Source organism: Danio rerio, chromosome 15 (assembly GCF_049306965.1).
Source record: "Danio rerio strain Tuebingen ecotype United States chromosome 15, GRCz12tu, whole genome shotgun sequence".
Classification (NCBI taxonomy): domain Eukaryota; kingdom Metazoa; phylum Chordata; class Actinopteri; order Cypriniformes; family Danionidae; genus Danio; species Danio rerio.
Window position 1 is genome coordinate 8,217,803 of NC_133190.1, and position 68,584 is coordinate 8,286,386.

Here is a 68,584-nt window from a genome sequence, read left to right on the forward strand (position 1 = left end):
TGAGGTCAGAGGCCCCTAGGTGGAGGGCCATGGGTCACCCTGGGGCCTATACTGCTAGTCCAGGGGGAGAGGTGGATCCCTGGGTAGCTTGCTGGGGTCAGAAGCCACTAAGTGCAGAGCCAGGGGGCACCCTAGGGCACATACTGCAAATCCAGAGAGAGAAGCGGACCCCTGGGTAGCTTGCTGGGGTCAGAGGCCCCTAGGTGGAGGGCAAGGGGGCACCCTGGAGCCTATAGTGCAAGTCCAGGGAGAGAGGTGGACCCCTGGGTAGCTTGCTTGGGTCAGAGTCCCCTAGGTAGAGGGCAAGGGGGCACCCTGGAGACTATAGTGCAAGTCCTGGGAGAGAGGTGGACCCCTGGGTAGCTTGCTGGGGTCAGAGGCCTCTAGGTAGAGGCATGGGAGCACCATAGGGCCTATACTGCAAGTCCTGGGAGAGAGGTGGACCCCTGGGTAGCTTGCTGGGGTCAGAAGCCACTAAGTGGAGGGCCAGGGGACACCCTAGGGCATATACTGCAAATCCAGAGAGAGAAGCGGACCCCTGCGTAGCTTGCTGAGGTCAGAGGCCCCTAGGTGGAGGGCCATGGGTCACCCTGGGGCCTATACTGCTAGTCCAGGGGGAGAGGTGGATCCCTGGGTAGCTTGCTGGGGTCAGAAGCCACTAAGTGCAGAGCCAGGGGGCACCCTAGGGCACATACTGCAAATCCAGAGAGAGAAGCGGACCCCTGGGTAGCTTGCTGAGGTCAGAGGCCCCTAGGTGGAGGGCCATGGGGCACCCTGGTGCCTTTACTGCAAGTCCAGAGTGGGAGGTGGACCCCTGGGTTGCTTGCTGGGGTCAGAGGCCCCTAGGTGGATGGCCAGGGGGGCGCCCTGGGGCCTATACTGCAAGTCCAGGGAGAGAGGTGGACCCCTGGCTAGCTTGCTGGGGTCAGAGGCCTCTAAGTGGAGGTCAAGGGGGCACCCTGGGGCCTATACTGCAAGTGAGGGGAGAGAGGTGGACCCCTGGGTAGCTTGCTGGGGTCAAGGCCCCTAGGTGGAGGGCATGGGGGCATCCTGGGGCCTATACAGAAAGTCCAGGGGGAGAAGTGGACCCCTGGGTAGCTTGCTTGGGTCAGAGGCCCCTAGGTGGACTGCAAGGGGGCACCCTGGGGCATATACTGCAAGTCCAGAGTGGGAGGTGGACCCCTGGGTAGCTTGCTGGGGTCAGAGGCCCCTAGGTGGATGGCCGGGGGGGCACCCTGGGGCCTATGCTGGAAGACAGGGGAGAGAGATGGACCCTTGGGTAGCTGGCTGGGGTCAGAGGCCCCTAGGTGGAGGGCATGGGGGCATCCTGGGGCCTATACTGAAAGTGCAGGGGGAGAGGTGGACCCCTGGGTTGCTTGCTGGGGTCAAAGGCCCCTAGGTGAAGGGCAAGGGGGCATCCTGGGGCCTATACTGCAAGTCCAGGGGGAGAGGTGGACCCCTGGGTAGCTTGCTGGGGTCAGAGGCCCCTAGGTGGAGGGCATGGGGGCACCCTTGGGCCCATACTGCAAGTCCAGGGAGAGAGGTGGACCCCTGGGTTGCTTGCTGAGGTCCGAGGCCCCTAGGTGGAGGGCAAGGGGGCACCCTGGGGCTCATACTGCAAGTCCAGGGAGAGAGGTGGACCCCTGGGTTGCTTGCTGAGGTCTGAGGCCCCTAGGTGGAGGGCAAGGGGGCACCCTGGGGCTCATACTGCAAGTCCAGGGAGAGAGGTGGACCCCTGGGTAGCTTGTTGGGGTCACAGGCCCCTACGTGGAGAGCAAGGGGGCACCCTGGTGCTTATATTGCAAGTCCACAGAGAGAGGTGGACCCCTGGGTAGCTTGCTGGGGTCAGAGGTCCCTAAGTGGAGGGCCAGGGGGCAACCTGGGGCCTATACTGCAAGTCCAGGGAGAGAGGTGGACCCCTGGGTAGCTTGCTGGGGTCAGAGGTCCCTAGGTTGAGGGCCAGGGGGCACCCTGGGTCCTATAGTGCATGTCCAGGGGGAGAAGTGGACCACTGGGTAGCTTGCTGGGGTCACAGGCCCCTAGGTGAAGGGCCAGGGGGCACCCTGGGTCCTATACTGCAAGTCCAGGGAGAGAGGTGGACCCCTGGGTACCTTGCTGGGGTCACAGGCCCGTAGGTGGATGGCAAGGGGATACCCTAGGGCCCATACTGCAAGTCCAGGGAGAGAGGTGGACCCCTGGGTTGCTTGCTGGGGTCAGAGGCCCCTAGGTGGAGGACAAGGGGGCACCCTAGGGCCCATACTGCAACTCCAGGGAGAGAGGTGGACCCCTGGGTAGCTTGCTGAGGTCCGAGGCCCCTAGCTGGAGGGCAAGGGGGCACCCTGGGGCCTAAACTGCAAGTCCAGGGAGAGAGGTGGACCCCTGGGTAGCTTGCTGGGGTCAGAGACCCCAAGGTGGAGGGCCAGGGGGCACTCTGCGGCCTATACTGCAAGTCCAGGGGTAGAGGTGGACCCCTGGGTAGCTTGCTGGGGTCAGAGGCCCCTAAGTGGAGGGCCAGGGGGCACCCTGGGGCCTATATTGCAAGTCCAGGGAGAGAGGTGGACCCCAGGGTTGCTTTGTGGGGTCCGAGGCCCCTAGGTGGAGGGCAAGGGGGCACCCTGGGGCCTATACTGCAAGTCCAGGGAGAGAGGTGGACCCCTGGGTTGCTTGCTGGGGTCCGAGGCCCCTAGGTGGAGGGCAAGGGGGCACCCTGGGGCCTATACTGCAAGTCCAGGGAGAGAGGTGGATCCCTGGGTAGCTTGCTGGGGTCACAGGCACCTAAGTGGAGGGTCAGGGGTCACTCTGGGGCCTATACTGCAAGACCAGGGAGAGAGGTGGACCCCTGGGTTGCTTGCTGGTGTCAAAGGCCCCTAGGTGGAGGGAAAGGGGTCATCCTGGGACCTATACTGCAAGTCCAGTGAGAGAAGTGGACCCCTGGGTAGCTTGCTGGGGTCAGAGACCCCTAGGTGGAGGGCCAGGGGTCACCCTGGGGCCTATACTGCAAGTCCAGGGGGAGAGGTGGATCCCTGGGTAGCTTGCTGGGGTCAGAAGCCCCTAAGTGGAGGGCCAGGGGGCACCCTAGGGCATATACTGCAAATCCGGAGAGAGAAGCGGACCCCTGGGTAGCTTGCTGAGGTCAGAGGCTCCTAGGTGGAGGGCCATGGGCACCATGGTGCCTTTACTGCAAGTCCAGAGTGGGAGGTGGACCCCTGGGTTGCTTGCTGGGGTCAGAGGCCCCTAGGTGGATGGCCAGGGGGGCACCCTGGGGCCTATACTGCAAGACAGGAGAGAGAGTTGGACCCTTGGGTAGCTTGCTGGGGTTAGATGCCCCTAGGTGGAGGGCATGGGGGCATCCTGGGGCCTATACTGAAAGTCCAGGGGGAGAGGTGGACCCCTGGGTAGCTTGCTGGGGTCACAGGCCCCTAGGTGGAGAGCAAGGGGGCACCCTGGGGCCTATATTGCAAGTCCACAGAGAGAGGTGGACCCCTGGGTAGCTTGCTGGGGTCAGAGATCCTAGGTGGAGGGTAAAGGGGCACCCTGGGGCATATACTGCAAGTCCAGGGGGAGAGGTGGACCCCTGGGTGGCTTGCTGGGGTCAGAGGCTCCTAAGTGGAGGGCCAGGGGGCACCCTGGGGCCTATACTGCAAGTCCAGGGAGAGAGGTGGACCCCTGGATAAGCTTGCTGGGGTCAGAGACCCCTGGGTTGAGGGCCAGGGGGCACCCTGGGGCCTATAGTGCAAGTCCAGGGAGAGAAGTGGACCCCTGGGTAGCTTGCTGGGGTCACAGGCCCCTAGGTGAAGGGCCAGGGGGCCCCCTGGGGCCTATACTGCCAGTCCAGGGAGAGAGGTGGACCCCTGGGTAGCTTGCTGGGGTCACAGGCCCCTAGGTGGATGGCAAGGGGGCACCCTAGGGCCCATACTGCAAGTCCAGGGAGAGAGGTGGAACCCTGGGTTGCTTGCTGGGGTCAGAGGCCCCTAGGTGGAGGGCAAGGCGGCACCCTAGGGCCCATAGTGCAAGTCCAGGGAGAGAGGTGGACCCCTGGGTAGCTTGCTGAGGTCCGAGGCCCCTAGCTGGAGGGCAAGGGGGCACCCTGGGGCCTATACTGCAAGTCCAGGGAGAGAGGTGGACCCCTGGGTAGCTTGCTGGGGTCAGAGACCCCAAGGTGGAGGGCCAGGGAGCAGTCTGCGGCCTATACTGCAAGTCCAGGGGTAGAGGTGGACCCCTGGGTAGCTTGCTGGAGTCAGAGGCCCCTAATTGGAGGGCAAGGGGGCACCCTGGGGCCTATACTGCAAGTCCAGGGGGAGAGGTGGACCCCTGGGTGGCTTGCTGGGGTCAGAGGCCCCTAAGTGGAGGTCCAGGGGGCACCCTGGTGCCTATACTGCAAGTCCAGGGAGACAGGTGGACCCCTGGGTTGCTTGCTGGGGTCCGAGTCCCCAAGGTGGAGGACAAGGGGGCACCCTGGGGCCCATACTGCAAGTCCAGGGAGAGAGGTGGACCCCTTGGTAGCTTGCTGGGGTCACATGCCCCTAGGTGGATGGCAAAGGGGCACCCTAGGGCAAATACTGCAAGTCCAGGGAGAGAGGTGGACCCCTGGGTTGCTTGCTGGGGTCAGAGGCCCCTAGGTGGATGGCAAGGGGGCACCCTTGGGCCCATACTGCAAGTCCAGGGAGAGAGGTGGACCCCTGGGTTGCTTGCTGGGGTCAGAGGCCCCTAGGTGGAGGGCAAGGGGGCACCCTGGAGCTCATACTGCAAGTCCAGGGAGAGATGTGGACCCCTGGGTAGCTTGCTGGGGTCACAGGCCCCTAGGTGGAGAGCAAGGGGGCACACAGGGGCTCATACTGCAAGTGCAGGGAGAGAGGTGGACCCCAGGGTAGCTTGCTGGGGTCACAGGCCCCTAGGTGGAGGGCAAGGGGGCACCCTGGGGCTCATACTGCAAGTCAGGGGAGAGGGGTGGACCCCTGGGTGGCTTGCTGTGGTCAGAGGCCCCTAGGTGGAGAGCCAGGGGGCACCCTTGGGCCCATACTGCAAGTCCAGGGAGAGAGGTGGACCCCTGGGTTGCTTGCTGGGGTCAGAGGCCCCTAGGTGGAGGGCAAGGGGGCACCCTAGGGCCCATACTGCAGGTCCAGGGAGAGAGGTGGACCCCTGGGTAGCTTGCTGGGGTCCGAGACCCCTAGGTGGAGGGCAAAGGGGCACCCTGGGGCCTATACTGCAAGTCAAGGGAGAGAGGTGGACCCCTGGGTAGATTGCTGGGGTCAGAGATCCGAGGTGGAAGGCAAAGGGGCACCCTGGGGCCTATACTGCAAGTCCAGGGGGAGAGGTGGACCCCTGGGTGGCTTGCTGGGGTCAGAGGCCCCTAAGTGGAGGGCCAGGGGGCACCCTGGGGCCTATACTGCAAGTCCAGGGAGAGAGGTGGACCCCTGGGTTGCTTGCTGGGGTCCGAGGCCCCAAGGTGGAGGGCAAGGGGGCACCCTAGGGCCCATACTGCAAGTCCAGGGAGAGAGGTGGACCCCTGGGTAGCTTGCTTGGTTCAAAGGCCCCTAGGTGGACTGCAAGGGGTCACCCTGGGGCCTATACTGCAAGTCCAGAGTGGGAGGTGGACTCCTGGGTAGCTTGCTGGGGTCAGAGGCACCTAGGTGGATGGCCAGGGGGCACCCTGGGGCCTATAGTGCAAGTCCAGGGAGAGAGGTGGACCCCTGGGAAGCTTGCTGGGGTCAGAGGCCTCTAAGTGGAGGGCCAGGGGGCTTCCTGGGGCCTATACTGAAAGTCCAGGGGGAGAGGTGAACCCCTGGGTAGCTTGCTTGGGTCAGAGGCCCCTAGGTGGACTGCAAGGGGGCACCCTGGGGCCTATACTGCAAGTCCAGAGTGGGAGGTGGACCCCTGGTTAGCTTGCTGGGGTCAGAGGCCCCTAGTTGGATGGCCAGGGGGCACCCAGGGCCTATAGTGCAAGTCCAGGGAGAGAGGTGGACCCCTGGGTAGCTTGCTGGGGTCAGAGGCCTTTAAGTGGAGGGCCAGGGGGCACCCTGGGGCCTATACTGCAAGTCCACGGAGAGAGGTGGACCCCTGGGTTGCTTGCTGGGGTCCGAGGCCCCTAGGGAGAGGACAAGGGGGCACCCTGGGGCCCATACTGCAAGTCCAGGGAGAGAGGTGGACCCCTGGGTAGCTTGCTGGGGTCAGAGGCCCCTAGATAGAGGGCAAGGGGGCACTCTGGAGCCTATAGTGCAAGTCAAGGGAGAAAGGTGGACCCCTGGGTAGCTTGCTGGGGTCAGAGGCCCCTAGGTGGATGGCCAGGGGGTTACCCTGGGGCCTATAGTTCAAGTCCAGGGAGAGAGGTGGACCACTGGGTAGCTTGCTGGGGTCAGAGGCCCCTAGGTGGAGGGCATAGGAGCACCATGGGGCCTATACTGCAAGTCCAGAGTGGGAGGTGGACCCCTGGGTTGCTTGCTGGGGTCAGAGGCCCCTAGGTGGATGGCCAGGGGGGCACCCTGGGGCCTATACTGCAAGACAGGGGGAGAGGTGGGCCCCTGGGTAGCTTGCTGGGGTAAGAGATCAGAGGTGGAAGGCAAAGGGGCACCCTGGGGCCACTACTGCAAGTCCAGGGAGAGAGGTGGACCCCTGGGTAGCTTGCAGGGGTCAGAGGCCCATAGGTGGAGAGCCAATGGCCACCCTGAGTTGAATACTGCAAGTCCAGGTAGAGACATGGACCGCTGGTTAGCTTGCTAGGGTCAGAGGCCCCTAGGTGAAGGGGCCAGGGGGCACCCTGGGGCCTATACTGCAAGTCCAGGGAGAGAGGTGGACCCCTGGGTTGCTTGCTGGGCTCCAAGGCCCCTAGGTGAAGGAAAAAGGGGCACCCTGGGGCCCATACTGCAAGTCAGGGGAGAGAGGTGGACCCTTGGGTGGCTTGCTGGGGTCAGAGGCCCCTAGGTGGAGGGCATGGGGGCATCCTGGGGCCTATACTGAAAGTCCCGGTGGAGAGGTGAACCCCTAGATAGCTTGCTTGGTTCAAAGGCCCCTAGGTGGACTGCAAGATGGCACCCTGGGGTCTATACTGCAAGTCCAGAGTGGGAGGTGGACCCCTGGGTAGATTGCTGGGGTCAGAGATCCGAGGTGGAAGGCAAAGGGGCACCCTGGGGCCACTACTGCAAGTCCAGGGAGAGAGGTGGACCCCTGGGTAGCTTGCTGGGGTCACATGCCCCTAGGTGGAAGGCCAGGGAGCACCCTGGGGCCTATACTGCAAGTCCAGGGAGAGAGGTGGACCCCTGGGTAGCTTGCTGGGAACACAGGCCCCTAGGTGGATGCCAAGGGGGCACCCTAGGGCCCATACTGCAAGTCCAGGGAGAGAGGTGGACCCCTGGGTTGCTTGCTGGGGTCAGAGGCCCCTAAGTGGAGGGCAAGGGGGCACCCTAGGGCCCATACTGCAAGTCCAGGGAGAGAGGTGGACCCCTAGGTAGCTTGCTGGGGTCACAGGCCCCTAGGTGGATGGCAAGGGGGCACCCTAGGGCCCAAACTGCAAGTCCAGGGAGAGAGGTGGACCCCTGGGTTGCTTGCTGGGGTCAGAGGCCCCAAGGTGGAGGGCAAGGGGGCACCTTGGGGCTCATACTGCAAGTCCAGGGAGAGAGGTGGAACCCTGGGTAGCTTGCTGGTGTCACAGGCCCCTAGGTGGAGAGCAAGGGGGCACCCTGGGGCCTAAATTGCAAGTCCACAGAGAGAGGTGGACCCCTGGGTAGCTTGCTGGGGTCAGAGATCCTAGGTGGAGGGCAAAGGGGAACCCTGGGGCCTATACTGCAAGTCCAGGGGGAGAGGTGGACCCCTGGGTTGCTTGCTGGGGTCCGAGGCCCCAAGGTGGAGGACAAGGGGGCACCCTGGGGCCTATACTGCAAGTCCTGGGAGAGAGGTGGACCCCTGGGTAGCTTGCTGGGGTCAGAGACCCCTAGGTTGAGGGCCAGGGGGCACCCTGGGTCCTATAGTGCAAGTCCAGGAAGAGAAGTAGACCCCTGGGTAGCTTGCTGGGGTCACAGGCCCCTAGGTGGATGGCAAGGGGGCACCCTAGGGCCCATACTGCAAGTCCAGGGAGAGAGGTGGCCCCTGGGTAGCTTGCTGGGGTCACAGGCCCCTAGGTGGATGGCAAGGGGGCACCCTAGGGCCCATACTGCAAGTCCAGGGAGAGAGGTGGACCCCTGGGTTGCTTGCTGGGGTCACAGGCCCCTAGGTGGATGGCAAGGGGGCACCCTAGGGCCCATACTGCAAGTCCAGGGAGAGAGGTGCACCCCTAGGTTGCTTGCTGGGGTCAGAGGTCCCTAGGTGGAGGGCAAGGGGACACCCTAGGACCCATACTGCAGGTCCAGGGAGAGAGGTGGACCCCTGGGTAGCTTGCTGGGGTCCGAGGCCCCTAGGTGGAGGGCAAAGGGGCACCCTGGGGCCTATACTGCAAGTCAAGGGAGAGAGGTGGACCCCTGGGTAGCTTGCTGGGGTCAGAGGCCTCTAGGTGGAGGGCAAGGGGGCACTCTGGGGCCTATACTGCAAGTACAGGGAGAGAGGTGGACCCCTGGGTTGCTTACTGGGGTCCGAGGCCCCTAGGTGGAGGGCAGGAGGCACCCTGGGGCCTATAGTGCAAGTCCAGGAAGAGAAGTAGACCCCTGGGTAGCTTGCTGGGGTCACAGGCCCCAAAGTGGACGGCCAGGGGGCACCCTGGGGCCTATACTGCAAGTCCAGGAAGAGAGGTGGACCCCTGGGTAGCTTGCTGGGGTCACAGGCCCCTAGGTGGATGGCAAAGGGGCACCCTAGGGCCCATACTGCAAGTCCATGAAGAGAAGTGGACCCCTGGGTAGCTTGCTGGGGTCAGAGGCCCCTAGGTGGAGGGCAAAGGGGCACCCTGGGGCCTATACTGCAAGTCCAGGGAGAGAGGTGGACCCCTGGGTAGCTTGCTGGGGTCAGAGGCCCATAGGTGGAGGGCAACGGGGCACTCTGGGGCCTATACTGCAAGTCCAGGGAGAGAAGTGGACCCCTGGGTTGCTTGGTGGGGTCAGAGTCCCCTAGGTGGAGGGCAAGGGGGCACCCTAGGGCCCATACTGCAAGTCCAGGGAGAGAGGTGGACCCCTGGGTAGCTTGCTGGGGTCACAGGCCCCTAGGTGGATGGCAAGGGGGCACCCTAGGGCCCATACTTCAAGTCCAGGGAGAGAGGTGGACCCCTGGGTTGCTTGCTGGGGTCAGAGGCCCCTAGGTGGAGGGCAAAGGGGCACCCTGGGGCCTATACTGCAAGTCCAGGGAGAGAGGTGGACCCCTGGGTAGCTTGCTGGGGTCACAGGCCCCTAAGTGGAGGGTCAAGGGGCACCATTGGGCCTACACTGCAAGTCCTGGGAGAGAGGTGGACCCCAGGGTAGCTTGCTGGGGTCAGAAGCCCCAGGAGGAGGGCATGGGGGCATCCTGGGGCCTATACTGAAAGTCCAGGGGGAGAGGTGGACCTCTAGTTAGCTTGCTTGGTTCAAAGGCCCCTAGGTGGACTGCAAGGGGGCACCCTGGGGCCTATACTGCAAGTCCAGAGTGGGAGGTGGACTCCTGGGTAGCTTGCTGGGGTCAGAGGCACCTAGGTGGATGGCCAGGGGGCACCCTGGGGCCTATAGTGCAAGTCCAGGGAGAGAGGTGGACCCCTGGGTAGCTTGCTGGGGTCAGAGGCCTCTAAGTGGAGGGCCAGAGGGCACCCTGGGGCCTATACTGCAAGTGAGGGGAGAGAGGTGGACCCCTGGGTAGCTTGCTTGAGTCAGAGGCCCCTAGGTGGACTGCAAGGGGGCACCCTGGGGCCTATACTGCAAGTGCAGAGTGGGAGGTGGACCCCTGGGTAGCTTGCTGGGGTCAGAGGCCCATAGGTGGAGAGCCAAGGGCCACCCTGGGGCCTATACTGCAAGTCCAGGTAGAGACATGGACCCCTGGTTAGCTTGCTAGGGTCAGAGGCCCCTAGGTGAAGGGGCCAGGGAGCACCCTGGGGCCCATACTGCAAGTCCAGGGAGAGAGGTGGACCCCTGGGTTGCTTGCTGGGGTCCGAGGCCCCTAGGTGGATAGCAAGGGGGCACCCTGGGGCTCATACTGCAAGTCCAGGGAGAGAGGTGGACCCCTGGGTAGCTTGCTGGGGTCAGAGGCCCCTAGGTGGAGGGCAAGGGGGCACCCTGGAGCCTATAGTGCAAGTCCAGGGAGAGAGGTGGACCCCTGGGTAGCTTGCTTGGGTCAGAGTCCCCTAGGTAGAGGGCAAGGGGGCACCCTGGAGACTATAGTGCAAGTCCTGGGAGAGAGGTGGACCCCTGGGTAGCTTGCTGGGGTCAGAGGCCTCTAGGTAGAGGCATGGGAGCACCATAGGGCCTATACTGCAAGTCCTGGGAGAGAGGTGGACCCCTGGGTAGCTTGCTGGGGTCAGAAGCCACTAAGTGGAGGGCCAGGGGACACCCTAGGGCATATACTGCAAATCCAGAGAGAGAAGCGGACCCCTGCGTAGCTTGCTGAGGTCAGAGGCCCCTAGGTGGAGGGCCATGGGTCACCCTGGGGCCTATACTGCTAGTCCAGGGGGAGAGGTGGATCCCTGGGTAGCTTGCTGGGGTCAGAAGCCACTAAGTGCAGAGCCAGGGGGCACCCTAGGGCACATACTGCAAATCCAGAGAGAGAAGCGGACCCCTGGGTAGCTTGCTGGGGTCAGAGGCCCCTAGGTGGAGGGCAAGGGGGCACCCTGGAGCCTATAGTGCAAGTCCAGGGAGAGAGGTGGACCCCTGGGTAGCTTGCTTGGGTCAGAGTCCCCTAGGTAGAGGGCAAGGGGGCACCCTGGAGACTATAGTGCAAGTCCTGGGAGAGAGGTGGACCCCTGGGTAGCTTGCTGGGGTCAGAGGCCTCTAGGTAGAGGCATGGGAGCACCATAGGGCCTATACTGCAAGTCCTGGGAGAGAGGTGGACCCCTGGGTAGCTTGCTGGGGTCAGAAGCCACTAAGTGGAGGGCCAGGGGACACCCTAGGGCATATACTGCAAATCCAGAGAGAGAAGCGGACCCCTGCGTAGCTTGCTGAGGTCAGAGGCCCCTAGGTGGAGGGCCATGGGTCACCCTGGGGCCTATACTGCTAGTCCAGGGGGAGAGGTGGATCCCTGGGTAGCTTGCTGGGGTCAGAAGCCACTAAGTGCAGAGCCAGGGGGCACCCTAGGGCACATACTGCAAATCCAGAGAGAGAAGCGGACCCCTGGGTAGCTTGCTGAGGTCAGAGGCCCCTAGGTGGAGGGCCATGGGGCACCCTGGTGCCTTTACTGCAAGTCCAGAGTGGGAGGTGGACCCCTGGGTTGCTTGCTGGGGTCAGAGGCCCCTAGGTGGATGGCCAGGGGGGCGCCCTGGGGCCTATACTGCAAGTCCAGGGAGAGAGGTGGACCCCTGGCTAGCTTGCTGGGGTCAGAGGCCTCTAAGTGGAGGTCAAGGGGGCACCCTGGGGCCTATACTGCAAGTGAGGGGAGAGAGGTGGACCCCTGGGTAGCTTGCTGGGGTCAAGGCCCCTAGGTGGAGGGCATGGGGGCATCCTGGGGCCTATACAGAAAGTCCAGGGGGAGAAGTGGACCCCTGGGTAGCTTGCTTGGGTCAGAGGCCCCTAGGTGGACTGCAAGGGGGCACCATGGGCCATATACTGCAAGTCCAGAGTGGGAGGTGGACCCCTGGGTAGCTTGCTGGGGTCAGAGGCCCCTAGGTGGATGGCCGGGGGGGCACCCTGGGGCCTATGCTGGAAGACAGGGGAGAGAGATGGACCCTTGGGTAGCTGGCTGGGGTCAGAGGCCCCTAGGTGGAGGGCATGGGGGCATCCTGGGGCCTATACTGAAAGTGCAGGGGGAGAGGTGGACCCCTGGGTTGCTTGCTGGGGTCAAAGGCCCCTAGGTGAAGGGCAAGGGGGCATCCTGGGGCCTATACTGCAAGTCCAGGGGGAGAGGTGGACCCCTGGGTAGCTTGCTGGGGTCAGAGGCCCCTAGGTGGAGGGCATGGGGGCACCCTTGGGCCCATACTGCAAGTCCAGGGAGAGAGGTGGACCCCTGGGTTGCTTGCTGAGGTCCGAGGCCCCTAGGTGGAGGGCAAGGGGGCACCCTGGGGCTCATACTGCAAGTCCAGGGAGAGAGGTGGACCCCTGGGTTGCTTGCTGAGGTCTGAGGCCCCTAGGTGGAGGGCAAGGGGGCACCCTGGGGCTCATACTGCAAGTCCAGGGAGAGAGGTGGACCCCTGGGTAGCTTGTTGGGGTCACAGGCCCCTACGTGGAGAGCAAGGGGGCACCCTGGTGCCTATATTGCAAGTCCACAGAGAGAGGTGGACCCCTGGGTAGCTTGCTGGGGTCAGAGGTCCCTAAGTGGAGGGCCAGGGGGCAACCTGGGGCCTATACTGCAAGTCCAGGGAGAGAGGTGGACCCCTGGGTAGCTTGCTGGGGTCAGAGGTCCCTAGGTTGAGGGCCAGGGGGCACCCTGGGTCCTATAGTGCATGTCCAGGGGGAGAAGTGGACCACTGGGTAGCTTGCTGGGGTCACAGGCCCCTAGGTGAAGGGCCAGGGGGCACCCTGGGTCCTATACTGCAAGTCCAGGGAGAGAGGTGGACCCCTGGGTACCTTGCTGGGGTCACAGGCCCCTAGGTGGATGGCAAGGGGGCACCCTAGGGCCCATACTGCAAGTCCAGGGAGAGAGGTGGACCCCTGGGTTGCTTGCTGGGGTCAGAGGCCCCTAGGTGGAGGACAAGGGGGCACCCTAGGGCCCATACTGCAACTCCAGGGAGAGAGGTGGACCCCTGGGTAGCTTGCTGAGGTCCGAGGCCCCTAGCTGGAGGGCAAGGGGGCACCCTGGGGCCTAAACTGCAAGTCCAGGGAGAGAGGTGGACCCCTGGGTAGCTTGCTGGGGTCAGAGACCCCAAGGTGGAGGGCCAGGGGGCACTCTGCGGCCTATACTGCAAGTCCAGGGGTAGAGGTGGACCCCTGGGTAGCTTGCTGGGGTCAGAGGCCCCTAAGTGGAGGGCCAGGGGGCACCCTGGGGCCTATATTGCAAGTCCAGGGAGAGAGGTGGACCCCAGGGTTGCTTTGTGGGGTCCGAGGCCCCTAGGTGGAGGGCAAGGGGGCACCCTGGGGCCTATACTGCAAGTCCAGGGAGAGAGGTGGACCCCTGGGTTGCTTGCTGGGGTCCGAGGCCCCTAGGTGGAGGGCAAGGGGGCACCCTGGGGCCTATACTGCAAGTCCAGGGAGAGAGGTGGATCCCTGGGTAGCTTGCTGGGGTCACAGGCACCTAAGTGGAGGGTCAGGGGTCACCCTGGGGCCTATACTGCAAGACCAGGGAGAGAGGTGGACCCCTGGGTTGCTTGCTGGTGTCAAAGGCCCCTAGGTGGAGGGAAAGGGGTCATCCTGGGACCTATACTGCAAGTCCAGTGAGAGAAGTGGACCCCTGGGTAGCTTGCTGGGGTCAGAGACCCCTAGGTGGAGGGCCAGGGGTCACCCTGGGGCCTATACTGCAAGTCCAGGGGGAGAGGTGGATCCCTGGGTAGCTTGCTGGGGTCAGAAGCCCCTAAGTGGAGGGCCAGGGGGCACCCTAGGGCATATACTGCAAATCCGGAGAGAGAAGCGGACCCCTGGGTAGCTTGCTGAGGTCAGAGGCTCCTAGGTGGAGGGCCATGGGCACCATGGTGCCTTTACTGCAAGTCCAGAGTGGGAGGTGGACCCCTGGGTTGCTTGCTGGGGTCAGAGGCCCCTAGGTGGATGGCCAGGGGGGCACCCTGGGGCCTATACTGCAAGACAGGAGAGAGAGTTGGACCCTTGGGTAGCTTGCTGGGGTTAGATGCCCCTAGGTGGAGGGCATGGGGGCATCCTGGGGCCTATACTGAAAGTCCAGGGGGAGAGGTGGACCCCTGGGTAGCTTGCTGGGGTCACAGGCCCCTAGGTGGAGAGCAAGGGGGCACCCTGGGGCCTATATTGCAAGTCCACAGAGAGAGGTGGACCCCTGGGTAGCTTGCTGGGGTCAGAGATCCTAGGTGGAGGGTAAAGGGGCACCCTGGGGCATATACTGCAAGTCCAGGGGGAGAGGTGGACCCCTGGGTGGCTTGCTGGGGTCAGAGGCTCCTAAGTGGAGGGCCAGGGGGCACTCTGGGGCCTATACTGCAAGTCCAGGGAGAGAGGTGGACCCCTGGATAAGCTTGCTGGGGTCAGAGACCCCTGGGTTGAGGGCCAGGGGGCACCCTGGGGCCTATAGTGCAAGTCCAGGGAGAGAAGTGGACCCCTGGGTAGCTTGCTGGGGTCACAGGCCCCTAGGTGAAGGGCCAGGGGGCCCCCTGGGGCCTATACTGCCAGTCCAGGGAGAGAGGTGGACCCCTGGGTAGCTTGCTGGGGTCACAGGCCCCTAGGTGGATGGCAAGGGGGCACCCTAGGGCCCATACTGCAAGTCCAGGGAGAGAGGTGGAACCCTGGGTTGCTTGCTGGGGTCAGAGGCCCCTAGGTGGAGGGCAAGGCGGCACCCTAGGGCCCATAGTGCAAGTCCAGGGAGAGAGGTGGACCCCTGGGTAGCTTGCTGAGGTCCGAGGCCCCTAGCTGGAGGGCAAGGGGGCACCCTGGGGCCTATACTGCAAGTCCAGGGAGAGAGGTGGACCCCTGGGTAGCTTGCTGGGGTCAGAGACCCCAAGGTGGAGGGCCAGGGAGCAGTCTGCGGCCTATACTGCAAGTCCAGGGGTAGAGGTGGACCCCTGGGTAGCTTGCTGGAGTCAGAGGCCCCTAATTGGAGGGCAAGGGGGCACCCTGGGGCCTATACTGCAAGTCCAGGGGGAGAGGTGGACCCCTGGGTGGCTTGCTGGGGTCAGAGGCCCCTAAGTGGAGGTCAAGGGGGCACCCTGGTGCCTATACTGCAAGTCCAGGGAGACAGGTGGACCCCTGGGTTGCTTGCTGGGGTCCGAGTCCCCAAGGTGGAGGACAAGGGGGCACCCTGGGGCCCATACTGCAAGTCCAGGGAGAGAGGTGGACCCCTTGGTAGCTTGCTGGGGTCACATGCCCCTAGGTGGATGGCAAAGGGGCACCCTAGGGCAAATACTGCAAGTCCAGGGAGAGAGGTGGACCCCTGGGTTGCTTGCTGGGGTCAGAGGCCCCTAGGTGGATGGCAAGGGGGCACCCTTGGGCCCATACTGCAAGTCCAGGGAGAGAGGTGGACCCCTGGGTTGCTTGCTGGGGTCAGAGGCCCCTAGGTGGAGGGCAAGGGGGCACCCTGGAGCTCATACTGCAAGTCCAGGGAGAGATGTGGACCCCTGGGTAGCTTGCTGGGGTCACAGGCCCCTAGGTGGAGAGCAAGGGGGCACACAGGGGCTCATACTGCAAGTGCAGGGAGAGAGGTGGACCCCAGGGTAGCTTGCTGGGGTCACAGGCCCCTAGGTGGAGGGCAAGGGGGCACCCTGGGGCTCATACTGCAAGTCAGGGGAGAGGGGTGGACCCCTGGGTGGCTTGCTGTGGTCAGAGGCCCCTAGGTGGAGAGCCAGGGGGCACCCTTGGGCCCATACTGCAAGTCCAGGGAGAGAGGTGGGCCCCTGGGTTGCTTGTTGGGGTCCGAGGCCCCTAGGTGGAGGGCAAGGGGGCACCCTAGGGCCCATACTGCAAGTCCAGGGAGAGAGGTGGACCACTGGGTAGCTAGCTGGGGTCAGAGGCCCCTAGGTGGAGGGCAAGGGGGCACCCTGGGGCCTATACTGCAAGTCCAGGGAGAGAGGTGGGCCCCTGGGTTGCTTGTTGGGGTCCGAGGCCCCTAGGTGGAGGGCAAGGGGGCACCCTAGGGCCCATACTGCAAGTCCAGGGAGAGAGGTGGACCACTGGGTAGCTTGCTGGGGTCAGAGGCCCCTAGGTGGAGGGCAAGGGGGCACCCTGGGGAATATACTGCAAGTCCAGGGAGAGAGGTGGACCGCTGAGTAGCTTGCTGGGGTCAAAGACCAATAGGTGGAGGGCCAGGGGGCACTCTGGGGCCTATACTGTAAGTCCAGGGGGAGAGGTGGACCCCTGGGTAGCTTGCTGGGGTCAGACGCCCCTAAGTGGAGGGCCAGGGGGCACCTTGGGGCCTATACTGCAAGTCCAGGGAGAGAGGTGGACCCCTGGGTTGCTTGCTGGGCTCCGAGGCCCCTAGGTGGATGGCCAGGGGGCACCCTGGGGCCTATACTGCAAGTCCAGGGAGAGAGGTGGACCCCTGGGTAGCTTGCTGGGATCAGAGACCCCTAGGTGGAGGGTCAGGGGTCACCCTGGGGGAGAGGTGGACTATGGTTAGCTTGCTCGGGTCAAAAACCCGTAGGTTGAGGGCCAGGGGGCACCCTGGGGCCTATAGTGCAAGTCCAGGGAGAGAGGTGGACCCCTGGGTAGCTTGCTGGGGTCAAAGGCCCCTAGGTTGAGGGCAAGGGGGCACCCTAGGGCCTATACTGCAAGTCCAGGGGGAGAGGTGGACCACTGGGTAGCTTGTTGGGGTCAGAGGCCCCTAAGTGGAGGGCCAGGGGGCACCCTACGGCCTATACTGCAAGTCCAGGGAGAGATGTGAACCCATGGGTAACTTGCTGGGGTCTGAGGCCACTAGATTGAGGGCCAGGGGGCACCCTGGGGAATATAGTGCGAGTCCAGGGAGAGAGGTGGACCCCTGGGTAGCTTGCTGGGGTCAGAGGCCCCTAGGTGGAGGGCAAGGGGGCACCCTTGGGCCTATACTGCAAGTCCAGGGAGACAGGTGGACCTCTTTGTAGCTTGCTGGGGACAGAGACCCCTAGCTGGAAGGCCAGAGGGCACTCTGGGGCCTATACTGCAAGTCCAGGGGGAGAGGTGGAACCCTGGGTAGCTTGCTAGTGTCAGAGGCCCCTAAGTGAAGGGCCAGGGGGCACCCTGGGGCCTATACTGCATGTCCAGGGAGAGAGGTGGACCCCTGGGTTGCTTGCTGGGGTCAGAGGCCCCTAGGTGGAGGACAAGGGGGCACCCTGGGGCTCATACTGCAAGTGCAGGGAGAGAGGTTGACCCCTGGTTAGCTTGCTGGGGTCAGAGGCCCCTAGGTTGAGGGCAAGGGGGCACCCTAGGGCCTATACTGCAAGTCCAGGGGGAGAGGTGGACCCCTGGGTAACTTGTTGGGGTCAGAGGCCCCTAAGTGGAGGGCCAGTGGGCACCCTGGGGCCTATACTGCAAGTCCAGGGAGAGAGGTGGACCCCTGGGTTGCTTGCTGGGGTCTGAGGCCCCTAGGTGGAGGACAAGGGGGCACCCTGGGGCCAATACTGCAAGTCCACGGAGAGAGGCGGACCCCAGGGTGGCCTGCTTAGGTCAGAGGCCCCTAGGGAAAAGCCAGGGGGCATCCTGAGGCCTATACTGCAAGTCCAGGGAGAGAAGTGGACCCCTGGGTTGCTTGCTGGTGTCAGAGATCCCTAGGTGGAGGGCAAGGGGGCACCCTGGGGCCTATAGTGCAAGTCCAGGGAGAGAGGTGGACCCCTGGGTAGCTTGCTGGGGTCAGGAGCCCCTAAGTGGAGGGCCAAGGGGCACCCTGGGGCCCATACTGCAAGTCAGGGGAGAGAGGTGGACCCCTGGGTTGCTTGCTGGGGTCATAGGCCCCTAGATGAAGGGCCAGGGGGCACACTTGGGCCCATACTGCAAGTCCAGAGAGAGAAATGGACTCCTGGGTTGCTTGCTGGGGTCCGAGGCCCCTAGGTGGATGGCAAGGAGGCACCCTAGGGCCAATACTGCAAGTCCAGGAAGAGAGGTGGACCCCTGGGTAGCTTGCTGGGGTCAGAGGCCCCAAGGTGGAGGGCAAGGGGCCACCCTGGGGCCTATACTGCAAGTCCAGGGAGAGAGGTGGACCCCTGGGTAGCTTGCTGGTGTCAAAAGACCCCTAGGTGGAGGGCCAGGGGGCACTCTGGGGCCTATAGTGCAAGTCCAGGGGGAGAGGTGGACCACTGGGTAACTTGCTGTGGTCTGAGGCCCCTAAGTGGAGGGCCAGGGGGCACCCTAGGGCCTATACTTCAAGTCCAGGGAGAGAAGCGGACCCCTTGGTAGCTTGCTGGGGTCAGAGGCCCCTAGGTTGAGGGCCAGGGGGCACCCTGGGGCCTATAGTGCAAGTCCAGGGAAAGAGGTGGACCCCTGGGTACCTTGCTGGGGTCACAGGCCCCTAGGTGGAGGGCAAGGGGGCACCCTGGGGCCTATACTGCAAGTCCAGGGAGAGAGGTGGACCCCTGGGTACCTTGCTGGGGTCACAGGCCCCTAGGTGGAGGGCAAGGGGGCACCCTGGGGCCTATACTGCAAGTCCAGGGAGAGAGGTGGACCGCTGGGTAGCTTGCTGGGGTCAAATACCAATAGGTGAAGGGCCAGGGGGCACTCTGGGGACAATACTGTAAGTCCAGGGGGAGAGGTGGACCCCTGGGTAGCTTGCTGGGGTCAGAGGCCCCTAAGTGGAGGGCCAGGGGGCACCCTGGGGCCTATATTGCAAGTCCAGGGAGAGAGGTGGACCCCTGGGTTGCTTGCTGGGCTCCGAGGCACCTAGGTGGAGGACAAGGGGGCACCCTGGGGCCCATACTGCAAGTCCAGGGAGAGAGGTGGACCCCTGGGTTGCTTGCTGGGCTCCGAGGCCCCTAGGTGGATGGCCAGGGGGCACCCTGGGGCCTATACTGCAAGTCCAGGAAGAGAGGTGGACCCCTGGGTAGCTTGCGGGGTCAGAGACCCCTAGGTGGAGGGCCAGGGGTCACCCTGGGGGAGAGGTGGACTATGGGTAGCTTGCTGGGGTCAAAGGCCCCTAGGTTGAGGGCCAGGGGGCACCCTGGGGCCTATAGTGCAAGTCCAGGGAGAGAGGTGGACCCCTGGGTAGCTTGCTGGGGTCAGAGGCCCCTAGGTGGAGTACATGGAGGCACACTGGGGCCTTTAATGCAAGTCCAGGGAGAGAGGTGGACCCCTGGGTAGCTTGCTTGTGTCAGAGGCCTCTAGGTCAGGGGTCTCAAACTCAATTTACCTGGGGGCCGCAGGAGGCAAAGTCTGGGTGAGGCTGGGCCGCATAAGGGATTTCACAAAAAAAAGTCCTCAAATGTCATTATTAACAGTTTTAATTATTTCTTCTGAACACGAGGTGTCCTGAACATTAATAGAACATTGAGTGAAGATTATGAACAGTTCTTCTGAACATGGCATCTTTTGCCTACTCCTTACTGCCAGAGACTTGACAGCGCTTCTTCTCACAAATCTGAACCACATTTGGCTTTAGAGCGGAAGCAGTTAAGACCCTCAGTATGGCTTGAAGATGATCATCATTAAGTCTAGACCTGTACTTTGACTTATTGAAGTTCAAGGTGGAGAATAACTTCTCACACAAATATGTGCTCCCAAAAAGGCCAAGTCCTAGGGAAAAAAGTGGGGGAACTCACTCAAAACTTCCATTCCCTCACCTAAAAAAAAGGCGTATATATGTATAAATAAAATACCCACACCCCACTCCAGTCACATCAGTCTGTACCAGTCTGTATCTACCTATAATATATATATAAGAAAGGGCTAGAAATTAACTTTTTTACTTGGTAGCACCGGTGCTTACAACTTCAAATATTTAGGAGCACCAAAATAAATTTAGGAGCACCAGAAAAAATTTAGGAGCACCCGCCAAAACTGAATGAGCACTGCTGCAAATTGCTTTTTAAAGGATTTATTGTATTTTAAAACAACATCAATAGGACTGACAAAAAACAGAAACAACTATCCAACTAATGCTGCGAAGACATTGATATTTGTGTGCAATAATTCCAAAATGAATGTCTAATAATTAGGCCTTAGAAAATAATGATGATGAAAATGACAATAATAATAACAATGAATTACATTTCTCATTATGATACTGCCTTGAATATGCATGAATGTAGGTTATCTGCTATAAAAAGTCTGTTACTTTATGAAAAATAATTGTATAGTTTGCATCAAACAAAAATGAAGCATTGCAGTAAGAAATATTTATTTTGTACTGCTGTTTTTATATGCATGTCAATTTAATAAATAATATTTCTGCTACAAAACAAACAAAAGATTATAATAAATCATTCAATTCAATGCTGAAAGCTGCAAAGCAGTCATCAGTATATAAAAATAATAATAATATACACCTCAAAAAAGAATAGACAAAAGAAAGAAAGTAAAGTCTCACTTCTATCACTCTTTAAAAGTTTTGGTTTCAGTTTGTGTCAATTTAAAGGTTCAGTCTTTTGTCTTTTCATGTTTGTGGAAAAGCTGGCGAGTCAGCTGACCCAATTTATGAGCAGGCAGCGCAAGATTCCTGCGTATACCACCGGCGCAATACCGCTCTTTGTTACGAGCCGCAGTTTCAGTGTAAACTTAGTAAAGGCGAGCTGCTTTGGCGATGATATGTACAGTATTAAATTTGACTTTTAGCGGACATTTGCGCTGAACACGCAGTGAATGCGACGCATGGAGATTCGGGCGCCTTCTCCAAGAAGCGCGTACTCGATTGATCTCAGCTGGCGGATCATTATTCACCACGTGACGTGTCATGATCGCTCTCATCTGCACCTCAATTTTAGGTGGGGTTTGCAAACCTGTGTGCTTTAAGTTTTTACTCTTCAGCCGTTTGCATTTCCCATGGTCGTAAAAGCTCCTTCCCTGTCATCTGACAGCGGAATAGCTTGAGTGATTGACAGCTAATATGAACCAATATAGCGGCAGGGAAGAGCGATTAGCACGTTTTTACAAAAAATCAAAACAGGTCGCACTACAACCATTATCTGCAGTCGCACTAATGCGCCCAAATATATTATGAGGTTGCATAGATTAATTTTCGGGCGCATATGCGACCAAAATGGTCGCAATTTCGAGCCCTGTAAGATGCTGGCTGTAGCTAGGTATCTAAGTGGCAGGCAGGGGCGGGAACAGCTTACCTTGGTTCTGGCCGGCGCGAGTTCCCGTCACAGCGTCTAACAAAGGGGCGGGGTACGTGGTGACGCCACCGGCATCCCCGCCCCTTTGTTTACACGGCGGGCGGGGAATGCCAGTGACCGCTGTGTACGGATAGAATCAGCGGAGCGAGAGCGCTCTCTCTCCCCGCTCCGCTGATTCTGTCAGTGTACAGCGGTCGGCGCGGGCCACAAAATATTGCACTGAGGGCCGCAAATGGCCCGCGGGCCGCAAGTTTGAGACCCCTGCTCTAGGTGGAGGGCCAAGGGGCACCCTTGGGCCTTTACTGCAAGTCTAGGTAGTGACATGGACCCCTGGGTAGCTTGCTGGGGTCAGAGGCCCCTAGGTGGAGGACATGGGGGCATCCTGGGGCCTGTACTGCATGTCCAGGGGGATAGGTGGACCCCTGGGTAGCATGCTGGGGTCAGAGGCCCCTAGGTGGAGGGCCAGGGGGCACCCTACGGCCTATACTGCAAGTCCAGGGAGAGATGTGAACCCATGGGTAGCTTGCTGGTGTCTGAGGCCCCTAGGTGGAGGGCCATGGGGCACCCTGGGGCCTAAAGTGCAAGTCTAGGGAGAGAGGTGGACCCCTGGATAGCTTGCTGGGGTCAGAGACCCCTAGGTTGAGGGCCAGGGGGCACCCTGGGGCCTATACTGCAAGTCCAGGGAGAGAGGTGGACCGCTGGGTAGCTTGCTGGGGTCACAGACCCCTAGGTGGATGGCAAGGGGGCACCCTAGGGCCCATACTGCAAGTCCAGGGAGAGAGGTGGACCCCTGGGTTGCTTGCTGGGGTCAGAGGCCCCTAGGTGGAGGGCAAGGCGGCACCCTAGGGCCCATACTGCAAGTCCAGGGAGAGAGGTGGACCCCTGGGTAGCTTGCTGAGGTCCGAGGCCCCTAGCTGGAGGGCAAGGGGGCACCCTGGGGCCTATACTGCAAGTCCAGGGAGAGATGTGGACCCCTGGGTAGCTTGCTGGGGTCAGAGACCCCAAGGTGGAGGGCCAGGGAGCACTCTGCGGCCTATACTGCAAGTCCAGGGGTAGAGGTGGACCCCTGGGTAGCTTGCTGGGGTCAGAGGCCCCTAAGTGGAGGGCAAGGGGGCACCCTGGGGCCTATAATGCAAGTCCAGGGAGAGAGGTGGACCCCAGGGTTGCTTGCTGGGGTCAGAGGCCCCTAGGTGGAGGGCAAGGGGGCACCCTGGAGCTCATACTGCAAGTCCAGGGAGAGATGTGGACCCCTGGGTAGCTTGTTGGGGTCACAGGCCCCTAGGTGGAGAGCAAGGGGGCACCCTGGGGCCTATATTGCAAGTCCACAGAGAGAGGTGGACCCCTGGGTAGCTTCCTGGGGTCAGAGATCCTAGGTGGAGGGCAAAGGGGCACCCTGGGGCCTATACTGCAAGTCCAGGGGGAGAGGTGGACCCCTGGGTGGCTTGCTGGGGTCAGAGGCCCCTTAGTGAAGGGCCAGGGGGCACCCTGGGGCCTATACTGCAAGTCCAGGGAGAGAGGTGGACCCCTGGGTTGCTTGCTGGGGTCCGAGGCCCCAAGGTGGAGGACAAGGGGGCACCCTGGGGCCCATACTGCAAGTCCAGGGAGAGAGGTGGACCCCTGGGTAGCTTGCTGGGGTCAGAGGCCCCTAGGTTGAGGGCCAGGGGGCACCCTGGGACCTATACTGCAAGTCCAGGGAGAGAGGTGGACCCCTGGGTAGCTTGCTGGGGTCAGAGACCCCAAGGTGGAGGGCCAGGGGGCACTCTGCGGCCTATAATGCAAGTCCAGGGAGAGAGGTGGACCCCTGGGTAGCTTGCTGGGGTCAGAAGCCACTAAGTGGAGGGCCAGGGGGCACCCTAGGGCATATACTGCAAATCCAGAGAGAGAAGCGGACCCCTGGGTAACTTGCTGAGGTCAGAGGCCCCTAGGTAGAGGGCCATGGGTCACCCTGGGGCCTATACTGCTAGTCCAGGGGGAGAGGTGGATCCCTGGGTAGCTTGCTGGGGTCAGAAGCCACTAAGTGGAGGGCCAGGGGGCACCCTAGGGCATATACTGCAAATCCAGAGAGAGAAGCGGACCCCTGGGTAGCTTGCTGAGGTCAGAGGCCCCTAGGTGGAGGGCCATGGGGCACCCTGGTGCCTTTACTGCAAGTCCAGAGTGGGAGATGGACCCCTGGGTTGCTTGCTGGGGTCAGAGGCCCCTAGGTGGATGGCCAGGGGGGCACCCTGGGGCCTATACTGCAAGACAGGAGAGAGAGGTGGACCCTTGGGTAGCTTGCTGGGGTCAGAGGCCCCTAGGTGGAGGGCATGGGGGCATCCTGGGGCCTATACTGAAAGTCCAGGGGGAGAGGTGGACCGCTGGGTAGCTTGCTGGGGTCAGAGGCCCCTAAGTGGAGGGCCAGGGGGCACCCTGGGGCCTATACTGCAAGTCCAGGGAGAGAGGTGGACCCCTGGGTAGCTTGCTGGGGTCACATGCCCCTTGGTGGAGGGCCAGGGGGCACCCTGGGGCCTATACTGCAAGTCCAGGGAGAGAGGTGGACCCCTGGGTAGCTTGCTGGGGACACAGGCCCCTAGGTGGATGGCAAAGGGGCACCCTAGGGCCCATACTGCAAGTCCAGGGAGAGAGGTGGACCCCTGGGTTGCTTGCTGGGGTCAGAGGCCCCTAGGTGGATGGCAAGGGGGCACCCTAGGGCCCATACTGCAAGTCCAGGGAGAGAGGTGGACCCCTGGGTTGCTTGCTGGGGTCAGAGGCCCCTAGGTGGAGGGCCAGGGGGCACCCAAGGGCCCAAACTGCAAGTCCAGGGAGAGAGGTGGACCCCAGGGTTGCTTGCTGGGGTCAGAGGCCCCTAGGTGGAGGGCCATGGGGCACCCTGGTGCCTTTACTGCAAGTCCAGAGTGGGAGATGGACCCCTGGGTTGCTTGCTGGGGTCAGAGGCCCCTAGGTGGATGGCCAGGGGGGCACCCTGGGGCCTATACTGCAAGACAGGAGAGAGAGGTGGACCCTTGGGTAGCTTGCTGGGGTCAGAGGCCCCTAGGTGGAGGGCATGGGGGCATCCTGGGGCCTATACTGAAAGTCCAGGGGGAGAGGTGGACCGCTGGGTAGCTTGCTGGGGTCAGAGGCCCCTAAGTGGAGGGCCAGGGGGCACCCTGGGGCCTATACTGCAAGTCCAGGGAGAGAGGTGGACCCCTGGGTAGCTTGCTGGGGTCACATGCCCCTTGGTGGAGGGCCAGGGGGCACCCTGGGGCCTATACTGCAAGTCCAGGGAGAGAGGTGGACCCCTGGGTAGCTTGCTGGGGACACAGGCCCCTAGGTGGATGGCAAAGGGGCACCCTAGGGCCCATACTGCAAGTCCAGGGAGAGAGGTGGACCCCTGGGTTGCTTGCTGGGGTCAGAGGCCCCTAGGTGGATGGCAAGGGGGCACCCTAGGGCCCATACTGCAAGTCCAGGGAGAGAGGTGGACCCCTGGGTTGCTTGCTGGGGTCAGAGGCCCCTAGGTGGAGGGCCAGGGGGCACCCAAGGGCCCAAACTGCAAGTCCAGGGAGAGAGGTGGACCCCAGGGTTGCTTGCTGGGGTCAGAGGCCCCTAGGTGGAGGGCAAGGGGGCACCCTGGAGCTCTTACTGCAAGTCCAGGGAGAGATGTGGACCCCTGGGTAGCTTGCTGGGGTCAGAAGCCCCGAGGTTGAGGGCCAGGGGGCACCCTGGGGCCTATAGTGCAAGTCCAGGGAGAGAAGTAGACCCCTGGGTAGCTTGCTGGGGTCACAGGCCCCTAGGTAGATTGCAAAGGGGCACCCTAGGGCCCATACTGCAAGTCCAGGGAGAGAAGTGGACCCCTGGGTTGCTTGCTGGGGTCAGAGGCCCCTAGGTGGAGGGCAAGGGGGCACCCTAGGGCCCATACTGCAAGTCCAGGGAGAGAGGTGGACCCCTGGGTAGCTTGCTGGGGTCACAGGCTCCTAGGTGGATGGCAAGGGGGCACCCTAGGGCCCATACTGCAAGTCCAGGGAGAGAGGTGGACCCCTGGGTTGCTTGCTGGGGTCAGAGGCCCCTAGGTGGAGGGCAAGGGGGCACCCTAGGGCCCATACTGCAGGTCCAGGGAGAGAGGTGGACCCCTGGGTAGCTTGCTGGGGTCCGAGGCCCCTAGGTGGAGGGCAAGGGGGCACCCTGGGGCCTATACTGCAAGTCCAGGGAGAGAGGTGGACCCCTGGGTAGCTTGCTGGGGTCAGAGGCCTCTAAGTGGAGGTCCAGGGGGCACCCTGGGGCCTATACTGCAAGTGAGGGGAGAGAGGTGGACCCCTGGGTAGCTTGCTGGGGTCAGAGGCCCCTAGGTGGAGGGCATGGGGGCATCCTGGGGCCTATACTGAAAGTCCAGGGGGAGAGGTGGACCCCTGGGTAGCTTGCTTGGGTCAGAGGCCCCTAGGTGGACTGCAAGGGGGCACCCTGGGGCCTATACTGCAAGTCCAGAGTGGGAGGTGGACCCCTGGGTAGCCTGCTGGGGTCAGAGACCCCAAGGTGGAGGGCCAGGGGGCACTCTGCGGCCTATACTGCAAGTCCAGGGAGAGAGGTGGACCCCTAGGTAGCTTGCTGGGGTCACAGGCCCCTAGGTGGAAAGCAAGGGGGCACCCTAGGGCCTATATTGCAAGTCCACAGAGAGAGGTGGACCCCTAGGTAGCTGGCTGGGGTCAGAGATCCTAGGTGGAGGGCAAAGGGGAACCCTGGGGCATATACTGCAAGTCCAGGGGGAGAGGTGGACCTCCTGGGTGGCTTGCTGAGGTCAGAGGCCCCTAAATGGAGAGTCAGGGGGCACCCTGGGGTGTATACTGCAAGTCCAGGGAGAGAGGTGGACCCCTGGGTTGCTTGCTGGGCTCCGAGGCACCTAGGTGGAGGACAAGGGGGCACCCTGGGGCCCATACTGCAAGTCCAGGGAGAGAGGTGGACCCCTGGGTAGCTTGCTGGGGTCAGAGGCCCCTAGGTGGAGGACAAGGGGGCACCCTGGGGCCCATACTGCAAGTCCAGGGAGAGAGGTGGACCTCTGGGTAGCTTGTTGGGGTCAGAGGCCTCTAGCTTAAGGTCCAAGGGGCACCCTGGGGCCTATAGTGCAAGTCCAGGGAGAGAGGTGGACTATGGGTAGCTTGCTGGGGTCACAGGCCCCTAAGTGGAGGGTCAGGGGGCACCCTGGGGCCTATACTGCAAGTCAGGGGAGAGAGGTGGACCCTTGGGTAGCTTGCTGGGGTCAGAGGCCCCTAGGTGGAGGGCATGGGGGCATCCTGGGGCCTATACTGAAAGTCCAGGGGAAGAGGTAGACCCCTGGGTAGCTTGCTTGGGTGGGAGGCCCCTAGGTGGACTGCAAGGGGGCACCCTGGAGCGTATGCTGCAAGTCCAAGGAGAGAGGTGGACCCCTGGGTAGCTTGCTGGGGTCAGAGGCCCCTAGGTGGACTGCAAGGGGGCACCCTGGGGCCCATACTGCAAGTCCAAGGAGAGAGGTGGACCCCTGGGTAGCTTGCTGGGGTAAGAGGCCCCTAGGTGGAGGGCCAGGGGCACCCTGGGGCCTATACTGCAAGTCCAGGGGGAGAGGTGGACCCCTGGGTGGCTTGCTGTGGTCAGAGGCCCCTAAGTGGAGGGCCAGGGGGCACCCTGGGGCCTATACTGTAAGTCCAGGGAGAGAGGTGGACCCCTGGGTTGCTTGCTGGGGCCCGAGGCCCCTAGGTGGAGGACAAGGGGCACCCTAGGGCCTATACTGCAAGTCCAGGGAGAGATGCAGACCCCTGGGTAGCTTGCTGAGGTCAGAGGCCCCTAGGTGGAGGACAAGGGGCACCCTAGGGCCTATAGAGTAAGTCCAGGGAGAGAGGTGGACCCCTGGGTAGCTTGCTGGGGTCAGAAGCCTCTACGTGGAGGGCCAGGGGGCACCCTGGGGCCTATACTGCAAGTCAGGGGAGAGGGGTGGACCTCTGGGTAGCTTGCTGGGGTCAGAAACCCCTAGGTGGAGGGCCAGGGGTCACCCTGGGGCATATACTGCAAGTCCAGGGAGAGAGGTGGACCCCTGGGTAGCTTGCTGGGGTCACAAGCCCCTAGGTGGATGGCAAGGGAGCACCCTAGGGCCCATACTGCAAGTCCAGGGAGAGAGGTGGACCCCTGGGTTTCTTGCTGGGGTCAGAGGCCCCTAGGTGGAGGGCAAGGGGGCACCCTAGAGCCCATACTGCAAGTCCAGGGAGAGAGGTGGACCCCTGGGTAGCTTGCTGGGGTCAGAGACCCCTAGGTGGAGGGCCAGGGGGCACTCTGCGGCCTATACTGCAAGTCCAGGGGTAGAGGTGGACCCCTGGGTAGCTTGCTGGGGTCAGAGGCCCCTAAGTGGAGGGCCAGGGGGCACCCTTTGGCCTATAATGCATGTCCAGGGAGAGAGGTGGACCCCTGGGTTGCTTGCTGGGGTCCGAGGCCCCTAGGTGGAGGGCAAGGGGGCACCCTGGGGCCTATACTGCAAGTCCAGGGAGAGAGGTGGACCCCTGGGTAGCTTGCTGGGGTCAGAGGCTCCTAGGTTGAGGGCCAGGGGACACCCTGGGGCCTATAGTGCAAGTCCAGGGAGAAAGGTGGTTCCCTGGGTAGCTTGCTGGGGTCAAAGGCCCCTAAGTGGAGGGTCAGGGGGCACCATTGGGCCTATACTGCACGTCCACTGGAGAGAGGTGGACCCCAGGGTAGCTTGCTGGGGTCAAAGGCCCCTAGGTGGAGGGCCAGGGGCACCCTTGGGCCCATACTGCAAGTCCAGAGTGGGAGGTGGACCCCTGGGTAGCTTGCTGGGGTCAGAGGCCCCTAGGTTGTTGGCCAGGGGGGCACCCTGGGGCCTATACTTCAAGTCAGGGGAGAGAGGTGGACCTTTGGGTAGCTTGCTGGGGTCAGAGGCCCCTAGGTGGAGGGCATAGGGGCATCCTGGGGCGTATACTGAAAGTCCAGGGGGAGAGGTGGACCCCTAGGTAGCTTGCTTGGTTCAAAGGCCCCTAGGTGGACTGCAAGGGGCACTCTGGGGCCTATACTGCAAGTCCAGAGTGGGAGGTGGACCCCTGGGTAGCTTGCTGGGGTCACAGGCCCCTAGGTGGAGAGCAAGGGGGCACCCTGGGGCCTATATTGCAAGTCCACAGAGAGAGGTGGACCCCTGGGTGGCTTGCTGGGGTCAGAGGCCCCTTAGTGGAGGGCCAGGGGGCACCCTAGGGCCTATACTGCAAGTCCAGGGAGAGAGGTGGACCCCTGGGTTGCTTGCTGGGGTCTGAGGCCCCAAGGTGGAGGACAAGGGGGCACCCTGGGGCCCATACTGCAAGTCCAGGGAGAGAGGTGGACCCCTGGGTAGCTTGCTGGGGTCAGAGGCCCCTAGGTTGAGGGCCAGGGGGCACCCTGGGGCCTATAGTGCAAGTCCAGGGAGAGAAGTAGACCCCTGGGTAGCTTGCTGGGGTCACAGACCCCTAGGTGGATGGCAAAGGGGCACCCTAGGGCCCATACTGCAAGTCCAGGGAGAGAAGTGGACCCCTGGGTTGCTTGCTGGGGTCAGAGGCCCCTAGGTTGAGGGCCAGGGGGCACCCTGGGGCCTATAGTGCAAGTCCAGGGAGAGAAGTAGACCCCTGGGTAGCTTGCTGGGGTCAGAGGCCCCTAGGTGGAGGGCAAGGGGGCACCCTAGGGCCCATACTGCAAGTCCAGGGAGAGAGGTGGACCCTTGGGTAGCTTGCTGGGGTCACAGGCTCCTAGGTGGATGGCAAGGGGGCACCCTAGGGCCCATACTGCAAGTCCAGGGAGAGAGGTGGACCCCTGGGTTGCTTGCTGGGGTCAGAGGCCCCTAGGTGGAGGGCAAGGGGGCACCCTAGGGCCCATACTGCAGGTCAAGGGAGAGAGGTGGACCCCTGGGTAGCTTGCTGGGGTCCGAGGCCCCTAGGTGGAGGGCAAGGGGGCACCCTGGGGCCTATACTGCAAGTCCAGGGAGAGAGGTGGACCCCTGGGTAGCTTGCTGGGGTCAGAGGCCTCTAAGTGGAGGTCCAGGGGGCACCCTGGGGCCTATACTGCAAGTGAGGGGAGAGAGGTGGACCCCTGGGTAGCTTGCTGGGGTCAGAGGCCCCTAGGTGGAGGGCATGTGGGCATCCTGGGGCCTATACTGAAAGTCCAGGGGGAGAGGATTACCCCTGGGTAGCTTGCTTGGGTCAGAGGCCCCTAGGTGGACTGCAAGGGGGCACCCTGGGGCCTATACTGCAAGTCCAGAGTGGGAGGTGGACCCCTGGGTACCTTGCTGAGGTCAGTGGCCCATAGGTGGAGAGCCAAGGGCCACCCTGGGGCCTATACTGCAAGTCCAGGTAGAGACATGGACCCCTGGTTAGCTAGCTAGGGTCAGAGGCCCCTAGGTGAAGGGGCCAGGGGGCACCCTGGGGCCCATAATGCAAGTCCAGGGAGAGAGGTGGACCCCTGGGTAGCTTGCTGGGGTCAGAGGCCCCTAGGTGGATGGCATGGGGGCATCCTGGGGCCTATACTGAAAGTGCAGGGGGAGAGGTGGACCCCTGGGTAGCTTGCTTGGGTCAGAGGCCCCTAGGTGGACTGCAAGGGGGCACCCTGGGGCCTATATTGCAAGTCCAGAGTGGGAGGTGGACCCCTGGGTAGCTTGCTGGGGTCAGAGGCCCATAGGTGGAGAGCCAAGGGCCACCCTGGGGCCTATACTGCAAGCCCAGGTAGAGACATGGACCCCTGGTTAGCTAGCTAGGGTCAGAGGCCCCTAGGTGAAGGGGCCAGGGGGCACCCTGGGGCCCATAATGCAAGTCCAGGGAGAGAGGTGGACCCCTGGGTTGCTTGCTGGGGTCCGAGGCACCTAGGTGGAGGACAAGGGGGCACCCTGGGGCCCATACTGCAAGTCCAGGAAGAGAGGTGGACCCCTGGGTAGCTTGCTGGGGTCAGAGGCCCCTAGGTGGAGGACAAGGGGGCACCCTGGGGCCCATACTGCAAGTCCAGGGAGAGAGGTGGACCTCTGGGTAGCTTATTGTGGTCAGAGGCCTCTAGCTTGAGGTCCAAGGGGCACCCTGGGGCCTATAGTGCAAGTCCAGGGAGAGAGGTGGACTATGGGTAGCTTGCTGGGGTCACAGGCCCCTAGGTGGAGGGCATGGGGGCATCCTGGGGCCTATACTGAAAGTCCAGGGGAAGAGGTAGACCCCTGGGTAGCTTGCTTGGGTGGGAGGCCCCTAGGTGGACTGCAAGGGGGCACCCTGGAGCGTATACTTTAAGTCCAGAGTGGGAGGTGGACCCCTGGGTAGCTTGCTGGGGTCAGAGGCCCCTAGGTGGACTGCAAGGGGGCACCCTGGGGCCCATACTGCAAGTCCAAGGAGAGAGGTGGACCCCTGGGTAGCTTGCTGGGGTAAGAGGCCCCTAGGTGGAGGGCCAGGGGCACCCTGGGGCCTATACTGCAAGTCCAGGGGGAGAGGTGGACCCCTGGGTAGCTTGCTGGGGTCACAGGCTAATAGGTGGATGGCAAGGGGCACCCTAGGGCCCATACTGCAAGTTCAGGGAGAGAGGTGGACCCCTGGGTTGCTTGCTGGGGTCAGAGGCCCCTAGGTGGAGGGCAAGGGGGCATCCTAGGGCCCATACTGCAGGTCCAGGGAGAGAGGTGGACCCCTGGGTAGCTTGCTGGGGTCCGAGGCCCCTAGGTGGAGGGCAAGGCGGCACCATGGGGCCTATACTACAAGTCCAGGGAGACAGGTGGACCCCTGGGTAGCTTGCTGGGGTCAGAGGCCCCTAGGTGGACTGCAAGGGGGCACCCTGGGGCCTATACTGCAAGTGAGGGGAGACAGGTGGACCCCTGGGTAGCTTGCTGGGGTCAGAGGCCCATAGGTGGAGAGCCAAGGGCCACCCTGGGGCCTATACTGCAAGTCCAGGTAGAGACATGGACCCCTGGTTAGCTAGCTAGGGTCAGAGGCCCCTAGGTGAAGGGGCCAGGGGGCACCCTGGGGCCCATAATGCAAGTCCAGGGAGAGAGGTGGACCCCTGGGTTGCTTGCTGGGGTCCGAGGCCCCTAGGTGGATAGCAAGGGGGCACCCTGGGGCTCAAACTCCAAGTCCAGGGAGAGAGGTGGACCCCTGGGTAGCTTGCTGGGGTCAGAGGCCCCTAGGTGGATGGCAAGGGGGCACCCTGGAGCCTATAGTGCAAGTCCAGGGGGAGAGGTGGACCCCTGGGTAGCTTGCTGGGGTCAGAGACCCCAAGGTGGAGGGCCAGGGGGCACTCTGCGGCCTATACTGCAAGTCCAGGGAGAGAGGTGGATCCCTAGGTAGCTTGCTGGGGTCACAGGCCCCTAGGTGGAAAGCAAGGGGGCACCCTGGGGCCTATATTGCAAGTCCACAGAGGGAGGTGGACCCCTAGGTAGCTGGCTGGGGTCAGAGATCCTAGGTGGATGGCAAAGGGGCACCCTGGGGCATATACTGCAAGTCCAGGGGGAGAGGTGGACCCCTGGGTGGCTTGCTGGGGTCAGAGGCCCCTAAGTGGAGGGTCAGGGGGCACCCTGGGGCCTATACTGCAAGTCCAGGGAGAGAGGTGGACCCCTGGGTTGCTTGCTGGGGTCCGAGGCACCTAGGTGGAGGACAAGGGGGCACCCTGGGGCCCATACTGCAAGTCCAGGGAGAGAGGTGGACCCCTGGGTAGCTTGCTGGGGTCAGAGGCCCCTAGGTGGAGGACGAGGGGGCACCCTGGGGCCCATACTGCAAGTCCAGGGAGAGAGGTGGACCCCTGGGTAGCTTGTTGGGGTCAGAGGCCTCTAGCTTGAGGTCCAGGGGGCACCCTGGGGCCTATAGTGCAAGTCCAGGGAGAGAGGTGGACTATGGGTAGCTTGCTGGGGTCACAGGCCCCTAAGTGGAGGGTCAGGGGGCACCCTGGGGCCTATACTGCAAGTCAGGGGAGAGAGGTGGACCCTTGGGTAGCTTGCTGGGGTCAGAGGCCCCTAGGTGGAGGGCATGGGGGCATCCTGGGGCCTATACTGAAAGTCCAGGGGAAGAGGTAGGCCCCTGGGTAGCTTGCTTGGGTGGGAGGCCCCTAGGTGGACTGCAAGGGGGCACCCTGGGGCCTATAGTGTAAGTCCAGGGAGAGAGGTGGACCCCTGGGTAGCTTGCTGGGATCACAGTCACCTAGGTGGAGGGCATGGGGGCATCCTGGGGACTATACTGAAAGTCCAGGGGGAAAGGTGGAGCCCTGGGTAGCTTGCTTGGGTCAGAGGCCCCTATGTGGACTACAAGGGGGCACCCTGGGGCCTATAGTGCAAGTCCAGGGAGAGAGGTGGACCCCTGGGTTGCTTGCTGGGGTCAGAAGCCTCTACGTGGAGGGCCAGGGGGCACCCTGGGGCCTATACTGCAAGTCAGGGGAGAGGAGTGGACCTCTGGGTAGCTTGCTGGGGTCAGAAACCCCTAGGTGGAGGGCCAGGGGTCACCCTGGGGCCTATACTGCAAGTCCAGGGAGAGAGGTGGACCCCTGGGCAGCTTGCTGGGGTCACAAGCCCCTAGGTGGATGGCAAGGGAGCACCGTAGGGCCCATACTGCAAGTCCAGGGAGAGAGGTGGACCCCTGGGTTGCTTGCTGGGGTCAGAGGCCCCTAGGTGGAGGGCAAGGGGGCACCCTAGAGCCCATACTGCAAGTCCAAGGAGAGAGGTGGACCCCTGGGTAGCTTGCTGGGGTCCGAGGCCCCTAGATGGAGGGCAAGGGGGCACCCTGGACCTATACTGCAAGTCCAGGGAGAGAGGTGGACCCCTGGGTAGCTTGCTGGGGTCAGAGACCCCTAGGTGGAGGGCCAGGGGGCACTCTGCGGTCTATACTGCAAGTCCAGGGGTAGAGGTGGACCCCTGGGTAGCTTGCTGGGGTCAGAGGCCCCTAAGTGGAGGGCCAGGGGGCACCCTGGGGCCTATACTGCAAGTCCAGGGAGAGAGGTGGACCCCTGGGTAGCTTGCTGGGGTCAGAGGCTCCTAGGTTGAGGGCCAGGGGACACCCTGGGGCCTATAGTGCAAGTCCAGGGAGAAAGGTGGATCCCTGGGTAGCTTGCTGGGGTCAAAGGCCCCTAAGTGGAGGGTCAGGGGACACCATTGGGCCTATACTGCACGTCCTGGGAGAGAGGTTGACCCCAGGGTAGCTTGCTGGGGTCAGAGGCCCCTAGGTGGAGGGCTAGGGGCACCCTTTGGCCCATACTGCAAGTCCAGAGTGGGAGGTGGACCCCTGGGTAGCTTGCTGGGGTCAGAGGCCCCTAGGTTGGTGGCAAGGGGGGCACCCTGGGGCCTATACTGAAAGTCCAGGGGGAGAGGTGGACCCCTAGGTAGCTTGCTTGGTTCAAAGGCCCCTAGGTGGACTGCAAGGGGCACTCTGGGGCCTATACTGCAAGTCCAGAGTGGGAGGTGGACCCCTGGGTAGCTTGCTGGGGTCCTAGGCCCCTAGGTGGAGGACCAGGGGGCACCCTGGGGCCTATACTGCAAGTCAGGGGAGAGAGGTGGACCCCTGGGTAGCTTGCTGGGGACACAGGCCCCTAAGTGGAGGGTCAGGGGGCACCATGGGGCCTATACTGCAAGCCCTGATAGAGAGGTGGACTCCTGGGTAGCTTGTTGGGGTCAGAGGCCCCTAGGTGGAGGGCATGGGGGCACCCTTGGGCCCATACTGCAAGTCCAGAGAGAGAGGTGGACCCCTGGGTAGCTTGCTTGTGTCAGAGGCCCCTAGGTGGACTGAAAGGGGGCACCCTGGTGCCTATACTGCAAGTCCAGGGAGAGAGGTGGACCCCTGGGTTGCTTGCTGGGGTCCGAGGCCCCTAGGTGGAGGACAAGGGTTCACCCTGGGGCTCATACTGCAAGTGCAGGGAGAGAGGTGGACCCCAGGGTAGCTTGCTGGGGTCACAGGCCCCTAGGTGGAGGGCAAGTGGGCACCCTGGGGCTCATACTGCAAGTCAGGGGAGAGGGGTGGACCCCTGGGTGGCTTGCTGTTGTCAGAGGCCCCTAGGTGGAGAGCCAGGGGGCACCCTTGGGCCCATACTGCAAGTCCAGGGAGAGAGGTGGGCCCCTGGGTTGCTTGTTGGGGTCCGAGGCCCCTAGGTGGAGGGCAAGGGGGCACCCTAGGGCCCATACTGCAAGTCCAGGGAGAGAGGTGGACCACTGGGTAGCTTGCTGGGGTCAGAGGCCCCTAGGTGGAGGGCAAGGGGGCACCCTGGGGCCTATACTGCAAGTCCAGGGAGAGAGGTGGACCGCTGAGTAGCTTGCTGGGGTCAAAGACCAATAGGTGGAGGGCCAGGGGGCACTCTGGGGCCTATACTGTAAGTCCAGGGGGAGAGGTGGACCCCTGGGTAGCTTGCTGGGGTCAGAGGCCCCTAAGTGGAGGGCCAGGGGGCACCCTGGGGCCTATACTGCAAGTCCAGGGAGAGAGGTGGACCCCTGGGTTGCTTGCTGGGGTCCGAGGCCCCTAGGTGGAGGACAAGGGGGCACCCTGGGGCCCATAGTGCAAGTCCACGGAGAGAGTTGGACCCCAGGGTGGCGTGCTTAGGTCAGAGGCCCCTAGGGGGAGGGCCAGGGGGCACCCTGTGGCCCATACTGCAAGTCTAGGGAGAGAGGTGGACCCCTGGGTAGCTTGCTGGGGTCAGACGCCCCTAAGTGGAGGGCCAGGGGGCACCCTGGTGCCTATACTGCAAGTCCAGGGAGAGAGGTGGACCCCTGGGTTGCTTGCTGGGCTCCGAGGCCCCTAGGTGGATGGCCAGGGGGCACCCTGGGGCCTATACTGCAAGTCCAGGGAGAGAGGTGGACCCCTGGGTAGCTTGCTGGGATCAGAGACCCCTAGGTGGAGGATCAGGGGTCACCCTGGGGGAGAGGTGGACTATGGTTAGCTTGCTGGGGTCAAAGGCCCCTAGGTTGAGGGCCAGGGGGCACCCTGGGGCCTATGTTGCAAGTCCAGGGAGAGAGGTGGACCCCTGGGTAGCTTGCTGGGGTCAGAGGCCCCTAGGTGGAGGACATGGAGGCACACTGGGGCCTTTAATGCAAGTCCAGGGAGAGAGGTGGACCCCTGGGTAGCTTGCTTGTGTCAGAGGCCCCTAGGTGGAGGGCCAAGGGGCACCCTTGGGCCTTTACTGCAAGTCTAGGTAGTGATATGGACCCCTGGGTAGCTTGCTGGGGTCAGAGGCCCCTAGGTGGAGGACATGGGGGCATCCTGGGGCCTGTACTGCATGTCCAGGGGGATAGGTGGACCCCTGGGTAGCAGGCTGGGGTCAGAGGCCCATAGGTGGAGGGCCAGGGGGCACCCTAGGGCCTAAACTGCAAGTGCAGGGAGAGAGGTGGACCCCTGGTTAGCTTGCTGGGGTCAGAGGCCCCTAGGTTGAGGGCAAGGGGGCACCCTAGGGCCTATACTGCAAGTCCAGGGGGAGAGGTGGACCCCTGGGTAGCTTGTTGGGGTCAGAGGCCCCTAAGTGGAGGGCCAGGGGGCACCCTACGGCCTATACTGCAAGTCCAGGGAGAGATGTGAACCCATGGGTAACTTGCTGGGGTCTGAGGCCACTAGATTGAGGGCCAGGGGGCACCCTGGGGAATATAGTGCAAGTCCAGGGGGATAGGTGGACCCCTGGGTAGCATGCTGGGGTCAGAGGCCCCTAGGTGGAGGGCCATGGGGCACCCTGGGGCCTAAAGTGCAAGTCTAGGGAGAGAGGTGGACCCCTGGGTAGCTTGCTGGGGTCAGAGGCCACTAGATTGAGGGCCAGGGGGCACCCTGGGGAATATAGTGCAAGTCCAGGGAGAGAGGTGGACCCCTGGGTAGCTTGCTGGGGTCAGAGGCCACTAGATTGAGGGCCAGGGGGCACCCTTGGGCCTATACTGCAAGTCCAGGGAGAGAGGTGGACCTCTTTGTAGCTCGCTGGGGACAGAGACCCCTAGCTGGAAGGCCAGAGGGCACTCTGGGGCCTATACTGCAAGCCCAGGGGGAGAGGTGGAACCCTGGGTAGCTTGCTAGTGTCAAAGGCCCCTAAGTGAAGGGCCAGGGGGCACCCTGGGGCCTAAACTGCATGTCCAGGGAGAGAGGTGGACCCCTGGGTTGCTTGCTGGGGTCAGAGGCCCCTAGGTGGAGGACAAGGGGGCACCCTGGGGCTCATACTGCAAGTGCAGGGAGAGAGGTGGACCCCTGGTTAGCTTGCTGGGGTCAGAGGCCCCTAGGTTGAGGGCAAGGGGGCACCCTAGGGCCTATACTGCAAGTCCAGGGGGAGAGGTGGACCCCTGGGTAGCTTGTTGGGGTCAGAGGCCCCTAAGTGGAGGGCCAGGGGGCACCCTGGGGCCTATACTGCAAGTCCAGGGAGAGAGGTGGACCCCTGGGTTGCTTGCTGGGGTCTGAGGCCCCTAGGTGGAGGACAAGGGGGCACCCTGGGGCCAATACTGCAAGTCCACGGAGAGAGGCGGACCCCAGGGTGGCCTGCTTAGGTCAGAGGCCCCTAGGGAAAAGCCAGGGGGCATCCTGAGGCCTATACTGCAAGTCCATGGAGAGAAGTGGACCCCTGGGTTGCTTGCTGGTGTCAGAGATCCCTAGGTGGAGGGCAAGGGGGCACCCTGGGGCCTATAGTGCAAGTCCAGGGAGAGAGGTGGACCCCTGGGTTGCTTGCTGGGGTCATAGGCCCCTAGGTGGAGGGCCAGGGGGCACTCTGGGGACAATACTGTAAGTCCAGGGGGAGAGGTGGACCCCTGGGTAGCTTGCTGGGGTCAGAGGCCCCTAGGTGGAGGGCCAGGGGGCACCCTGGGGCCTATACTGCAAGTCCAGGGAGAGAGGTGGACCCCTGGGTTGCTTGCTGGGCTCCGAGGCCCCTAGGTGGATGGCCAGGGGGCACCCTGGGGCCTATACTACAAGTCCAGGAAGAGAGGTGGACCCCTGGGTAGCTTGCTGGGGTCAGAGACCCCTATGTGGAGGGCCAGGGGTCACCCTGGGGGAGAGGTGGACTATGGGTATTTTGCTGGGGTCAGAGGCCCCTAGGTTGAGGGCCAGGGGGCACCCTGGGGCCTATAGTGCAAGTCCAGGGAGAGAGGTGGACCCCTGGGTAGCTTGCTGGGGTCAGAGGCCCCTAGGTGGAGTACATGGAGGCACACTGGGGCCTTTAATGCAAGTCCAGGGAGAGAGGTGGACCCCTGGGTAGCTTGCTTGTGTCAGAGGCCCCTAGGTGGAGGGCCAAGGGGCACCCTTGGGCCTTTACTGCAAGTCTAGGTAGTGACATGGACTCCTGGGTAGCTTGCTGGGGTCAGAGGCCCCTAGGTGGAGGATATGGGGGCATCCTGGGGCCTGTACTGCATGTCCAGGGGGATAGGTGGACCCCTGGGTAGCATGCTGGGGTCAGAGGCCCCTAGGTGGAGGGCCAGGGGGCACCCTACGGCCTATACTGCAAGTCCAGGGAGAGATGTGAACCCATGGGTAGCTTGCTGGTGTCTGAGGCCCCTAGGTGGAGGGCCATGGGGCACCCTGGGGCCTAAAGTGCAACTCTAGGGAGAGAGGTGGACCCCTGGATAGCTTGCTGGGGTCAGAGACCCCTAGGTTGAGGGCCAGGGGGCACCCTGGGGCCTATAGTGCAAGTCCAGGGAGAGAAGTGGACCCCTGGGTAGCTTTCTGGGGTCACAGGCCCCTAGGTGAAGGGCCAGGGGGCCCCCTGGGGCCTATACTGCAAGTCCAGGGAGAGAGGTGGACCCCTGGGTAGCTTGCTGGGGTCACAGGCCCCTAGGTGGATGGCAAGGGGGCACCCTAGAGCCCATACTGCAAGTCCAGGGAGAGAGGTGGACCCCTGGGTTGCTTGCTGGGGTCAGAGGCCCCTAGGTGGAGGGCAAGGCGGCACCCTAGGGCCCATACTGCAAGTCCAGGGAGAGAGGTGGACCCCTGGGTAGCTTGCTGAGGTCCGAGGCCCCTAGCTGGAGGGCAAGGGGGCACCCTGGGGCCTATACTGCAAGTCCAGGGAGAGAGGTGGACCCCTGGGTAGCTTGCTGGGGTCAGAGACCCCAAGGTGGAGGGCCAGGGAGCACTCTGCGGCCTATACTGCAAGTCCAGGGGTAGAGGTGGACACCTGGGTAGCTTGCTGGGGTCAGAGGCCCCTAAGTGGAGGGCCAGGGGGCACCCTGGGGCCTATAATGCAAGTCCAGGGAGAGAGGTGGACCCCAGGGTTGCTTGCTGGGGTCCGAGGCCCCTAGGTGGAGGGCCAGGGGGCACTCTGGGACCTATACTGCAAGTCCAGGGAGAGAGGTGGACCCCTGGGTAGCTTGCTGGGGTCAGAGACCCCAAGGTGGAGGGCCAGGGGGCACTCTGTGGCCTATAATGCAAGTCCTGGGAGAGAGGTGGACCCCTGGGTAGCTTGCTGGGGTCAGAAGCCACTAAGTGGAGGGCCAGGGGGCACCCTAGGGCATATACTGCAAATCCAGAGAGAGAAGCGGACCCCTGGGTAGCTTGCTGAGGTCAGAGGCCCCTAGGTAGAGGGCCATGGGTCACCCTGGGGCCTATACTGCTAGTCCAGGGGGAGAGGTGGATCCCTGGGTAGCTTGCTGGGGTCAGAAGCCACTAAGTGGAGGGCCAGGGGGCACCCTAGGGCATATACTGCAAATCCAGAGAGAGAAGCGGACCCCTGGGTAGCTTGCTGAGGTCAGAGGCCCCTAGGTGGAGGGCCATGGGGCACCCTGGTGCCTTTACTGCAAGTCCAGAGTGGGAGGTGGACCCCTGGGTTGCTTGCTGGGGTCAGAGGCCCCTAGGTGGATGGCCAGGGGGGCACCCTGGGGCCTATACTGCAAGACAGGAGAGAGAGGTGGACCCTTGGGTAGCTTGCTGGGGTCAGAGGCCCCTAGGTGGAGGGCATGGGGGCATCCTGGGGCCTATACTGAAAGTCCAGGGGGAGAGGTGGACCGCTGGGTAGCTTGCTGGGGTCAGAGGCCCCTAAGTGGAGGGCCAGGGGGCACCCTGGGGCCTATACTGCAAGTCAGGGGAGAGAGGTGGACACCTGGGTAACTTGCTGGGGTCGGAAGCCCCCTAGGTGGAGGACCAGGGGGGCACCCTGAGGCCTATACTGCAAGTCCAGGGGGAGAGGTGGACCCCTGGGTGGCTTGCTGGGGTCAGAGGCCCCTAAGTGGAGGGCCAGGGGGCACCCTGGGGCCTATACTGCAAGTCCAGGGAGAGAGGTGGACCCCTGGGTTGCTTGCTGGGGTCCGAGTCCCCAAGGTGGAGGACAAGGGGGCACCCTGGGGCCCATACTGCAAGTCCAGGGAGAGAGGTGGACCCCTGGGTAGCTTGCTGGGGTCACATGCCCCTAGGTGGAGGCCCAGGGGGCACCCTGGGGCCTATACTGCAAGTCCAGGGAGAGAGGTGGACCCCTGGGTAGCTTGCTGGGGACACAGGCCCCTAGGTGGATGGCAAAGGGGCACCCTAGGGCCCATACTGCAAGTCCAGGGAGAGAGGTGGACCCCTGGGTTGCTTGCTGGGGTCAGAGGCCCCTAGGTGGATGGCAAGGGGGCACCCTAGGGCCCATACTGCAAGTCCAGGGAGAGAGGTGGACCCCTGGGTTGCTTGCTTGGGTCAGAGGCCCCTAGGTGGAGGGCCAGGGGGCACCCAAGGGCCCAAACTGCAAGTCCAGGGAGAGAGGTGGACCCCAGGGTTGCTTGCTGGGGTCAGAGGCCCCTAGGTGGAGGGCAAGGGGGCACCCTGGAGCTCATACTGCAAGTCCAGGGAGAGATGTGGACCCCTGGGTAGCTTGCTGGGGTCATAGGCCCCTAGGTGGAGAGCAAGGGGGCACCCTGGGGCCTATATTGCAAGTCCACAGAGAGAGGTGGACCCCTGGGTAGCTTAATGGGGTCAGAGATCCTAGGTGGAGTGCAAAGGGGCACCCTGGGGCCTATACTGCAAGTCCAGGGGGAGAGGTGGACCCCTGGGTGGCTTGCTGGGGTCAGAGGCCCCTTAGTGGAGGGCCAGGGGGCACCCTGGGGCCTATACTGCAAGTCCAGGGAGAGAGGTGGACCCCTGGGTTGCTTGCTGGGGTCCGAGGCCCCAAGGTGGAGGACAAGGGGGCACCCTGGGGCCCATACTGCAAGTCCAGGGAGAGAGGTGGACCCCTGGGTAGCTTGCTGGGGTCAGAGGCCCCTAGGTTGAGGGCCAGGGGGCACCCTGGGGCCTATAGTGCAAGTCCAGGGAGAGAAGTAGACCCCTGGGTAGCTTGCTGGGGTCACAGGCCCCTAGGTGGATGGCAAAGGGGCACCCTAGGGCCCATACTGCAAGTCCAGGGAGAGAAGTGGATCCCTGGGTTGCTTGCTGGGGTCAGAGGCCCCTAGGTGGAGGGCAAGGGGGCACCCTAGGGCCCATACTGCAAGTCCAGGGAGAGAGGTGGACCCCTGGGTTGCTTGCTGGGGTCAGAGGCCCCTAGGTGGAGGGCAAGGGGGCACCCTAGGGCACCATACTGCAGGTCCAGGGAGAGAGGTGGACCCCTGGGTAGCTTGCTGGGGTCCGAGGCCCCTAGGTGGAGGGCAAGGGGGCACCCTGGGGCCTATACTGCAAGTCTAGGGAGAGAGGTGGACCCCTGGGTAGCTTGCTGGGGTCAGAGGCCTCTAAGTGGAGGTCCAGGGGGCATCCTGGGGCCTATACTGCAAGTGAGGGGAGAGAGGTGGACCCCTGGGTAGCTTGCTGGGGTCAGAGGCCCCTAGGTGGAGGGCATAGGGGCATCCTGGGGCCTATACTGAAAGTCCAGGGGGAGAGGTGGACCCCTGGGTAGCTTGCTTGGGTCAGAGGCCCCTAGGTGGACTGCAAGGGGGCACCCTGGGGCCTATACTGCAAGTCCAGAGTGGGAGGTGGACCCCTGGGTAGCTTGCTGGGGTCAGAGGCCCATAGGTGGAGAGCCAAGGGCAACCCTGGGGCCTATACTGCAAGTCCAGGTAGAGACATGGACCCCTGGTTAGCTAGCTAGGGTCAGAGGCCCCTAGGTGAAGGGGCCAGGGGGCACCCTGGGGCCCATAATGCAAGTCCAGGGAGAGAGGTGGACCCCTGGGTTGCTTGCTGGGGTCCGAGGCCCCTAGGTGGATAGCAAGGGGGCACCTTGGGGCTCATACTCCAAGTCCAGGGAGAGAGGTGGACCCCTGGGTAGCTTGCTGGGGTCAGAGGCCCCTAGATGGATGGCAAGGGGGCACCCTAGAGCCTATAGTGCAAGTACAGGGGGAGAGGTGGACCCCTGGGTAGCCTGCTGGGGTCAGAGATCCCAAGGTGGAGGGCCAGGGGGCACCCTGGGGCCTATATTGCAAGTCCACAGAGAGAGGTGGACCCCTAGGTAGCTGGCTGGGGTCAGAGATCCTAGGTGGAGGGCAAAGGGGCACCCTGGGGCATATACTGCAAGTCCAGGGGGAGAGGTGGACCCCTGGGTGGCTTGCTGGGGTCAGAGGCCCCTAAGTGGAGGGTCAGGGGGCACCCTGGGGCCTATACTGCAAGTCCAGGGAGAGAGGTGGACCCCTGGGTTGCTTGCTGGGCTCCGAGGCACCTAGGTGGAGGACAAGGGGGCACCCTGGGGCCCATACTGAAAGTCCAGGAAGAGAGGTGAACCCCTGGGTAGCTTGCTGGGGTCAGAGGCCCCTAGGTGGAGGACGAGGGAGCACCCTGGGGCCCATACTGCAAGTCCAGGGAGAGAGGTGGACCCCTGGGTAGCTTGTTGGGGTCAGAGGCCTCTAGCTTGAGGTCCAAGGGGCACCCTGGGGCCTATAGTGCAAGTCCAGGGAGAGAGGTGGACTATGGGTAGCTTGCTGGGGTCACAGGCCCCTAAGTAGAGGGTCAGGGGGCACCCTGGGGCCTATACTGCAAGTCAGGGGAGAGAGGTGGACTATGGGTAGCTTGCTGGGGTCACAGGCCCCTAAGTAGAGGGTCAGGGGGCATCCTGGGGCCTATACTGAAAGTCCAGGGGAAGAGGTAGACCCCTGGGTAGCTTGCTTGGGTGGGAGGCCCCTAGGTGGACTGCAAGGGGGCACCCTGGAGCGTATACTTTAAGTCCAGAGTGGGAGGTGGACCCCTGGGTAGCTTGCTGGGGTCAGAGGCCCCTAGGTGGACTGCAAGGGGGCACCCTGGGGCCCATACTGCAAGTCCAAGGAGAGAGGTGGACCCCTGGGTAGCTTGCTGGGGTAAGAGGCCCCTAGGTGGAGGGCCAGGGGCACCCTGGGGCCTATACTGCAAGTCCAGGGGGAGAGGTGGACCCCTGGGTGGCTTGCTGTGGTTAGAGGCCCCTAAGTGGAGGGCCAGGGGGCACCCTGGGGCCTATACTGCAAGTCCAGGGAGAGAGGTGGACCCCTGGGTAGCTTGCTTGGTTCAAAGGCCCCTAGGTGGACTGCAAGGGGCACTCTGGGGCCTATACTGCAAGTCCAGAGTGGGAGGTGGACCCCTGGGTAGCTTGCTGGGGTCCGAGGCCCCTAGGTGGAGGACCAGGGGGCACCCTGGGGCCTATACTGCAAGTCAGGGGAGAGAGGTGGACCCCTGGGTAGCTTGCTGGGGACACAGGCCCCGAAGTGAAGGGTCAGGGGGCACCATGGGGCCTATACTGCAAGCCCTGATAGAGAGGTGGACCCCTGGGTAGCTTGTTGGGGTCAGAGGCCCCTAGGTGGAGAGCCAGGGGGCACCCTTGGGCCCATACTGTAAGTCCAGTGAGAGAGGTGGACCCCTGGGTTGCTTGTTGGGGTCCTAGGCCCCTAGTTGGAGGGCAAGGGGGCACCCTAGGGTCCATACTGTAAGTCCAGGGAGAGAGGTGGACCACTGGGTAGCTTGCTGGGGTCAGAGGCCCCTAGGTGGAGGGCAAGGGGGCACCCTGGGGCCTATACTGCAAGTCCAGTGAGAGAGGTGGACCCCTGGGTTGCTTGTTGGGGTCCGAGGCCCCTAGTTGGAGGGCAAGGGGGCACCCTAGGGTCCATACTGCAAGTCCAGGGAGAGAGGTGGACCACTGGGTAGCTTGCTGGGGTCAGAGGCCCCTAGGTGGAGGGCAAGGGGGCACCCTGGGGCCTATACTGCAAGTCCAGGGAGAGAGGTGGACCGCTGGGTAGCTTGCTGGGGTCAAAGACCAATAGGTGGAGGGCCAGGGGGCACTCTGGGGCCTATACTGTAAGTCCAGGGGGAGAGGTGGACCCCTGGGTAGCTTGCTGGGGTCAGAGGCCCCTAAGTGGAGGGCCAGGGGGCACCCTGGGGCCTATACTGCAAGTCCAGGGAGAGAGCTGGACCCCTGGGTTGCTTGCTGGGCTCCGAGGCCCCTAGGTGGATGGCCAGGGGGCACCCTGGGGCCTATACTGCAAGTCCAGGGAGAGAGGTGGACCCCTGGGTAGCTTGCTGGGGTCAGAGGCCCCTAGGAGGAGGACATGGATGTACACTGGGGCCTTTAATGCAAGTCCAGGGAGAGAGGTGGACCCCTGGGTAGCTTGCTTGTGTCAGAGGCCCCTAGGTGGAGGGCCATGGGGCACCCTGGGGCCTAAAGTGCAAGTCTAGGGAGAGAGGTGGACCCCTGGGTAGCTTGCTGGGGTCAGAGGCCACTAGATTGAGGGCCAGGGGGCACCCTGGGGAATATAGTGCAAGTCCAGGGAGAGAGGTGGACCCCTGGGTAGCTTGCTGGGGTAAGAGGCCACTAGATTGAGGGCAAGGGGGCACCCTGGGGCCTATACTGCAAGTCCAGGGAGAGAGGTGGACCTCTTTGTAGCTTGCTGGGGACAGAGACCCCAAGCTGGAAGAACAGAGGGCACTCTGGGGCCTATACTGCAAGTCCAGGGGGAGAGGTGGAACCCTGGGTAGCTTGCTAATGTCATAGGCCTCTAAGTGAAGGGACAGGGGGCACCCTGGGGTCTATACTGCAAGTCCAGGGAGAGAGGTGGACCCCTGGGTTGCTTGCTGGGGTCCGAGGCCCCTAGGTGGAGGCCAAGAGGGCACCCTGGGGCCTATACTGCAAGTCCAGGGAGAGAGGTGGACCCCTGGGTAGCTTGATGGGGTCAGAGACCCCTAGGTGGAGGGCCAGGGGTCACCCTGGGGCCTATACTGCAAGTCCACTGGGAGAGGTGGACCTGGGTAGCTTGCTGGGGTCCGAGGCCCCTAAGTGGAGGGCCAGGGGGCACCCTGGGGCCCATACCGCAAGTCCAGGTAGAGACATGGACCCCTGGGTAGCTTGCTAGGGTCAGAGGCCCCTAAGTGGAGGGCCAGGGGGCACCCTGGGGCCCATACCGCAAGTCAGGGGAGAGAGGTGGACCCCTAGGTGGCTTGCTGTGGTCAGAGGCCCCTAAGTGGAGAGCCAGGGGGCACCCTGGGGCCTATACTGCAAATCCAGGGAGAGAGGTGGACCCCTGGGTTGCTTGCTGGGGTCCGAGGCCCCTAGGTGGAGGACAAGGGGGCACCCTGGGGCTCATACTGCAAGTCAGGGGAGAGAGGTCGACCCCTGGGTGGCTTGCTGTGGTCAGAGGCCCCTAGGTGGAGAGCCAGGGGGCACCCTTGGGCCAATACTGCAAGTCCAGGGAGAGAGGTGGGCCCCTGGGTTGCTTGTTGGGGTCCGAGGCCCCTAGGTGGAGGGCAAGGGGGAACCCTAGGGCCCATACTGCAAGTCCAGGGAGAGAGGTGGACCACTGGGTAGCTTGCTGGGGTCAGAGGCCCCTAGGTGGAGGGCAAGGGGGCACCCTGGGGCCTATACTGCAAGTCCAGGGAGAGAGGTGGACCGCTGAGTAGCTTGCTGGGGTCAAAGACCAATAGGTGGAGGGCCAGGGGGCACTCTGGGGCCTATACTGTAAGTCCAGGGGGAGAGGTGGACCCCTGGGTAGCTTGCTGGGGTCAGAAGCCCCTAAGTGGAGGGCCAGGGGGCACCCTGGGGCCCAACCTCAAGTCAGGGGAGAGAGGTGGACCCCTGGGTTGCTTGCTGGGGTCATAGGCCCCTAGGTGGAGGGCCAGGGGGCACCCTTGGGCCCATACTGCAAGTCCAGGGAGAGAGGTGGACCCCTGGGTAGCTTGCTTGTGTCAGAGGCCCCTAGGTGGACTGAAAGGGGGCACCCTGGTGCCTATACTGCAAGTCCAGGGAGAGAGGTGGACCCCTGAGTTGCTTGCTGGGGTCCGAGGCCCCTAGGTGGAGGACAAGGGGGCACCCTGGGGCTCATACTGCAAGTGCAGGGAGAGAGGTGGACCCCTGGGTTGCTTGCTGGGGTCCGAGGCCCCTAGATGGAGGACAAGGGGCACCCTTGGGCCTTTACTGCAAGTCTAGGTAGTGACATGGACCCCTGGGTAGCTTGCTGGGGTCCGAGGCCCCTAAGTGGAGGGCCAGGGGGCACCCTTTGGCCTAAAATGCATGTCCAGGGAGAGAGGTGGACCCCTGGGTTGCTTGCTGAGGTCCGAAGCCCCTAGGTGGAGGGCAAGGGGGCAACCTGGGGCTCATACTGCAAGTAAGGGGAGAGAGGTGGACCCCTGGGTAGCTTGCTGGGGTCACAAGCCCCTAGGTGGAGGGCAAGGGGGCACCCTAGAGCCCATACTGCAAGTCCAGGGAGAGAGGTGGACCCCTGGGTAGCTTGCTGGGGTCACAAGCCCCTAGGTGGAGGGCAAGGGGGCACCCTAGAGCCCATACTGCAAGTCCAGGGAGAGAGGTGGACCCCTGGGTAGCTTGCTGGGGTCCGAGGCCCCTAGATGGAGGGCAAGGGGGCACTCTGCGGCCTATACTGCAAGTCCAGGGGTAGAGGTTGACCCCTGGGGTAGCTTGCTGGGGTCAGAGGCCCCTAAGTGGAGGGCCAGGGGGCACCCTTTGGCTTAAAATGCATGTCCAGGGAGAGAGGTGGACCCCTGGGTTGCTTGCTGAGGTCCGAAGCCCCTAGGTGGAGGGCAAGGGGGCACCCTGGGGCTCATACTGCAAGTCAGGGGAGAGGGGTGGACCCCTGGGTAACTTGCTGTGGTCAGAGGCCCCTAGGTGGAGAGCCAGGGGGCACCCTTGGGCCCATACTGTATGTCCAGTGAGAGAGGTGGACCCCTGGGTTGCTTGTTGGGGTCCGAGGCCAATAGTTGGAGGGCAAGGGGGCACCCTAGGGTCCATACTGCAAGTCCAGGGAGAGAGGTGGACCACTGGGTAGCTTGCTGGGGTCAGAGGCCCCTAGGTGGAGGGCAAGGGGGCACCCTGGGGCCTATACTGCAAGTCCAGGGAGAGAGGTGGACCGCTGGGTAGCTTGCTGGGGTCAAAGACCAATAGGTGGAGGGCCAGGGGGCACTCTGGGGCCTATACTGTAAGTCCAGGGGGAGAGGTGGACCCCTGGGTAGCTTGCTGGGGTCAGAGGCCCCTAAGTGGAGGGCCAGGGGGCACCCTGGGGCCTATACTGCAAGTCCAGGGAGAGAGGTGGACCCCTGGGTTGCTTGCTGGGCTCCGAGGCCCCTAGGTGGATGGCCAGGGGGCACCCTGGGGCCTATACTGCAAGTCCAGGGAGAGAGGTGGACCCCTGGGTAGCTTGCTGGGGTCAGAGGCCCCTAGGTGGAGGACATGTATGTACACTGGGGCCTTTAATGCAAGTCCAGAGAGAGAGGTGGACCCCTGGGTAGCTTGCTTGTGTCAGAGGCCCCTAGGTGGAGGGCCATGGGGCACCCTGGGGCCTAAAGTGCAAGTCTAGGGAGAGAGGTGGACCCCTGGGTAGCTTGCTGGGGTCAGAGGCCACTAGATTGAGGGCCAGGGGGCACCCTGGGGAATATAGTGCAAGTCCAGGGAGAGAGGTGGACCCCTGGGTAGCTTGCTGGGGTCAGAGGCCCCTAGGTGGAGGGCAAGGGGGCACCCTGGGGCCTATACTGCAAGTCCAGGGAGAGAGGTGGACCTCTTTGTAGCTTGCTGGGGACAGAGAAACCAAGCTGGAAGAACAGAGGGCACTCTGGGGCCTATACTGCAAGTCCAGGGGGAGAGGTGGAACCCTGGGTAGCTTGCTAGTGTCAGAGGCCCCTAAGTGAAGGGACAGGGGGCACCCTGGGGCCTATACTGCAAGTCCAGGGAGAGAGGTGGACCCCTGGGTTGCTTGCTGGGGTCCGAGGAACCTAGGTGGAGGGCAAGAGGGCACCCTGGGGCCTATACTGCAAGTCCAGAGAGAGAGGTGGACCCCTGGGTAGCTTGATGGGGTCAGAGACCCCTAGGTGGAGGGACAGGGGTCACCCTGGGGCCTATACTGCAAGTCCACTGGGAGAGGTGGACCTGGGTAGCTTGCTGGGGTCAGAGGCCCCTAAGTGGAGGGCCAGGGGGCACCCTGGGGCCCATACAGCAAGTCCAGGTAGAGACATGGACCCCTGGGTAGCTTGCTAGGGTCAGAGGCCCCTAAGTGGAGGGCCAGGGGGCACCCTGGGGCCCATACCGCAAGTCAGGGGAGAGAGGTGGACCTCTGGGTAGCTTGCTGTGGTCAGAGGCCCCTAAGTGGAGAGCCAGGGGGCACCCTGGGGCCTATACTGCAAATCCAGGGAGAGAGGTGGACCCCTGGGTTGCTTGCTGGGGTCCGAGGCCCCTAGGTGGAGGACAAGGGGGCACCCTGGGGCTCATACTGCAAGTCAGGGGAGAGGGGTGGACCCCTGGGTGGCTTGCTGTGGTCAGAGGCCCCTAGGTGGAGAGCCAGGGGGCACCCTTGGGCCCATACTGCAAGTCCAGGGAGAGAGGTGGGCCCCTGGGTTGCTTGTTGGGGTCCGAGGCCCCAAGGTGGAGGGCAAGGGGGCACCCTGGGGCCTATACTGCAAGTCCAGGGAGAGAGGTGGACCGCTGAGTAGCTTGCTGGGGTCAAAGACCAATAGGTGGAGGGCCAGGGGGCACTCTGGGGCCTATACTGTAAGTACAGGGGGAGAGGTGGACCCCTGGGTAGCTTGCTGGGGTCAGAAGCCCCTAAGTGGAGGGCCATGGGGCACCCTGGGGCCCATACCTCAAGTCAGGGGAGAGAGGCGGACCCCTGGGTTGCTTGCTGGGGTCATAGGCCCCTAGGTGGAGGGCCAGGGGGCACCCTTGGGCCCATACTGCAAGTCCAGGGAGAGAGGTGGACCCCTGGGTAGCTTGCTTGTGTCAGAGGCCCCTAGGTGGACTGAAAGGGGGCACCCTGGTGCCTATACTGCAAGTCCAGGGAGAGAGGTGGACCCCTGGGTTGCTTGCTGGGGTCCGAGGCCCCTAGGTAGAGGACAAGGGGGCACCCTGGGGCTCATACTGCAAGTGCAGGGAGAGAGGTGAACCCCAGGGTAGCTTGCTGGGGTCACAGGCCCCTAGGTGGAGGGCAAGGGGGCACCCTGGGGCTCATACTGCAAGTCAGGGGAGAGGGGTGGACCCCTGGGTGGCTTGCTGTGGTCAGAGGCCCCTAGGTGGAGAGCCAGGGGGCTCCCTAGGGCCCATACTGCAAGTCCAGGGAGAGAGGTGGGCCCCTGGGTTGCTTGTTGGGGTCAAAGACCAATAGGTGGAGGGCCAGGGGGCACTCTGGGGCCTATACTGTAAGTCCAGGGGGAGAGGTGGACCCCTGGGTAGCTTGCTGGGGTCAGAGGCCCCTAAGTGGAGGGCCAGGGGGCACCCTGGGGCCTATACTGCAAGTCCAGGGAGAGAGGTGGACCCCTGGGTTGCTTGCTGGGGTCCGAGGCCCCTAGGTGGAGGACAAGGGGGCACCCTGGGGCCCATAGTGCAAGTCCACGGAGAGAGTTGGACCCCAGGGTGGCCTGCTTAGGTCAGAGGCCCCTAGGGGGAGGGCCAGGGGACACCCTGTGGCCCATACTGCAAGTCTAGGGAGAGAAGTGGACCCCTGGGTAGCTTGCTGGGGTCAGACGCCCCTAAGTGGATGGCCAGGGGGCACCCTGAGGCCTATACCTCAAGTCAGGGGAGAGAGGTGGACCCCTGGGTTGCTTGCTGGGGTCATAGGCCCTAGGTGGAGGGCCAGGGGTCACCCTGGGGCCTATACTGCAAGTCCACTGGGAGAGGTGGACCTGGGTGGCTTGCTGTGGTCAGAGGCCCCTAAGTGGAGAGCCAGGGGGCACCCTGGGGCCTATACTGCAAATCCAGGGAGAGAGGTGGACCCCTGGGTTGCTTGCTGGGGTCCGAGGCCCCTAGGTGGAGGACAAGGGGGCACCCTGGGGCTCATACTGCAAGTCAGGGGAGAGGGGTGGACCCCTGGGTGGCTTGCTGTGGTCAGAGGCCCCTAGGTGGAGAGCCAGGGGGCACCCTTGGGCCCATACTGCAAGTCCAGGGAGAGAGGTGGGCCCCTGGGTTGCTTGTTGGGGTCCGAGGCCCCTAGGTGGAGGGCAAGGGGGCACCCTGGGGCCTATACTGCAAGTCCAGGGAGAGAGGTGGACCGCTGAGTAGCTTGCTGGGGTCAAAGACCAATAGGTGGAGGGCCAGGGGGCACTCTGGGGCCTATACTGTAAGTCCAGGGGGAGAGGTGGACCCCTGGGTAGCTTGCTGGGGTCAGAAGCCCCTAAGTGGAGGGCCATGGGGCACCCTGGGGCCCATACCTCAAGTCAGGGGAGAGAGGCGGACCCCTGGGTTGCTTGCTGGGGTCATAGGCCCCTAGGTGGAGGGCCAGGGGGCACCCTTGGGCCCATACTGCAAGTCCAGGGAGAGAGGTGGACCCCTGGGTAGCTTGCTTGTGTCAGAGGCCCCTAGGTGGACTGAAAGGGGGCACCCTTGTGCCTATACTGCAAGTCCAGGGAGAGAGGTGGACCCCTGGGTTGCTTGCTGGGGTCCGAGGCCCCTAGGTAGAGGACAAGGGGGCACCCTGGGGCTCATACTGCAAGTGCAGGGAGAGAGGTGAACCCCAGGGTAGCTTGCTGGGGTCACAGGCCCCTAGGTGGAGGGCAAGGGGGCACCCTGGGGCTCATACTGCAAGTCAGGGGAGAGGGGTGGACCCCTGGGTGGCTTGCTGTGGTCAGAGGCCCCTAGGTGGAGAGCCAGGGGGCTCCCTAGGGCCCATACTGCAAGTCCAGGGAGAGAGGTGGGCCCCTGGGTTGCTTGTTGGGGTCAAAGACCAATAGGTGGAGGGCCAGGGGGCACTCTGGGGCCTATACTGTAAGTCCAGGGGGAGAGGTGGACCCCTGGGTAGCTTGCTGGGGTCAGAGGCCCCTAAGTGGAGGGCCAGGGGGCACCCTGGGGCCTATACTGCAAGTCCTGGGAGAGAGGTGGACCCCTGGGTTGCTTGCTGGGGTCCGAGGCCCCTAGGTGGAGGACAAGGGGGCACCCTGGGGCCCATAGTGCAAGTCCATGGAGAGAGTTGGACCCCAGGGTGGCCTGCTTAGGTCAGAGGCCCCTAGGGGGAGGGCCAGGGGACACCTTGTGGCCCATACTGCAAGTCTAGGGAGAGAGGTGGACCCCTGGGTAGCTTGCTGGGGTCAGACGCCCCTAAGTGGATGGCCAGGGGGCACCCTGAGGCCTATACTGCAAGTCCAGGGAGAGAGGTGCACCCTTGTGTAGCTTGCTGGGGTCAGAAGCCCCTAAGTGGAGGGCCAGGGGGCACCCTGGGGCCCATAGCTCAAGTCAGGGGAGAGAGGTGGACCCCTGGGTTGCTTGCTGGGGTCATAGGCCCTAGGTCAGTGGTTCTCAAACTGTGGTACGCGTACCACTAGTGGTACGCGCGCTTCCTCCTAGTGGTACGCGGAGGAATCGCTGAATAATGAAAGAAACAATTAACACTTTAATCCTTTAATGCGTAATATAACATTGATGTGATCAGTATTGGCTGTTTTGTGAAGCGTACGATCACAACGCTGTGCTTAGAGTGTTTATTTTAGTGCATTGTGTCATAAGCTGCTGAAAATCAGTTTCCGAAGTTTAAGAATTGATTCTGAAGCGTGATCTGACTGACATGAAAAGTGGCCAATCACAGTCGACCTTGTCTAGTTGCGTGAAACGTAAGGGCGGGACAAATGATTTCTGTGTTGCAGAGACAGAAAAAAACAACTTAAAAACAAATGTTTTGTTGGCATAATGCTTCTCGGATGTTTTTACTACAGAGATGTCTAGCAGAGTAATTAAACCGCGGACATATTTCCTGCCTATTTGATGATCTTCATACACATTTCGCTCTCCGACAGCCAGTCGACTCGCCTCTGACCTGTCACTCCTCTAAACACAGTATGAATGGCGGCGCGGGAATGGAGGTATTGCGCAATTACTCATTTCTGCAAATGCGGCGAGTGCTTTATTTTAACACGAGAGCGCATTCATGTACGCAAATCGCTAAAACAGATATGCGAGCTCTTAAATAGGCTTTTTTGAAATGAACTGCAAGACCTCTCATGATCGCGTGTGTGCTCAGATAGAATACAATCGCGATCTTTCCACTATTAAAGTAGACATTATTTATCTTTGCTCCTTAACTAAATTTAGTCAAAAGTATTCAAATTTATCAAATATTTAGAATTAGATTGATTCATGATCGATGACAATGCTAATGGTCTTGTTATTTGGCTGTGTTGTGAAGTGAAACTTACTTTTAGCAAAGGTGGAACATTTTTTATTTCTTTACGACAAAATAATTATGCTTGAAATGTTTCTGGATGAGGTATTTGTGTGATTTATACATTTAGCTGTATTCTGATCTGTCTTAAAGCATTACAGGTCAAAGCAATCCATTGTTAGCCTACTTATTGTTTATTTATCACAATTTACAATAAGGCTCTTAAAGCACTGCTTTGATAAATGTAGTGTCGTCATATTTCAAATACCTCAAGTAAAATGAAGTCATTTGTTTTATTTTTTTACTGACAGTGTACTTGTATTTTTTTACGTTTCTATTTTAGATTAAGATCAAGTGTAAAATAAAATCTACATGTGATCTACAGCTATTTAAGAAACAAATTTGCCATATTGTAAAGAAAATAGTGTAAAATATGTAAATAAAAGGCTAAATTTAAATCTTTTTACCATATACTTTAATTTAACCTTTCAAAGCTTAAATATATATATTTTGAAAAATAGGCAAAAAGTGTCTCTATGGCCTTAAAGATTATTTGGTAGTTTTACCAGTGCTATTGAAAAAGATTAATTGTCATGAAAGGAAAAATTGACTATACTTCCTTTGTTAGTGCAAATTATACATGTAGCTTTGGGATGTAAGCAATCAAACCATTAAATTAGGTTTACACTTAAAAAAAAAGTGATTTCATAATGAAAATCAGATTTTTTTTCAAAAATAATCAACTAGTACTTTTTAAAAGAGTAATTTGTACTTTTACCTAATATTAGTATTATTTACTTAAATTTTTGTTATTTTAGCAGTGTATTTTTACTTGAGTACAAAAAAGATTTCACAAGCACTTAGTGCAGATTTATTTTATTATTAATATATGATTAATAAATATTATTATTAATGGTTTTTATTTGTATCTATTCCTATGCAATGTTTTATGGGTTGCTGAGAATACATTTCAGGTCTTCAATACATAGCATGTCAGTCTTGAAAAAAAAAATAGGTGCTGGAATTGACTTTCATTAGGCTGTGCCTGTATGAACCCTGTCATATGTACATTTAACATTTATTTCAAGATTTGTCTGAAAGTGTAGGAGTATGACATATAGCCTATTATAAGGTCCAAGCAGCATTTCCAGCTTTTGATGAATAGGCTACTATACTTTAGATTTAAGTACAGCAGTTTTCTTTTTACTTTTTAAGAACAGCGCCATTTTTTTATGAACTTTTAAAAGCACATTTTAACCAAAACTTTTTTTTTTTATCTGCAAGCACAGTTAATGTTCAGACTATTTCAAATGTTTAAAGTGACTGACAATAATACATATTCTTACTAATAGGAAGTAATCTGCATCGTTTTTAAACTGTGCACACCTGTAGCTGCTTAATTAGGCTTACGACGCTATTTTTTAATACTGGTTAAAAAATAGCGTCATAAGGTGGTACTTGGAGAGGCGATTTTTTTCTAAGGTGGTACTTGGTGAAAAAAGTTTGAGAACCACTGCCCTAGGTGAAGGGCCAGGGGGCACCCTTGGGCCCATACTGCAAGTCCAGGGAGAGAGGTGGACCCCTGGGTAGCTTGCTTGTGTCAGAGGCCCCTAGGTGGACTGAAAGGGGGCACCCTGGTGCCTATACTGCAAGTCCAGGGAGAGAGGTGGACCCCTGGGTTGCTTGCTGGGGTCCGAGGCCCCTAGATGGAGGACAAGGGGGCACCCTGGGGCTCATACTGCAAGTGCAGGGAGAGAGGTGGACCCCAGGGTAGCTTGCTGGGGTCACAGGCCCCTAGGTGGAGGGCAAGGGGGCACCCTGGGGCTCATACTGCAAGTCAGGGGAGAGGGGTGGACCCCTGGGTGGCTTGCTGTGGTCAGAGGCCCCTAGGTGGAGAGCCAGGGGGCACCCTTGGGCCCATACTGCAAGGGCAGGGATAGAGGTGGGCCCCTGGGTTGCTTGTTGGGGTCCGAGGCCCCTAGGTGGAGGGCAAGGGGGCACCCTAGGGCCCATACTGCAAGTCCAGGGAGAGAGGTGGATCACTGGGTAGCTTGCTGGGGTCAGAGGCCCCTAGGTGGAGGGCAAAGGGGCACCCTGGGGCCTATACTGCAAGTCCAGGGAGAGAGGTGGACCCCTGGGTAGCTTGCTGGGATCAGAGACCCCTAGGTGGAGGGTCAGGGGTCACCCTGGGGGAGAGGTGGACTATGGTTAGCTTGCTGGGGTCAAAGGCCCTTAGGTTGAGGGCCAGGGGGCACCCTGGGGCCTATAGTGCAAGTCCAGGGAGAGAGGTTGACCCCAGCAAGCTACCCAGGGGTCCGAGGCCCCTAGGTGGAGTACATGGAGGCACACTGGGGCCTTTAATGCAAGTTCAGGGAGAGAGGTGGACCCCTGGGTAGCTTGCTTGAGTCAGAGGCCCCTAGGTGGAGGGCCAAGGGGCACCCTTGGGCCTTTACTGCAAGTCTAGGTAGTGACATGGACCCCTGGGTAGCTTGCTGGGGTCAGAGGCCCCTAGGTGGAGGACATGGGGGCATCCTGGGGCCTGTACTGCATGTCCAGGGGGATAGGTGGACCCCTGGGTAGCATGCTGGGGTCAGAGGCCCCTAGGTGGAGGGCCAGGGGGCACCCTAGGGCCTATACTGCAAGTGCAGGGAGAGAGGTGGACCCCTGGTTAGCTTGCTAGGGTCAGAGGCCCCTAGGTTGAGGGCAAGGGGGCACCCTAGGGCCTATACTGCAAGTCCAGGGGGAGAGGTGGACCCCTGGGTAGCTTGTTGGGGTCAGAGGCCCCTAAGTGGAGGGCCAGGGGGCACCCTACGGCCTATACTGCAAGTCCAGGGAGAGATGTCAACCCATGGGTAGCTTGCTGGGGTCTGAGGCCACTAGATTGAGGGCCAGGGGGCACCCTGGGGAATATAGTGCAAGTCCAGGGGGATAGGTGGACCCCTGGGTAGCATGCTGGGGTCAGAGGCCCCTAGGTGGAGGGCCATGGGGCACCCTGGGGCCTAAAGTGCAAGTCTAGGGAGAGAGGTGGACCCCTGGGTAGCTTGCTGGGGTCAGAGGCCACTAGATTGAGGGCCAGGGGGCACCCTGGGGAATATAGTGCAAGTCCAGGGAGAGAGGTGGACCCCTGGGTAGCTTGCTGGGGTCAGAGGCTCCTAGGTGGAGGGCAAGGGGGCACCCTTGGGCCTATACTGCAAGTCCAGGGAGAGAGGTGGACCTCTTTATAGCTTGCTGGGGACAGAGACCCCTAGCTGGAAGGCCAGAGGGCACTCTGGGGCCTATACTGCAAGTCCAGGGGGAGAGGTGGAACCCTGGGTAGCTTGCTAGTGTCAGAGGCCCCTAAGTGAAGGGCCAGGGGGCACCCTGGGGCCTATACTGCAAGTCCAGGGAGAGAGGTGGACCGCTGGGTTGCTTGCTGGGGTCCGAGGCCCCTAGGTGGAGGACAAGGGGGCACCCTGGGGCTCATACTGCAAGTGCAGGGAGAGAGGTGGACCCCTGGTTAGCTTGCTGGCGTCAGAGGCCCCTAGATTGAGGGCAAGGGGGCACCCTAGGGCCTATACTGCAAGTCCAGGGGGAGAGGTGGACCCCTGGGTAGCTTGTTGGGGTCAGAGGCCCCTAAGTGGAGGGCCAGGGGGCACCCTGGGGCCTATACTGCAAGTCCATGGAGAGAGGTGGACCCCTGGGTTGCTTGCTGGGGTCTGAGGCCCCTAGGTGGAGGACAAGGGGGCACCCTGGGGCCAATACTGCAAGTCCACGGAGAGAGGCGGACCGCAGGGTGGCCTGCTTAGGTCAGAGGCCCCTAGGGAAAAGCCAGGGGGCATCCTGAGGCCTATACTGCAAGTCCAGGGAGAGAAGTGGACCCCTGGGTAGCTTGCTGGGGTCAGAGGGCCCTAAGTGGAGGGCCAGGGGGCACCCTGGGGCCTATACTGCAAGTCCAGGGAGAGAGGTGCACCCCTGGGTAGCTTGCTGGAGTCAGGAGCCCCTAAGTGGAGGGCCAAGGGGCACCCTGGGGCCCATACTGCAAGTCAGGGGAGAGAGGTGGACCCCTGGGTTGCTTGCTGGGGTCATAGGCCCCTAGGTGGAGGGCCAGGGGGCACACTTGGGCCCATACTGCAAGTCCAGAGAGAGAAATGGACTCCTGGGTTGCTTGCTGGGGTCCGAGGCCCCTAGGTGGATGGCAAGGAGGCACCCTAGGGCCAATACTGCAAGTCCAGGAAGAGAGGTGGACCCCTGGGTAGCTTGCTGGGGTCAGAAGCCCCAAGGTGGAGGGCCAGGGGCCACCCTGGGGCCTATACTGCAAGTCCAGGGAGAGAGGTGGACCCCTGGGTAGCTTGCTGGTGTCAAAAGACCCCTAGGTGGAGGGCCAGGGGGCACTCTGGGGCCTATAGTGCAAGTCCAGGGGGAGAGGTGGACCACTGGGTAACTTTCTAGGGTCTGAGGCCCATAAGTGGAGGGCCAGGGGGCACCCTGGGGCCTATACTGCAAGTCCAGGGAGAGAGGTGGACCCCTGGGTTGCTTGCTGGGGTCAGAGACCCCTAGGTGGAGGGCCAGGGGTCACCCTGGGGCCTATACTGCAAGTCCAGGGACACAGGTGGACCCCTGGGTAGCTTGCTGGGGTCAGAGACCCCTAGGTGGAGGGCCAGGGGTCACCCTGGGGCCTATACTGCAAGTCCAGGGGGAAAGGTAGACCCCTGGGTTGCTTGCTGGGGTCAGAAGCCCCTAATTGGAGGGCCAGGGGGCACCCTAGGGCCTATACTTCAAGTCCAGGGAGAGAAGTGGACCCCTTGGTAGCTTGCTGGGGTCAGAAGCCCCTAGGTTGAGGGCCAGGGGGCACCCTGGGGCCTATAGTGCAACTCCAGGGAAAGAGGTGGACCCCTGGGTACCTTGCTGGGGTCAGAGGCCCCTAAGTGGAGGGCCAGGGGGCACCCTGGGGCCTATACTGCAAGTCCAGGGAGAGAGGTGGACCCCTGGGTTGCTTGCTGGGCTCCGAGGCCCCTAGGTGGATGGCCAGGGGGCACCCTGGGGCCTATACTGCAAGTCCAGGAAGAGAGGTGGACCCCAGGGTAGCTTGCTGGGGTCAGAGACCCCTAGGTGGAGGGCCAGGGGTCACCATGGGGGAGAGGTGGACTATGGGTAGCGTGCTGGGGTCAAAGGCCCCTAGGTTGAGGGCCAGGGGGCACCCTGGGGCCTATAGTGCAAGTCCAGGGAGAGAGGTGGACCCCTGGGTAGCTTGCTTGTGTCAGAGGCCCCTAGGTGGAGGGCCAAGGGGCACCCTTGGGCCTTTACTGCAAGTCTAGGTAGTGACATGGACCCCTGGGTAGCTTGCTGGGGTCAGAGGCCCCTAGGTGGAGGACATGGGGGCATCCTGGGGCCTGTACTGCATGTCCAGGGGGATAGGTGGACCCCTGGGTAGCATGCTGGGGTCAGAGGCCCCTAGGTGGAGGGCCAGGGGGCACCCTACGGCCTATACTGCAAGTCCAGGGAGAGATGTGAACCCATGGGTAGCTTGCTGGTGTCTGAGGCCCCTAGGTGGAGGGCCATGGGGCACCCTGGGGCCTAAAGTGCACGTCTAGGGAGAGAGGTGGACCCCTGGGTAGCTTGCTAGTGTCAGAGGCCCCTAAGTGAAGGGCCAGGGGGCACCCTGGGGAATATAGTGCAAGTCCAGGGAGAGAGGTGGACCCCTGGGTAGCTTGCTGGGGTCAGAGGCCCCTAGCTGGAAGGCCAGAGGGCACTCTGGGGCCTATACTGCAAGTCCAGGGGGAGAGGTGGAACCCTGGGTAGCTTGCTAGTGTCAGAGGCCCCTAAGTGAAGGGCCAGGGGGCACCCTGGGGCCTATACTGCAAGTCCAGGGAGAGAGGTGGACCCCTGGATTGCTTGCTGGGGTCAGAGGCCCCAAAGTCTAGGGCCAGGGGGCACCCTGGGGCCTATACTGCAAGTCCAGGGGGAGAGGTGGACCCCTGGGTGGCTTGCTGGGGTCAGAGGCCCCAAAGTCTAGGGCCAGGGGGCACCCTGGGGCCTATACTGCAAGTCCAGGGAGAGAGGTGGACCCCTGGGTTGCTTGCTGGGGTCCGAGGCCCCTAGGTGGAGGACAAGGGGGCACCCTGGGGCCCATACTGCAAGTCCACGGAGAGAGGTGGACCCCAGGGTGGCCTGCTTAGGTCAGAGGCCCCTAGGGGGAGGGCCAGGGGGCACCCTGTGGCCCATACTGCAAGTCCAGGGAGAGAGGTGGACCCCTGGGTAGCTTGCTGGGGTCAGAGGCCTCTAAGTGGAGGGCCAGGGGGCACCCTGGGGCCTATACTGCAAGTGAGGGGAGAGAGGTGGACCCCTGGGTAGCTTGCTGGAGTCAGAGGCCTGGGGCCTATACTGAAAGTCCAGGGGGAGATGTGGACCCCTGGGTAGCTTGCTTGGTTCAGAGGCCCCTAGGTGGACTGCAAGGGGGCACCCTGGGGCCTATACTGCAAGTCCAGAGTGGGAGGTGGACCCCTTGGTAGCTTGCTGTGGTCAGAGGCCCATAGGTGGAGAGCCAAGGGCCACCCTGGGGCCTATACTGCAAGTTCAGGTAGAGACATGGACCCCTGGTTAGCTTGCTAGGGTCAGAGGCCTCTAAGTGGAGGGCCAGGGGGCACCCTGGGGCCTATACTGCAAGTGAGGGGAGAGAGGTGGACCCCTGGATAGCTTGCTGGGGTCAGAGGCCCATAGGTGGACTGCAAGGGGGAAACCTGGGGCCTACACTGCAAGTCCAGAATGGGAGGTGGACCCCTGGGTAGCTTGCTGGGGTCAGAGGCCCCTAGGTGGATGTCCAGGGGTCACCCTGGGGCCTATACTGCAAGTCCAGGGGGAGAGGTGGACCCCTGGGTAGCTTGCTGAGTTCAGAATTCCCTAAGTGGAGGGCCAGGGGGCACCCTAGGGCTTATACTGCAAATCCAGAGACAGAAGCGGACCCCTGGGTAGCTTGCTGAGGTCAGAGGCCCCGAGGTTGAGGGCCAGGGGGCACCCTGGGGCCTATAGTGCAAGTCCAGGGAGAGAGGTGGACCCCTGGGTAGCTTGCTGGGGTCGCAGGCCCCTAGGTGGAGGGCCAGGGGGCACCCTGATGCCTTTACTGCAAGTCCTGGGAGAGAGGTGGACCGCTGGGTAGCTTGCTGGGGTCAGAAGCCCCTAGGTGGAGGGCCAGGGGGGCACCCTGGGGCCTATACTGCAAGTCAGGGGAGAGAGGTTGACCCCTGGGTAGCTTGTTGGGGTCAGAGGCCCCTAGGTGGAGGGCATGGGGGCACCCTTGGGCCCATACTGCAAATCCAGGGGGAGAGGTGGACCCCTGGGTGGCTTGCTGGGGTCAGAGGCCCCTAAGTGGAGGGCCAGGGGGCACCCTGGGGCCTTTACTGCAAGTCCAGGGAGAGAGGTGGACCCCTGGATAGCTTGCTGGGGTCAGAGACCCCTAGGTTGAGGGCCAGGGGGCACCCTGGGGCCTATAGTGCAAGTCCAGGGAGAGAAGTGGACCCCTGGGTTGCTTGCTGGGGTCAGAGGCCCCTAGGTGGAGGGCAAGGCGGCACCCTAGGGCCCATACTGCAAGTCCAGGGAGAGAAGTGGACCCCTGGGTTGCTTTCTGAGGACCAAGGCCGCTAGGTGGAGGGCAAGGGGGCACCCTGGGGCTCATACTGCAAATCCAGGGAGAGAGGTGGACCCCTGAGTAGCTTGCTGGGGTCACAGGCCCCTAGGTGGAGAGCAAGGGGGCACCCTGGGGCCTATATTGCAAGTCCACAGAGAGAGGTGGACCCCTGGGTAGCTTGCTGGGGTCAGAGATCCTAGGTGGAGGGTAAAAGGGCACCCTGGGGCCTATACTGCAAGTCCAGGGGGAGAGGTGGAACCCTGGGTGGCTTGCTGGGGTCAGAGGCCCCTAAGTGGAGGGCCAGGGGGCACCCTGGGGCCTTTACTGCAAGTCCAGGGAGAGAGGTGGACCCCTGGATAGCTTGCTGGGGTCAGAGACCCCTAGGTTGAGAGCCAGGGGGCACCCTGGGGCCTATAGTGCAAGTCCAGGGAGAGAAGTGGACCCCTGGTTTGCTTTCTGGGGTCAGAGGCCCCTAGGTGGAGGGCAAGGCGGCACCCTAGGGCCCATACTGCAAGTCCAGGGAGAGAGGTGGACCCCTGGGTAGCTTGCTGAGGTCCGAGGCCCCTAGCTGGAGGGCAAGGGGGCACCCTGGGGCCTATACTGCAAGTCCAGAGAGAGAGGTGGACCCCTGGGTAGCTTGCTGGGGTCAGAGACCCCATGGTGGAGGGCCAGGGGGCAATCTGCGGCCTATACTACAAGTCCAGGGAAAGAGGTGGACCCCTGGGTAGCTTGCTGGGGTCCGAGGCCCCTAGGTGGAGGGCAAGGGGGCACCCTGGGGCCTATACTGCAAGTCCAGGGGTAGAGGTGGACAGCTGGGTAGCTTGCTGGGGTCACAGGCCCCTAAGTGGAGGGTCAGGGGGCACCACGGGGCCTACAATGCAAGTCCTGGGAGAGAGGTGGACCCCTGGGTAGCTTGCTGGGGTCAGAGGCCCCTAGGTGGAGGGCCATGGGTCACCCTGGGGCCTATACTGCTAGTCCAGGGGGAGAGGTGGATCCCTGGGTAGCTTGCTGGGGTCAGAAGCCACTAAGTGGAGGGCCAGGGGGCACCATGGGGCCTACAATGCAAATCCAGAGAGAGAAGCGGACCCCTGGGTAGCATGCTGAGGTCAGAGGCCCCTAGGTGGAGGGCCATGGGGCACCCTGGTGCCTTTACTGCAAGTCCACAGTGGGAGGTGGACCCCTGGGTTGCTTGCTGGGGTCAGAGGCCCCTAGGTGGATGGCCAGGGGGGCACCCTGGGGCCTATACTGCAAGACAGGAGAGCGAGGTGGACCCTTGGGTAGCTTGCTGGGGTCAGAGGCCCCTAGGTGGAGGGCATGGGGGCATCCTGGGGCCTATACTGAAAGTCCAGGGGGAGAGGTGGACCCCTGGGTAGCTTGCTGGGGTCACAGGCCCCTAGGTGGAGAGCAAGGGGGCACCCTGGGGCATATATTGCAAGTCCACAGAGAGAGGTGGACCCCTGGGTAGCTTGCTGGGGTCAGAGATCCTAGGTGGAGGGTAAAGGGGCACCCTGGGGCCTATACTGCAAGTCCAGGGGGAGAGGTGGACCCCTGGGTGGCTTGCTGGGGTCAGAGGCCCCTAAGTGGAGGGCCAGGGGGCACCCTGGGGCCTATACTGCAAGTCCAGGGAGAGAGGTGGACCCCTGGATAGCTTGCTGGGGTCAGAGACCCCTAGGTTGAGGGCCAGGGGGCACCCTGGGGCCTATAGTGCAAGTCCAGGGAGAGAAGTGGACCCCTGGGTAGCTTGCTGGGGTCACAGGCCCCTAGTTGAAGGGCCTGGGGGCACCCTGGGGCCTATACTGCAAGTCCAGGGTAAGAGGTGGACCCCTGGGTAGCTTGCTGGGATCACAGGCCCCTAGGTGGATGGCAAGGGGGCACCCTAGGGCCCATACTGCAAGTCCAGGGAGAGAGGTGGACCCCTGGGTTGCTTGCTGGGGTCAGAGGCCCCTAGGTGGAGGGCCAGGGGGCACTCTGCGGCCTATACTGCAAGTCCAGGGGTAGAGGTGGACCCCTGGGTAGCTTGCTGGGGTCAGAGGCTCCTAAGTGGAGGGCCAGGGGGCACCCTGGGGCCTGTAATGCAAGTCCAGGGAGAGAGGTGGACCCCAGGGTTGCTTGCTGGGGTCCGAGGCCCCTAGGTGGAGGGCAAGGGGGCACCCTGGGGCCTATACTGCAAGTCCAGGGGTAGAGGTGGACCCCTGGGTAGCTTGCTGGGGTCAGAGGCCCCTAAGTGGAGGGCCAGGGGGCACCATGGGGCCTATAATGCAAGTCCAGGGAGAGAGGTGGACGCCAGGGTTGCTTGCTGGGGTCCGAGGCCCCTAGGTGGAGGGCAAGGGGGCACCCTGGGGCCTATACTGCAAGTCCAGGGAGAGAGGTGGACCCCTGGGTAGCTTGCTGGGGTCAGAGACCCCAAGGTGGAGGGCCAGGGGGCACTCTGCGGACTATACTGCAAGTCCTGGGAGAGAGGTGGACCCCTGGGTAGCTTGCTGGGGTCAGAAGCCACTAAGTGGAGGGCCAGGGGGCACCCTAGGGCATATACTGCAAATCCAGAGAGAGAAGCTGACCCCTGGGTAGCTTGCTGAGGTCAGAGGCCCCTAGGTGGAGGGCCATGGGTCACCCTGGGGCCTATACTTCTAGTCCAGGGGGAGAGGTGGATCCCTGGGTAGCTTGCTGGGGTCAGAAGCCACTAAGTGGAGGGCCAGGGGGCACCCTAGGGCATATACTGCAAATCCAGAGAGAGAAGCGGACCCCTGGGTAGCTTGCTGAGGTCAGAGGCCCCTAGGTGGAGGGCCATGGGGCACCCTGGTGCCTTTACTGCAAGTCCAGAGAGGGAGGTGGACCCCTGGGTTGCTTGCTGGGGTCAGAGGCCCCTAGGTGGATGGCCAGGGGGGCACCCTGGGGCCTATACTGCAAGACAGGAGAGAGAGGTGGACCCTTGGGTAGCTTGCTGGGGTCGGAGGCCCCTAGGTGGAGGGCAAGGGGGCACCCTGTGGCCTGTACTGCAAGTCCAGGGGGAGAGGTGGACCCCTGGGTGGCTTGCTGGGGTCAGAGGCCCCTAAGTGGAGGGCCAGGGGGCACAATGGGGCCTATACTGCAAGTCCAGGGAGAGAGGTGGACCCCTGGGTTGCTTGCTGGGGTCCGAGGCCCCAAGGTGGAGGACAAGGGGGCACCCTGGGGCCCATACTGCAAGTCCAGGGAGAGAGGTGGACTCCTGGGTAGCTTGCTGGGGTCACATGCCCCTAGGTGGAGGGCCAGGGGGCACCCTGGGGCCTATACTGCAAGTCCAGGGAGAGAGGTGGACCCCTGGGTAGCTTACTGGGGACACAGGCCCCTAGGTGGATGGCAAGGGGGCACCCTAGGGCCCATACTGCAAGTCCAGGGAGAGAGGTGGACCCCTGGGTTGCTTGCTGGGGTCAGAGGCTCCTAGGTGGATGGCAAGGGGGCACCCTAGGGCCCATACTGCAAGTCCAGGGAGAGAGGTGGACCCCTGGGTAGCTTGCTGGGGTCACAGGCCCCTAGGTGGAGAGCAAGGGGGCACCCTGGGGCCTATATTGCAAGTCCACAGAGAGAGGTGGACCCCTGGGTAGCTTGCTGGGGTCAGAGATCCTAGGTGGAGGGTAAAGGGGCATCCTGGGGCCTATACTGCAAGTCCAGGGGGAGAGGTGGACCCCTGGGTGGCTTGCTGGGGTCAGAGGCCCCTAAGTGGAGGGCCAGGGGGCACCCTGGGGCCTATACTTCAAGTCCAGGGAGAGAGGTGGACCCCTTGGTTGCTTGCTGGGGTCTGAGGCCCCAAGGTGGAGGACAAGGGGGCACCCTGGGGCCCTTACTGCAAGTCCAGGGAGAGAGGTGGACCCCTGGGTAGCTTGCTGGGGTCAGAGGCCCCTAGGTTGAGGGCCAGGGGGCACCCTGGGGCCTATAGTGCAAGTCCAGGGAGAGAAGTAGACCCCTGGGTAGCTTGCTGGGGTCACAGGCCCCTAGGTGGAGGGCCAGGGGGCACCCTGGGGCCTATACTGCAAGTCCAGGAAGAGAGGTGGACCCCTGGGTAGCTTGCTGGGGTCACAGGCCCCTAGGTGGATGGCAAAGGGGCACCCTAGGGCCCATACTGCAAGTCCAGGGAGAGAAGTGGACCCCTGGGTTGCTTGCTGGGGTCAGAGGCCCCTAGGTGGAGGGCAAGGGGGAACCCTAGGGCCCATACTGCAAGTCCAGGGAGACAGGTGGACCCCTGGGTAGCTTGCTGGGGTCACAGGCCCCTAGGTGGATGGCAAGGGGGCACCCTAGGGCCCATACTGCAAGTCCAGGGAGAGAGGTGGACCCCTGGGTTGCTTGCTGGGGTCAGAGGCCCCTAGGTGGAGGGCAAGGGGGCACCCTAGGGCCCATACTGCAGGTCCAGGGAGAGAGGTGGACCCCTGGGTAGCTTGCTGGGGTCAGAGATCCTAGGTGGAGGGTAAAAGGGCACCCTTGGGCCTATACTGCAAGTCCAGGGGGAGAGGTGGACCCCTGGGTGGCTTGCTGGGGTCAGAGGCCCCTAAGTGGAGGGCCAGGGGGCACCCTGGGGCCTTTACTGCAAGTCCAGGGAGAGAGGTGGACCCCTGGATAGCTTGCTGGGGTCAGAGACCCCAAGGTGGAGGGCCAGGGGGCACTCTGCGGACTATACTGCAAGTCCTGGGAGAGAGGTGGACCCCTGGGTAGCTTGCTGGGGTCAGAAGCCACTAAGTGGAGGGCCAGGGGGCACCCTAGGGCATATACTGCAAATCCAGAGAGAGAAGCTGACCCCTGGGTAGCTTGCTGAGGTCAGAGGCCCCTAGGTGGAGGACAAGGGGGCACCCTGGGGCCCTTACTGCAAGTCCAGGGAGAGAGGTGGACCCCTGGGTAGCTTGCTGGGGTCAGAGGCCCCTAGGTTGAGGGCCAGGGGGCACCCTGGGGCCTATAGTGCAAGTCCAGGGAGAGAAGTAGACCCCTGGGTAGCTTGCTGGGGTCACAGGCCCCTAGGTGGAGGGCCAGGGGGCACCCTGGGGCCTATACTGCAAGTCCAGGGAGAGAGGTGGACCCCTGGGTAGCTTGCTGGTGTCAGAGGCCCCTAAGTGGAGGGCCAGGGGGCACCCTGGGGCCTATACTGCAAGTCCAGGGAGAGAGGTGGACCCCTTGGTTGCTTGCTGGGGTCTGAGGCCCCAAGGTGGAGGACAAGGGGGCACCCTGGGGCCTATAGTGCAAGTCCAGGGAGAGAAGTGGACCCCTGGTTTGCTTTCTGGGGTCAGAGGCCCCTAGGTGGAGGGCAAGGGGGCACCCTGGGGCCTATACTGCAAGTCCAGGGGGAGAGGTGGACCCCTGGGTGGCTTGCTGGGGTCAGAGGCCCCAAAGTCTAGGGCCAGGGGGCACCCTGGGGCCTATACTGCAAGTCCAGGGAGAGAGGTGGACCCCTGGGTAGCTTGCTGGTGTCAGAGGCCCCTAAGTGGAGGGCCAGGGGGCACCCTGGGGCCTATACTGCAAGTCCAGGGAGAGAGGTGGACCCCTTGGTTGCTTGCTGGGGTCTGAGGCCCCAAGGTGGAGGACAAGGGGGCACCCTGGGGCCCTTACTGCAAGTCCAGGGAGAGAGGTGGACCCCTGGGTAGCTTGCTGGGGTCAGAGGCCCCTAGGTTGAGGGCCAGGGGGCACCCTGGGGCCTATAGTGCAAGTCCAGGGAGAGAAGTAGACCCCTGGGTAGCTTGCTGGGGTCACAGGCCCCTAGGTGGATGGCAAAGGGGCACCCTAGGGCCCATACTGCAAGTCCAGGGAGAGAAGTGGACCCCTGGGTTGCTTGCTGGGGTCAGAGGCCCCTAGGTGGAGGGCAAGGGGGAACCCTAGGGCCCATACTGCAAGTCCAGGGAGACAGGTGGACCCCTGGGTAGCTTGCTGGGGTCATAGGCCCCTAGGTGGATGGCAAGGGGGCACCCTAGGGCCCATACTGCAAGTCCAGGGAGAGAGGTGGACCCCGGGGTTGCTTGCTGGGGTCAGAGGCCCCTAGGTGGAGGGCAAGGGGGCACCCTAGGGCCCATACTGCAGGTCCAGGGAGAGAGGTGGACCCCTGGGTAGCTTGCTGGGGTCAGAGACCCCTAGGTTGAGGGCCAGGGGGCACCCTGGGGCCTATAGTGCAAGTCCAGGGAGAGAAGTGGACCCCTGGTTTGCTTTCTGGGGTCAGAGGCCCCTAGGTGGAGGGCAAGGCGGCACCCTAGGGCCCATACTGCAAGTCCAGGGAGAGAAGTGGACCCCTGGGTAGCTTGCTGAGGTCCGAGGCCCCTAGCTGGAGGGCAAGGGGGCACCCTGGGGCCTATACTGCAAGTCCAGAGAGATAGGTGGACCCCTGGGTAGCTTGCTGGGGTCAGAGACCCCATGGTGGAGGGCCAGGGGGCAATCTGCGGCCTATACTACAAGTCCAGGGGTAGAGGTGGACCCCTGGGTAGCTTGCTGGGGTCCGAGGCCCCTAGGTGGAGGGCAAGGGGGCACCCTGGGGCCTATACTGCAAGTCCAGGGGTAGAGGTGGACAGCTGGGTAGCTTGCTGGGGTCACAGGCCCCTAAGTGGAGGGTCAGGGGGCACCATGGGGCCTACAATGCAAGTCCTGGGAGAGAGGTGGACCCCTGGGTAGCTTGCTGGGGTCAGAGGCCCCTAGGTGGAGGGCCATGGGTCACCCTGGGGCCTATACTGCTAGTCCAGGGGGAGAGGTGGATCCCTGGGTAGCTTGCTGGGGTCAGAAGCCACTAAGTGGAGGGCCAGGGGGCACCATGGGGCCTACAATGCAAATCCAGAGAGAGAAGCGGACCCCTGGGTAGCATGCTGAGGTCAGAGGCCCCTAGGTGGAGGGCCATGGGGCACCCTGGTGCCTTTACTGCAAGTCCACAGTGGGAGGTGGACCCCTGGGTTGCTTGCTGGGGTCAGAGGCCCCTAGGTGGATGGCCAGGGGGGCACCCTGGGGCCTATACTAAAAGACAGGAGAGCGAGGTGGACCCTTGGGTAGCTTGCTGGGGTCAGAGGCCCCTAGGTGGAGGGCATGGGGGCATCCTGGGGCCTATACTGAAAGTCCAGGGGGAGAGGTGGACCCCTGGGTAGCTTGCTGGGGTCACAGGCCCCTAGGTGGAGAGCAAGGGGGCACCCTGGGGCATATATTGCAAGTCCACAGAGAGAGGTGGACCCCTGGGTAGATTGCTGGGGTCAGAGATCCTAGGTGGAGGGTAAAGGGGCACCCTGGGGCCTATACTGCAAGTCCAGGGGGAGAGGTGGACCCCTGGGTGGCTTGCTGGGGTCAGAGGCCCCTAAGTGGAGGGCCAGGGGGCACCCTGGGGCCTATACTGCAAGTCCAGGGAGAGAGGTGGACCCCTGGATAGCTTGCTGGGGTCAGAGACCCCTAGGTTGAGGGCCAGGGGGCACCCTGGGGCCTATAGTGCAAGTCCAGGGAGAGAAGTGGACCCCTGGGTAGCTTACTGGGGTCACAGGCCCCTAGTTGAAGGGCCTGGGGGCACCCTGGGGCCTATACTGCAAGTCCAGGGAGAGAGGTTGACCCCTGGGTAGCTTGCTGGGATCACAGGCCCCTAGGTGGATGGCAAGGGGGCACCCTAGGGCCCATACTGCAAGTCCAGGGAGAGAGGTGGACCCCTGGGTTGCTTGCTGGGGTCAGAGGCCCCTAGGTGGAGGGCAAGGCGGCACCCTAGGGCCCATACTGCAAGTCCAGGGAGAGAGGTGGACCCCTGGGTAGCTTGCTGAGGTCCGAGGCCCCTAGCTGGAGGGCAAGGGGGCACCCTGGGGCCTATATTGCAAGTCCAGGGAGAGAGGTGGACCCCTGGGTAGCTTGCTGGGGTCAGAGACCCCAAGGTGGAGGGCCAGGGGGCACTCTGCGGCCTATACTGCAAGTCCAGGGTTAGAGGTGGACCCCTGGGTAGCTTGCTGGGGTCAGAGGCTCCTAAGTGGAGGGCCAGGGGGCACCCTGGGGCCTATAATGCAAGTCCAGGGAGAGAGGTGGACCCCAGGGTTGCTTGCTGGGGTCCGAGGCCCCTAGGTGGAGGGCAAGGGGGCACCCTGGGGCCTATACTGCAAGTCCAGGGGTAGAGGTGGACCCCTGGGTAGCTTGCTGGGGTCAGAGGCCCCTAAGTGGAGGGCCAGGGGGCACCATGGGGCCTATAATGCAAGTCCAGGGAGAGAGGTGGACGCCAGGGTTGCTTGCTGGGGTCCGAGGCCCCTAGGTGGAGGGCAAGGGGGCACCCTGGGGCCTATACTGCAAGTCCAGGGAGAGAGGTGGACCCCTGGGTAGCTTGCTGGGGTCAGAGACCCCAAGGTGGAGGGCCAGGGGGCACTCTGCGGCCTATACTGCAAGTCCTGGGAGAGAGGTGGACCCCTGGGTAGCTTGCTGGGGTCAGAAGCCACTAAGTGGAGGGCCAGGGGGCACCCTAGGGCATATACTGCAAATCCAGAGAGAGAAGCTGACCCCTGGGTAGCTTGCTGAGGTCAGAGGCCCCTAGGTGGAGGGCCATGGGTCACCCTGGGGCCTATACTTCTAGTCCAGGGGGAGAGGTGGATCCCTGGGTAGCTTGCTGGGGTCAGAAGCCACTAAGTGGAGGGCCAGGGGGCACCCTAGGGCATATACTGCAAATCCAGAGAGAGAAGCGGACCCCTGGGTAGCTTGCTGAGGTCAGAGGCCCCTAGGTGGAGGGCCATGGGGCACCCTGGTGCCTTTACTGCAAGTCCAGAGAGGGAGGTGGACCCCTGGGTTGCTTGCTGGGGTCAGAGGCCCCTAGGTGGATGGCCAGGGGGGCACCCTGGGGCCTATACTGCAAGTCCAGGGGGAGAGGTGGACCCCTGGGTGGCTTGCTGGGGTCAGAGGCCCCTAAGTGGAGGGCCAGGGGGCACAATGGGGCCTATACTGCAAGTCCAGGGAGAGAGGTGGACCACTGGGTTGCTTGCTGGGGTCCGAGGCCCCAAGGTGGAGGACAAGGGGGCACCCTGGGGCCCATACTGCAAGTCCAGGGAGAGAGGTGGACTCCTGGGTAGCTTGCTGGGGTCACATGCCCCTAGGTGGAGGGCCAGGGGGCACCCTGGGGCCTATACTGCAAGTCCAGGGGGAGAGGTGGACCCCTGGGTGGCTTGCTGGGGTCAGAGGCCCCTAAGTGGAGGGCCAGGGGGCACTCTGCAGCCTATACTGCAAGTCCAGGGAGAGAGGTGGACCCCTAGGTAGCTTGCTGGGGTCACAGGCCCCTAGGTGGAAAGCAAGGGGGCACCCTGGGGCCTATATTGCAAGTCCACAGAGAGAGGTGGACCCCTAGGTAGCTGGCTGGGGTCAGAGATCCTAGGTGGAGAGCAAAGGGGCACCCTGGGGCATATACTGCAAGTCCAGGGGGAGAGGTGGACCCCTGGGTGGCTTGCTGGGGTCAGAGGCCCCTAAGTGGAGGGTCAGGGGGCACCCTGGGGCCTATACTGCAAGTCCAGGGAGAGAGGTGGACCCCTGGGTTGCTTGCTGGGCTCCGAGGCACCTAGGTGGAGGACATGGGGGCACCCTGGGGCCCATACTGAAAGTCCAGGGAGAGAGGTGGATCCCTGGGTAGCTTGCTGGGGTCAGAGGCCCCTAGGTGGAGGAAGAGGGGGCACCCTGGGGCCCATACTGCAAGTCCAGGGAGAGAGGTGGACCACTGGGTAGCATGTTGGGGTCAGAGGCCTCTAGCTTGAGGTCCAAGGGGCACCCTGGGGCCTATAGTGCAAGTCCAGGGAGAGAGGTGGACTATGGGTAGCTTGCTGGGGTCACAGGCCCCTAAGTGGAGGGTCAGGGG